Below are 72,089 nucleotides of genomic sequence, written 5' to 3' on the forward strand. Positions count from 1 at the left end.
CTGATATATTTTTTGCTACTTTTATTGAAGAGCAATAAGGGATTCAAGCCCTAGACAATTGCTTTTAGGCCTTGAACGCCACCACAAAACACAACCCCAAAGGGTTAATGTGATAGAAAAATATGTTGGTCGATAAAGGGAATAGTCTCTTTCTTGATGCATTCACATTGCATGCATAATTAAAGAAAAATGAGGTAAGGGGTATTTTTTGTCCATCTCATCTCCTCTCTTCTCTCTTGTACTGCCTGTTCATCATTCAAAATAAGGGGATAGTTGGTGCAATTCTGGTGGAAGGAGACACTCTTAATGTTATTAAGTAGTGCACAAAGGAGCAAAAGGTAACATAGCCCTTGATCTCCTTGTTTGAAGTTTTTAAACATATGTGTTGTTTTGAATATTTCCTTTACTTATGTGTACAGTGAGGCAAATGCGGACCGGCTTACCAAACTTGGGAGTTCTTTAGTAGATCTCATTGTCTCTAATGACCTCATCTTGGAAATGTAATTATTGGTCCTTGAAAGTTAATAATAAAAGTATTAATCTTTTAAAAAAAAGAGAAGAAGAATAAATTGCATGTTCATGGAAAAAATTAACGATAATTTCCTCACAAGTCATAAGCCATTAGTTCATTTAATTATCATGCTTACGCATGACAATGCATTGTTATATATAAACAAATATATATAATAAGATCATTTATTTTAGATTACGAGGAGGTCATAATCATTATTGACCGTTAGATTTGACATCTGATGGTTGATGATGTGCCATTGTTTATGTACAAAATCCAAAATAAAATTTTTCCAATATTGTCACATGTCTCAATCTATTTAGATTTCACACTCAATGGACAAAAATGATTGTGGCTAACTTGTACTAAAAATGAATACTCTCATAGTATACAATCTCTTAGAATCATGAGCATCCCCTTCTCCTCCTCTTCGTGGCTCCTCAGACTCGGGATTTTCGTTCAAGACACTACTCTCACATAACACAGGAGAGCTCTCCATCACTCCAGCTTCCTCCAACTTCTGAGAGCTCTCTGAATGAACATCGATTTTTAAGCTATTGTAAAGTTTTAAACACTAAAATTGCTTCTATCAATTTTGACGTGCACCTTACTTGTATGGTGTGTATATATAACATATAGTGGATCATAATGATCACTAAAATTCTGCTGTGAATTTGTTTATCACTCTTCGGTACTAAATGATAAGCAAATGGTGACCAATGTACTGGCTATGTGCGATTACGGTTGCCAATGGTCTCGACCGTGATTTGGTCCTGTCATGGATTTAGGGCTGGGATAAAGGAAAACACTCTTCATCTGGGCCGGTCGATCCTTTTAATGGGCCAGCCCCAGAATGGCTAGTAATGTCCAATACCATAGGCCCGGCTGCCCCGGTAAGCTCGAAAAACAATGTGGCCCGTTAAATCCTGGCCTGACCCATTTAGACGCTTTATGTCAACCTCACCTCTCTCTTTTTAGAAACCCAATATCTTTCTCTCTAAAAACTATTTTTGCATACTTTTTGTTTTTTTGGTTTACTACAAATATTTTTTTGGTTTACTACAAGTAAGAAAAATTTGAAGAGCAAGGAAAAAAAACAGGATTCTGAATGGGCCGGCCCAGCCAAGCCCAACAGCCTTTTTTCAGGCCGTATCTAATCGTCAGGACCGAAGTAATTTCAGGTTTTTTGACCTTTTCTTAGGCCTCGGGCCAGGCCTGGGCCCAGTGGCAACCCCATGTGCGATACACATTTCTCTCCAAATGTAAAAAAATTCTTTGTTTGAACAAAGACTGTTTACCTTGTTTCATTGGGAAAATAGAAGACCAGTCATTCAAGGGAAAAAAACAAAGAAGACTATCTTTTATACTTGGCATGAAGGTCACAATCTTCCCTCTCACCATCTCGTCTCAATTTTGGTGGCATTCTGGTTGACTAAATTTTTAAGACCAAAGTTGTTACATTTCGTGATACATCCAAGGCTTAAAAAAATAGTGCTCCGGATTGGATTGGAAATTGTTCATCCAAATCTTGCAAATTATTCAGAACTAACCAATTTTTCTATCAACAAGTTGGTTACTTTTTGACATAACCAAGTAGTTCTATCGATTTTATCAGAGAACCAGATAGAATCAGCCCTACTTTTCTTTTGAATTTTTTTATTTTTTATTAGAAAGTTCACTCAATCGGATCGCCAATCCGCAAAACCAAACCGGTTTTTCCAGAGGACAATTCAAGTCACCAATCCCCACCAATCCTGTTCTTTCTAAAAATACATTTATAGAAGTTCCATGTGGCAGCTAGGGGGTGACTATGAACTACATGTACCAATGATAAAAACATGACATAATAAAAGAAGGCAAAAGTTTATATACAATCAAGGCTCTAAACAATCAAATTTGCGCCTACATCAAAACTTTCACTAGAAGAGGTTGTTTTGATGCTCAAAGATCTTCAAATTGGTCATCTCGACATCATGATGTATGGACATGAGAAAAAAATGGATTTTAAGCTTTGGAAATAATATATTTTGTAATGCATTTTTTGACCATCAATTTTCAAGATTTTATATTGTTCATAGATCTGTCGATCTATACTATTTTAAAAGGTTTAAACTTTATAAATAAATATGAAACTATATTTTAAGGCTATCACAAAGATTTTCAGTATTTAAACCACATTTCTTGACACTATTTGAATGTAGGTTCTAATTTGACTGTTTAGAGCCTAGGCTCCATGCAAACCGCACCTATAAAAGAATTTTTATGCGGCCTGTATATCCCACCAAACATAAACTATTGTTTTCTGTTAAGGTTTTTTCAATATGTAGGGCGTAAGCGTGGCAACACTTGTGTATTTTAAGCTATAAATTTCATGACTTTCCTGAAGAGGCCCCGAGTTCCTCGTGAAGTACGACAAACCCTAAGAAACTATGCTGCAACTCTTGAATTAATGAATACAGAATTTTAAGGCAAGTAACTGCGCTAAGAAAAACTAAAAGGATGAGGTTTCTATATGGCCTAGGTTTTATGAAAACAAAATAAGGCCTCATCTCAAATCGTCGTGGTTGTGGTTTTCCAATAATACAATGGATATAAACGGCTTCCGATACTTGGATTGTAATTTTGGATGAGTTATAAGGTGAGGCTTTACTTACTTTGATAGGGTGGTTGCAGCCCTATCAAACCATTTTCCAAACTAAATTGGTCCAATTTTTTGCATGCACCCTGTTGAAACGGTGGATCACCATGTCCATTACCCCATGTGTTTTGGTTTTCATTGTGGTCGGCATTCTAATGCCATAGAAAACACTCCAATAAGGGCAGAAAAGACTCCAATATGAGCACTGATGTGATCCTTCAAATCACAATGTTGGGACTTTCTTGTCTATGGAGAGGAAGAGCTTAGCATAAGAGAATGTTCTTTGTGGTTGGTTTATGAAATCAGGGAGAGTTGTCACCAGTGTTTGACTGTTCGGTCCTAGTCCCGAGTACCAGGCTCGCTAGGGAGCCCGAGTTCCCTGGAGTTGGGTCCCACTTGAAGATATTAAAAAACAATATAAAAAACCCAAAAACTAAGGAATTTATATGTGATATATTTTTTTATGATTTCTACCATTTTGACAAAGATTGAAAATTATTTTGGTGATAAATACTTATTTCCATGTTTTTCCATCTTTTTTTGGATTATTTTGAAAATAACCCTAATCACAAGTTGATTTTTGAAAATATTTTTTTTAGTACTTTTTTAACCTCTTTTGATTTTTTTTTTTGCTTAGTCCTAATTTAACATACATTCCATTCCTTTTTGGAGTTTGTTTTTATTTTTTTTATAATTTTTTAACCTTTTTCTACTGCTACAATACTCAGAACTACTGGACCGATTTACTCAGATTCTTGCCGAGTACTCAGATCGAGCATGACCGAGCACTCGCTCCGAGTAGTGGTTTCAAACATTGGTTTGAAAGAAAGACTAATGCAATATTGGCGAGGGATATATTTTTTTATTTTTCTTCTTATTACCCATTTTCTTTTTATTTTTCTATTCTTTTGGTAAAGATCACTAATGAGTAGTTTTACTACAATAACTCTTGCTTCAAGGAAAATAAAACTAATAAATCCAAAATCTTAAAAACCTTGATGCCATTAAACCAATTTTATTTAAACAAAGAAAATATCGATAATTCTTTTGCTTGATAATATAAAGACAATATAATTAAATATGGCGAGAAAAAAAAGAAAGTGTCGGAGATTACCTCAACCGTGTTTATTATACCCTATACCGAGTCACCACCTTCTGATGGTGCGGGATCAACAATCAACCTTCAATCTCAACTGGAAAAACAAGTTTAGGCCAAATCACACCAATAGAACATGAACCCATTTGATCACAAATACAAACCATAAGTGAATTCCCTTAGCAACCTAGTTTGAGAGAGATGCTTCTCTTTTCTACTACAAACCTACAGTCTAAAACCTCAATGAGAGATGAGCGATCATGAGAAAATTGTAAATACCACCACGAGAGAGATATCAAAGATGAAAGAGTAGGGTGTGCCCCTTTGGGTCTCTTGAGGGAGGGAGAGAGAGAAAGACTTTCTTCTGAGAGAGAGAGATATTCTAAGTGGGGCAAGCCCCCTTTATGGGACGTGAGAGATAGATATGGTAATTAGGTGTAGGAGATAAGGTGTAGAGATTTGGGTAGCGATCAATCTTTTTTTAATAGTGCTTGAATAAGATTATGGTTTCTTAAAGTTTTTTTTTGCTTGTCTCTTCTTGTGAGATTGAATATGAACCATTGATCTTGGGAGACTTGTGAGGTGAGAGATTTGAGCCATTCATTCCATAGATGGGCCATCAACATTACCGAATGTGCTAGAACCTTTATCCCATATTCCTAAACTATTTTCCCATCAATAGAAATTAAATAAAATAATTTCATTCAAAATATACCAAAATTATACACAAGCATTCTCATGCTTTTCAAAAATCCTTTGAAAGCATCCTCAAGGTAAAATATTTTCAAAAACACTTCAAAGCTTTCTCTTCAAGCGAAAGCTTGGACTAACACAAGGGAAGTTTCATTAGGGTGGGGTGTGCCACCCTAGGTGGTACATCATGCGCCCCACCCACATACAATGGTGGGCTCATTAACATATTGGGCCTCCCATGTAATATTAAAATTATTAAAATTAATTATATGATTTTTAAAAATCTATAAAATCAAATTTAAATATTTAAATTAATTGAAAATCAATATCTTTTTCTATAAATCTAAATTTAATAAATAAGAAATCTAGAGATCTAGAAAAATTCAAATAATAATTCTAAAAATCATATATCATTGAAACAAACATAATTAAATTCATTAAATGAGAAAAAGATCTATATGATCTAGGAATTAAATAGACCAATATTGGGGCACTTCACCTTCAAATGCGGACTACGGTCAATAGTTGCTTTATCAAATCGACCCAATATTTTTCATGACCTACAATCCATGCAGGGGCTCATTAGTGGGTCACCAATGTCTGGCCGATGAGCCAAGGGATTATAGTCTTAGTTTGTGGATTTTAGGTTCTCCCTTAGAGATGTACCAAGGTCACGTAGACCAGATGCAACTATGGCACATATGAGTATATCTCGTATATGCATAAGCTTCATCCTAAACGGTGGTTCGCTTTTCCAAAATGGCTATCATTATGCATGCTATGTGATGGCTAGCAGATAAGGCTTTGGCTCTTGTCTCTAAAGGCCACCATCACATACAAGGGTCACACAGTCCCTCGACTCACTCATCTTGGCATACTTTGACCTCATCAAGGGATGACCTATTAAAAACCTTATCAAATAGTTTTCTATGCCCAGGTAACATATGTTTTTTTCAACCGACTGACCTAGCTCGTTAAGCTCAGTCTGGTATCAGCAAATATCATTTGTTTAGTATGGTTCACGTGGGACTACACTCCCACTGAGTTCATGTTCAACTATATCATTTCATTTTACAAATGAATCTTTTTTTTGGATGATAAAAAATAAATAAATTAGAGTCTATTTTTTGGATGATAATACGTCCAAGTCAACAGTTTTTAAAAAAATAAAAATCGTAATTTGTTGGTTTTGTGTGTTATTTTAAGCAGTAAGAATTTAAATGAAAAAAAAAAGGAAAATACCAATTCAGAAAAGTTATGTGGAATTTAGAAAGCTTGACATTTGACAAAAACGATGAAAAAATTCCACGCAAGACCAAAAAATTATATCAACAGATTTTATAGTTCACTTGGTTCCACTTTAAATCATGTTTTGGATATAGATTTAGATTTCTTACTCATTATGTTTTTTACTTTGATAATGTTTTTTATATGATTTGCAATAACGTGGTTGTTATTTTGTTAAGAAATATTTAGAGGATAATGCTTCTTAGGGCTTCCCACTCAAATTTCCCTAATAATAACATAGTACCAGTCATATGATGCTCCAAAGGAGGAATCATAGAATTATGCTTCCTTCTCAATGATCAAAATGGGATTTCTCTTGAGTTAGATATTGAGAAACACATGATTGGTTATTTTGAGTACCTACGTGCACAGGAAAGCAATGTTAACTTTCATATGGAAAATCAATTTTTACCCTCTGTTGTGCTAAACTTTAATCAGAAAATGCATCTAATTGAGGAAATGACATTGGAGGGGATAACAACATGTATTTGGAATATGAAGAGAGAAAGCGCCCCAAGTCCAGATAGTTTCTCTATGGAATTTTACAAATTCAATTGGGAGGTGATTAAAAAAGATTTCTTTGTGTCTTTGAATGATTTCTTCATGAAAGGTAAAATTCTAAAACAAATCAATTCTACTTTATATGTCTCATCCCTAAGGTGAACTCTCCAAGTGTTATGAAAGATTTCAAACTAGTTGGCTTATACAATGTCTTATATAAGATCATAAGCAAAATTATTTCTATACATTTGAGGTGGTTTTAGATAATCTCCTTGATCCATCTTTTCAAATAGGATACTTATCACGGATAACAATTTGATGGCAAAAGAGCTTATTTCTCTATGCAAAAAGAATTCCAAAAGGGTCAAGATGTGTTTACAGCTTGATTTAACCAATGCTTACGATCGGGTTTATTGGGGTTGTATCCTTGCACGATTGCATGTATTGGGTTTTCCAAAGCTTTTTATATCTTGGTTTAGCCTTTGTATTTCAACTTTATCTTTCTCAGTATTGTGCAATGGGTCTCCAAAAAGCTATTTTAGAGGGAAAACTGGTCTAAGGATGGGGATCCACTATCACCCTCTCTTAGTAGACAGTTGGATTATGTATTGTTGCATGGTATACTTCATCATGCTTGTCCCTCAGGGGCGTGATTATGAGATCTCTAACCTTTTTTACACTGATGATGTGATCATCTTTAGTAAAGCATCTGATTATGATGCTAATGTTATGAAATCTATCCTTTCATATTTCGAATTGACAACGGGCCAGAAATTGAATTTTATGAAAAGAAAGATATTCTTCTTTGGAGTTACACAGGTATCATCCATATGGTTTTAAAAGAGCTTCGTTTTGATGAAGGTTCTCTACCAGTGAGATATCTGGGTCTTCCACTTGTTCCATGGGGATTTAAAGCACTCCCACTGCCATGGATTGGTTGGGAAATTCGTTTTGCAAAATAGGGACATGGCAAGCATTGTCTCTTTCACATTTAGACAGACTACAGTTGCTGAAATTGGTACTCAATCAATCAGCCATCATCTGGATTCTATCTTTTAGCTTGCCTAGACGTACATGCAATATGGTGGAAAAATTGCAGCGGAGTTTCTTATGAACATGCCCAGTTGAAAATAAAGGAATCCATATGGTGAAATGGAAAAATATATGTCTTACTCTTAAAGAGGGGGGACTTAGGATTTGAAATACTACTGATTTCAACATTTTCGGTATGGTGAAATTGGCTTGGAGGATTCTGTCCAAGCCATCTTCTTTACTAGCTCAATTTTTCAAGCACAGATACTTCAGAAATTTGTTTATATGGGGGGGAAAAAGAGTAATTCCCCTTACGCTTGGAAGGTGATTCTTCAGGGATTAGCTAACTTAAGGGCTAATGGTCAGTTGGTGGATTTCTAAACAGGTCCATAATTATCTAAACAATCTATTTGGGAGTCTTATGATGCGAATGTCCGTAAGGACCTTGGTCTACTAACTAAACCTAAGGTATCAGGTTATTTATAGGTCACCCCTCGGGCTTGAAATCTTGCTATCCCCACTTTTAGTAATATAATTAGAATATGGATGGAGGTGGAGAGATTCAATGTTCATTTGCAGCCACAGGCATATTCTTTAGTATAGACTCCTTCCTCCAATGGGTTGTTCTCAGTTAGAGCCACATAGGATTTCATTCGACAAAAAGGGACTTCGCAGCCTATGTTCAGAATAATATGATATTCAAAATGCCATCACAGACCCAAGTGGTTTTTTTGGCTGGCCCTCCATCAATGGCTCCCACGACTTGCCTTCTTCAACAACGTGGAATTACCATGGACTCTATGTTGCCCCTTCTGTAATAATAATGATAATATTAGTCACCGGCTGCTACCATGGACTCTATGTTGCCCCTTCTGTAATAATAATGATAATATTAGTCACCGGCTGCTCCAATGTGCCTTCTCATAGTACATCTGGAAATCGATTCCATGAAACATTTGTGCTGACTGTCATGTTCATTGCCAACAGTTACGCTTCACTAGCTTGGCAAAGACGGAAACTATCCCTGATACGTCCAAAGTGTAATCTCTCAACAATCCACCTACTCTAGCTGCCAATCTATTGTGTGTTACACTGTGCTGTCATCAAAGTTAAGCTTTACTCAATAATATGGTCGGGGAGGGTTTTATATTCTCCTTATTTCACCTTAACTGTCCTAAAGACTAATAGAGCTTTGAGATTAGAATGAAATTGTTTTTTAGGCACATCCGTTTGAAGTAATAGCTGACTGTAACCATAGAATGAAATGTCTTAAGATCGCCTACCTGATATCTTGTCTTATCCTGCTATTTCTCTCCGTCCATAACTGCCACACAACGAACACCACAAGGGTCTTCCAAAGAGCCAAGCCATTCTTAAAGAAGGGCCATCCAGAAATTTGTAACCGTTGCCCAAACGTGCTTGGCGTCACCCAGTGAAATTGTATTTGACCCAGGATCCAACCCAATAAATGGGTAGACAAGGGGCAATGAAGACATAGATGGTTATTTGTTTCGGCATCTTGCTTACATAAAGAACGTCTAAACTTGATACTTCTAGTTCACATTGTAGTAACATTTTGTCTAAAATAATTTTAGAAAATTAACTACAATGGGGACATACGTCAACTATATGTGAGTCGTGATATCTTTCTAATGACTAATAAAATTTCATTGTTTTCTCATTAACTGTTTTTTGTACTCCAATGTGTTGAGCCTAGTCCGATATATTTGCGATATCTTTACATGAAGTATTTTTACCGATCCATATTTTTTACTTGATTTTTTCATCCGACTTTTTAAAATAAAAATAATTTATTTTCGATTTTATGGTGAGCCGAATTATTGATAGTCCCTAACTTGCTAACTATGTATCAGGCATGTAAGGAACCAAAGGCCCGACATGTTAAAATCGGGCATTATATCTTCTTTCCCGAGTTTTTCTAGGCCATGTTTGTGGCCATTTACATTTGGAAAAAGATTATATTGAGCAGAGGCTCTAAACAATCAAATTCGAGCTCACCTAAAAAATCTCACCAGAAGATGTTGTTTTGATGTCATCAAATTGATCATCTCGAGATCAAGCTACATGAACATTAGAAAAAAAAATGGATTTCAAGTTTTGGAAACAGTGCATCTTGTAACACATTTTTGGATCATCAATTTTCAAGTTTTTATAGATCTGCTCGATCTACACTATTTTTAAAGCTTTAAATTTTTTAATTAAATATGAAAATATATTTTAAGATTATCACAAAGATTTCCGGTATTGAAATCACATTTCTCAACACTATTTAAAGGTGTACTTTACTTTGATTGTTTAGAATCTCTACTCTATACAAACCGCACCCTTTATATTTCTTGATATTTCGAATAATTTATTTGAATATTAGCATAAACCTTTTTACAATAATTTTAGTCTAAAACTTTGACGCATAAAATTAAGGCTGCCAAGCGCCCAGGGCCGGAAGAGTTGGGACTACATGATAAACCCCTTGGTTTGGCCATGGCCGGCATGGTAAGCCAGAAAATACTTTTTGGAGGCAGGCATGGGCCTGGGACAATACAGTCCGGCCTGGATTTTTTTAAAATAATATATTAAATATAATAAATAATTATTTTTATTTAAACAAGGCCCAGCTAAGCCTCATTTACTTGGACTTGACCAGGCTCCGGCCAGGTTATTATAAATTCGGCCTAGCGGAACTTGGGCCCCACTCCAAATTTCCAGGCCCGAGAATGCCATTCACTACTTTGGCTAAATGGCTTGGATAGGTCCAAGGATGGGCCGGCCGCTACGAGCTCTCTACAAACCTACAGGCTTCCTCTGTGTGTACCACAAAAGGGCGCAAAACAAACTTCCTAAGAAGTCCCCCGAGAATATTATGCCACTAATAAAGCCCCCCAAAAAGCGTAGGGAGGCTTTGGAGCATGCGAGAAAAATAGAGAGACGAGATAGAGGCCTTTTAGAATGGGTGCTAAGGTTCTAAACAATCAATTTAGAGCCTACATTCAAATAGTATTGAGAAATGTGGTTTCAATACTGAAAATCTTTGTGATAGCCTTAAAATGTATTTTCATTTTTATTTAAAAAGTTTAAAGCCTCAAAAATAGCGTAGATCGACATATCTATGAAAATTTGAAAATCTTGAAATTTGAAGGTCCAAAAATACGTTACAAAATACACTATTTCCAAAACTTGAAATCAATTTTTTTGTCATGTCCATGCATTTTGATGTTGAGATGATCAATTTGAGGATGATATTTGGACATCAAAACAACCTCTTCTGGTGAAATTTTTGAGGTAGGCTCTAATATGATTTTTTAGAGCCTTGGCTCTATACAAATTTTTCCCTTTTAGAATTGAGAGAGAGAGAGAGAGAGAGAGAGAGAGATGGGTCGGGTCGACCCAACCAGTTCCAGTTTGGACCCAAACATTGACCTGACGCGTGGGGTTTGGGTCCACTTGACCTTGATCTGACTCAATTTGGGCCCAGGTCATGGTCCACCCTGGATCCCTAACGAGGTGGGTTGGAGTCCACCAGCTCGATCCTCCTTGGTATATATTAGTATAAAATCATATAATTTATAGTAGCCATATAATATAAAAATATAAAATATTTTTTATTCATAGACATAGACTCGACTCCACATAGTGGGTTGGGTTCGAGTCCAAATGACTTGGACACAACCCAAGTTAGGGCCGGCTTTGGGTCTACCTTAGACCTAGTTGGGTCGGAGTTAACCTGGAACCAACCCTACCCTTTTTTGGCCCTAAGAGAGAGAGAGAGAGAGAGAGAGAGAGAGAGAAGAGGGTGGTGGTAATTGTAAAATTACCAAAACACTAGAGATAGAAAGAGAACACCGCCACGATTCATTTCACATAGCTATTATTTTTATATATTAGTATATATATGTATAATGGACAAAAATACCCTTGAGAGTAAAGAATGAACAAATACCCTATATAATGTTATGAAAGACAATAAAAGATAATCTCATCATTAACACCCCCCCCCCCCCCAAGCGGAGCATGTGTCTTGTGCATCGAGAGCTTATCTGTAGACTCATGGTGTCTTGATCTAGTTAGTGCTTTAGTGAACATGTCTGCCAGTTGATAGGATGAAGGAACAATGGTCATTAAAATGCCACCTGATACAACCTTTTCTCTAATGAAATGATAATCAACTTCTATGTATTTAGTGCCAGCATGGAAGATAGTAATGGTGGCTAGGCGCATGGCACTTTGATTATCACGGGCTAGAATGGTTGGTTTAATTCTAGAAACACCAATTTCCTTGAGGAGCATATGTAGCCAAGTAATTTCTGCCGCGACAATACTCATTGCTCTATATTCTGATTTTGTATTGGATTTAGATACTGAGGCTTGCTTATTGCTATTTCAGGAAATCAAACTCTTTCCTAAGAAGATACAGAATCCTGTAATAGACCTATGATCATTAGGGCACCCAGCCCAATTAGCATCAGAGTATGCTTTGAGGTCAAGTGACCTGGACGAAGTATAGAATAAGCCATCATATATAGAACCCTTTAAATACCTCAAAATCCTTTTTTGTGGCTTTCCAATGAGGTTGTCGATGAGACTGTATGAACTAACATATTGCATTCACAACATAAGCAATGTCAGAACGTGTAAATGTAAGATATTGAAGACCACCAACTACACTTCTGTCCAACTACACTTCTGTACAAGGAAGGATTAGGTAACAATTCCCATTCTTCAATTATTAACTTCCTATTTACTTCAGCCGAGGTAGAACTAAGCTTGCATCCTAACATCTTCGTTTTAGAGAGTAAGTTAAGAATAGATTTATGTTAGGTGACAACAATGCATTTTTCGTTCCGATGAATTTCAATCCCCAAAAAATATTTTAGTTCTCCAAGGTCCTTCATCTCAAAGTCTAGTTTCAATTCTCTCTTAATATATTCAATGCCTTTAATATCATTTCCAGTAACAATGATGTCATCCACATAAATTAGAAGGGTAATAATACTTGATGATGATCTTTTAAGAAAGGGAAAAGTTTCTATACACCCGAGGCACTAAACAATCAAATTTGAGCCTACCTCAAAACTTTCGCTAGAAGAGGTTGTTTTGATGACCAAATATCTTCAAATTGATCAACTCGATATCAAGATGCATGGACATGAGAAAAAAAATAGAATTAAGGCTTTGGAAATAGTGTATTTTGTAACGCATTTTTGGACCGTCATTTTTAAAGATTTTCTAGTGTTAATAGATCTGTCGATCTACACTCTTTTTAAAGCTTTAAACTTTATAAATAAATATGAAACTATATTTTAAGGCTATCACAAAGATTTTTAATATTGAAACCATATTTCTCGACACTATTTGAAGGTAGGCTCTAATTTGATTGTTTAGAGCCTAGGCTCTATACAAACAGCACCCTTTAAGAAATAAAGAGTAGTCAACGTTGCTTTGAAAACCAATACTATGGAGTAGACAACTGAATTTCTCAAATCATGCCCAAGGAGCTTGTTTGAGTCCATAAATCGCCCTTTTTAATTTGCAGACATGACGTGGTTGTAAGGGATCTTCAAATCCTTTGGGTTGTTGCATGTACACCTCTTCTTTCAAATCATCATGAAGGAATGCATTTTTTAAGTCAAGTTGATGGAGTTTCCAATTAAACATAGATGACAGAGCCAGGATGGATCGAATAATGGGTGCCTTTACAATTAGAGTGAAAGTTTCATCATAATCAATGCCATATTCTTGACTAAAGCCCTTGACCACTAGTCAGAACCTCAACTTTTTAACTGAGCCATCTGATCTGACCTTAACTTTATACACTCATTTTGAGCTCACTACATTTTTGCCTAGAGGCAATGGCACTAATTCTCAAGTGTGATTCCTTTGAAGTGCATGAATCTCTTCTTTCATTGAGGCCAGCCATCCTTTGTTAGAGATAACTTCTTCATAGGTGGTTGGTTCCCGAATTTGAGAAACTTGTGTTGCAAATATTTGATAATCGGAAGACAATCTCTTTCTCGAGGTGTAACTTTCAATGGGGTATTTCGTTCTTAAGGTCTTAGAGGTGGTGTCAGGAGAAGAAACGGTTGCAGAGTAAATTTGGCAGTCTGACAAATATCTAGGAGGTTGTGTGGAGTAAGAGGAACGACGTGGTGGTATAGGTGAAGCTGCTAAGGGTCCTTCAGATAAATCATGTTGTACTATGGGAGATGCATCTAAGTTAGAAGTAGGAGAAGAAAAAGAAAGTGGTGAAACATCTGCCGAGGAAATAGGTTGTTGATCAGACCTGTCAGAGTGAGGCGATGACAGTTGAGGGTGATGCTGCTGAGATGGTTCATCTGTAACTTAAGAGGAGATAAAAGTTCGTGGGTGTACTTTTTTCTGCAATTGAAAGGCATTGAAATAGGTCCAGACACATTATTTGACATGCTATTTGTATTAATTTGGGAACACTGGTTCTTAAAGTAGAACCTAGTTTCATCAAAAGTTACATGTCTTGCAATGAAAAAAAGTTCCTCCACTTTGTCATAACATCGATAACCTTTATAGCCGAAGTTGTATCCAATAATCCACACTCATAAGCCTTAGGAGAAAATTTATTTCTTTGAGAGGACTAAATGTGTGGGAAGCATACTCAACCAAATACCCGAAGAAAAGAGTAATCTAGTTTACTACAAAAGAGCTTTTGGAAAGGAGATATGAAGGACAATGTAGAGCTTGGCAATCTGTTAATGAGATGTACAACAGTGGGAAAGGCTTCTGACTAAAGGAATTGAGGTAGACCACTTGAATATATCATGGAAAGACTACTCTCACCAATGTTACAGTGTTTGCGCTCAGCAGCACCATTTTGTGCTGGAGTGTATGGACATGAATATTGATGATGAATTCCCTGCTGACTCAAATATTCTCTAAAAATATGAAAGGTAAATTCACCTCCACTATAGATCTAAAAGCCTTAAGTTTGCGAGCAAAATAACGCTCAACATAAGTGTGAAATTTAACAAAACAATTAAATACATCATATTTTTGCTTCAAAAAATATATTCAAGTAAATCGAATATAATCATCCACAAAAACAACATACAATTTAGAACCTGATAAGGAAATAACTGGAGTTGGACCCCAAACATCACTGTGAATTAAATCAAGAGGAGCATTAGACTTTCCATTGGAATATTCAAGTGTAAACTCAGAGTGTTTTCCTAATTGACAAGAAGAACACAATGAAACAGGAGGTAAATCATCAACAAAATTAGGTAGAGCTAACTCTATTCCAAGATGACTGACAGTAGTGAAACTAGGATGACTTAAGCACTCATGCCAGAAAATAGCTCGTCCTCTAGCTTTGAAGATAATTGTAGCAAGACCATAAAGTTGATCATTTTGAAACACGTACAAACCTTCTCTCTGCACCTCCTCAGTAATAAACTTCCCACTTTGTATATCCTTCACAACACTAGCATGAGGGGTAAACCCAAAATAACACTTAAAATCTTTAGCAAATTGAGATACAGATATTAGTTGTTTCTTTAATTTGGGAACAAGTAAAACAATAGGAATATTTAAAGAACCAAAGGTAGTAGAAATACTCACAGTTCCAATATGGGTTATTGGTAGGGCAGTACCATCTCTAGTGAAAACCATACAAGAACCATAGTAAGGAATCATACCTCTAAGGTGAGAGTTGTCATCCGTCATAAAAGCAATTGCACCCGAATCCATAACCCAGCAATTATCAGTTGGTGTAGCGTTTGACAAATTGTTGAAATCCTGCACTAGCACTTTTTAGGACAATGAGACATTTTTTATATCCTAACAGTTTTTAGCAATATGTCCATGTTGCCCACAATACTGGCAAGTTACGCAAGGTATCATGCCCATTCTATGCTGAGGACGTTGATGAAAAGGTGGGTTGGCTCCGAGAATGCCTTGCTGATTTGGGTTGCGACCTCTACCTCCTCTACTTCCTTTGCCTCCATAACAACCATGTCCTCGAACATATCCACCTCTTTGCCTTGATAATGTATTCACCAAGGCTTGAGGATTACTTTCAACAACTGATGAAGATACAAACCGAGCTTTATATGTGCGAAAAGCAAATCGAAGCTCTAAGAAGGACGGAAATGGTGGTTTGGGCATCAGGGAGGTCTCAAAGGACTTAAACTCTGGACCAAGACATTTGAGGGTATAGAGGATCATATCTTGATCACTTACTGGACTACCAATTGTTGCAAGGCGGTCACATATAGTTTTGAACGTATTCAGATATTCAGTCACTGATTGAGAGACCTTTTGTAAATTGATCAATTATATTTTAAGTTGAAGAACATTGACAAATGTTTCCCTTCGATCTGTGCTGTAAAGCGGCTCCGATACTACTTGAGCTATCTTTAGATGCATTATTTCATTGAGCAAATCATCGAAAAGAGGAGAAAGTAACCAACTCAATAGTATTTTGTCCTTCATTCGCCATTCCAAAAATTGGAGTCCTTTAACGGTTCTAGATTGGTGCCTTAATTTTTTTTTTATTCTTCAAAAATAAGTTCATTTTGTACCCGACTAGATCCATCAATATGACTTTTAAGATGTGGGCCTTTAATACAATTGAAAACTTGGGCTTTTTATTTGAAATAGTTGTCTCTATTGCGTTTAATAGAGATAAAAGATGGGAAGCTTAAAGAGGTTATAATTTAAAAAGAGTTACTTCACTTGAAGTTTTGAAAGTACTCCCTAAAAGAGAACAATTATGAGAAATAAAAGTGAGATTGACTTCACAAAGATTAGTTCAGCACAAGGGTCGCCAACTTTGGGTTTGAGTTAATAGACAGTAGTACGGCACATAGTTTGCCAACCTCAAGTTTGGATTTTCAGAAAATAATTCAACACAAAATTTTAAAGATGAGGACAAAACGATAGCCTATGGATAAAGACATCAAGAGAGAAAAGAGGGGATAGAGGAAGAGTAGAGAGAGAAAGATAAGAGGAAAAGACAAACTCACTAAATTGAGGCCGAAGAAGCTCCTGTATTTCAGCTGCAGAGAGAGAATATGAGGTATTTGCTTATATAAGAGCGAGGAGGTTGGGTTGCAGGCTGATGGGAATTGAAAGGATTAGGTAACCCAAAGAAACAGAGAGGGAAGATCGAGAGAGAAACAAAGGAGAAAGTGTGAGGTAGTGGGTCAAATAAACAGAGTGGGAATTTGTAGAGAGAGAAGTTAAGTTCGGGTAGCGTTGTAGCGTTTGGGATTTTCAAATCCTTAACATAGAGAGAGAATTTTGGTCCACAAGAAAGAAACTGAGGGCTTTTGTAGACTTTTAGTTGTAGACGAAGAAGATTATGGAGAGAGGAAAGAAGCAAGCCCATTTTCTTCTCTTTCCCCCTATAACCTGAAAGAAAGAGATGGAAGAATAATAGTTTATGCCAAGACAAAGAGGAGAAGGTATTGCACTTACTGGTTACGCAAGAAGATGAGAAAAAGCTATGATGACAGAGAGAAAAGATGAGATCGAAGCTCTCATATCATGTAAAATTACCAAAACCTTAGAGAGAAAGAACACCTTCACGATTCATTCCACACATCTATTAGTTTTAGATATTAGTATATATATATTTATACAGTGGACAAAAATACTTTTGAAGGTAAAGAATAAACAAATACCCTATACGGATGATATGAAAAACAGTAAAAAGACAATCAGGTGCTTTGGGACTAGCCCAATTTTGGTCCACATGTGCACATGGGCCATGCCTGGTATACCCAAAGTACTCATGTGTTGGGCTCGAGCCGCCACTATTTCCAGCCAAAAATTTTCAAATTGTATGATACCCAGCCCAAGACGGCCCACCCTATTTTTAGGCTTGGGCCTTTGTCATCATGAATTTGAGCCAAGATTGGTCCAAGCCGAAAACTACACTTATGGGTCTGGTTCTAACTTTTATGGTTTTAGGCTGAGCTCGGGCATGGGCTGTCCTCTTCTGTCCACCGCCCAGCCAAAGCCCAACCCATCATCATGGATTGAAGAAAATAAGAGTGAAAATAGTTGAGGTTGAAGTTTAGGAACGTTTAAGAAGGCACTTTATTTTTGTTTTGAACATTGAGTATTTCAGGGAGAAAATAAAAGAGGTACATGTACAATCATAAGAAAGGATAGAAACAAATAGGAGAGAAGAGAAGAGATTGAAGAGAAAAGCGGAGTTGGGAGGGGAGTGGAGAGAGAGAGAGAGGATGAAGATAGGAGAATAGTAGAGGAAACAAGGAAGGAAGAGCATTCACACTATAGCCTTCTTCACTAAAGTTGTTGACAGTTATAGCAACAAGATATTAGGTCATCTATTTTATGGATTGCAAGTTTTTATATTGAGTTTTTGATTTTGTGAGGCTACAGTTGTAACGAGATTTGTTTTTTAAAAGATAAAAATTGTAACTTTATAAACCTCTAGTAAACCAGAACAATAATTATGAATATAATACTGGTTTACCTTTCGTAGATGTAGGCACCATTACCAAATCACGTATATGTTGTGTTTCTCTTCTTCTTTTCTCTATTTCTTTTATTGCAACTTCAACAAATGTTGTGTTTCTCTTCTTTTCTCTTCTCTATTTCTTTTATTGCAACTTTAACAAAAGTATCAGCCTCAGAGTTTCTCACTCTATTAACATGCTGAAATCGGAACTCCTTTTCCTCCCGACTCCAAAGAATCTCATCCATTGAGGTTGTCCATGTCCAAGGGACAAAAGAAGGTTCCTTGGACCATGCAATGACATTTGTTGAATCACTTTCAACAATAATCTATATCTGAGCAAGTGTTACCTTGGATATTTCTTCTTTAAGAGCCCTCAATTTAATATGTGCTGGTATGAATCAGCCCTGATAAGTGTATCATAAAAAAGTTATTCCTTCTTTTAGACCCCTCAATGCAATCTTAGAGGTATTCCTTCTTTTAGACCCCTCAATTTAATCTTAGATGGTATGAATAAGTGCATCATAAACATCCCTCATAAATGTATCATGAATAAGTGTATCAAAATGGTATTCCTTCTTTTTGGTATGAATCAGCCCTGATAAGTGTATCATAAAAAAGGTATTCCTTCTTTTAGACCCCTCAATGTAATCTTAGAGGTATTCCTTCTTTTAGACCCCTCAATTTAATCTTAGATGTCATGAATAAGTGCATCATAAAAAGCCCTCATAAGTGTATCACGAATAAGTGTGTATCAAAGTGTTATTCCTTCTTTTTTATCTTAGACGGTATGAATAAGTGCATCATAAAAAGCCCTCATAAGTGTATCATGAATAAGTGTGTATCAAAATGGTATTCCTTCTTTTAGACCCTGAATAAGTGTGTATCAAAATAGACCAATTGGTATTCCCTCTTTTAGACCCCTCAATTTAAACTGTGTATTCCTTCTTTTAGACCCCGACCCCTCAATTTAAAATGTGTGTATTCCTTCCTTTAGACACCTCAATTTAAATTGTGTGTATTTTCCTTCTTTTAGACCCCGACCCCTCAATTTAAACTGTGTAATCCTTCTTTTAGACCCCGCAAATTAAACTGTGTGTATTCCTTCTTTTAGACCCCTCAATTTAAACTGTGTATCAAAATGGTGTTCCTTCTTTTAGACCCCTCAATTTAAACTGTGTGTATTCCTTCTTTTAGACTCTGACCCCTCAAATTTAAAATTTGTGTATTAGACCTCTCAATTTAAACTGTGTATTCCTTCTTTTAGACTCTGACCCCTCAAATTTAAAATTTGTGTATTAGACCTCTCAATTTAAACTGTGTATTCCTTCTTTTAGACCCCTCAATTTAAACTGTGTATTCCTTCTTTTAGACCTCTCAATTTAAACTGTGTATTCCTTCCTTTAGACCCCTCAATTTAAACTGTGTATTCCTTTTTTTAGACCCCTCAATTTAAACTGTGTATTCCTTCCTTTAGACCCCTCAATTTAAAATGCGCTCCTTCTTTTAGACCCCTCAATTTAAAATGTGTGCCCTTTCAAAACTTGGTGTTCCTTCTTTTAGACCCCTCAATTTAAAACTGTGCTCTTCAAACATGGAGGTTCTCTTTCAGAGCCCTCTTTTAAACTGTGTATTCCTTCCTTTAGACCCCTCAATTTAAAATGTGCTCCTTCTTTTAGACCCCTCAATTTAAAATGTGTGCCCTTTCAAAACTTGGTGTTCCTTCTTTTAGACCCCTCAATTTAAAACTGTGCTCTTCAAACATGGAGGTTCTCTTTCAGAGCCCTCACAGTATAACATGTGCCCTTCGAAATTCTTTCAAAGAGGCCCCTCAAAACTCTGTCAAAGATGGAGACGCGGGGAATCGAACCCCGTGCCTCTCGCATGCGAAGCGAGCGCTCTACCATATGAGCTACGTCCCCTTGAGTGCTAAGAATGATCTTTATTGTCTAACATTAATATTTCATTCGCTATAGCTCACCATAGCATTCTGCAGCAAATTACTAACACGTTGGGATCAAATTCCAAATTTCAAAAATTTAGTCATTCGATTTGTGCAATCCAATTTTATTTTAATTTCTTTTAGGGTTCATGTATTGAATTCGTTGCTATCATGCAACATTCAATATGATAATTATGACATACGAATATTAGAAAGTATGGGCATGAAAATGGTGAATATTCTTTTCCAATTTATCAATATTGTGGCAAATGACCGTACTTGGTCATGCCAATGACCCCCACCACAAAGCTTTTTGCGTCTTTTCTAAGCCGACGTAATTTATGGCTGTAAATTGGACTGATGTGATATTACTATCTTCTCTGAAGCAGATCAGTTTCCCAGATTTTAAAAATTATGAGCCAGACCTTGCTTGCCCTTTGATATTTGGACAATTATGTAGAGTGGATGCAAGCAAATCAAAGCTAGAAAAGTGAGCTATCTCTGATGACTTTAAAATGAAATACTTATTAAAGAAGGTAATGAGATTTTTTTTTTTTTTTTTTTCTTTTCATTTCAGATGCGTTTTTTTTTATCACATTCTTCTTCTTGTCCAAGCACTTCAAGTGTCACTTAGTCAGCAGTGAGAACATGGAACTTTCTTTTGTTAACTCTCTGTATCCTGTTAAAGGAGTTTTGAATGGAATTTTATATTGTTTGTCCTCAAGGTGGCATTATTCAGGAAGGGGTTCAGAAGAAAGCTTTTTCTAGCAGAAGGTTTTATTAACTGCAGTATGTATGTAATTTGTTATTTTGGGATTGCTTAAAATGAGATTATTTATCTTTTGTACAATAAGGTCACAACTATTCCCATTCATTAAATGTCTAATTTGATGGCTTAGAATGAGTCACGAAGTTTGAGTTTTTTTTTTTTTTTTGAAGCTGTATATAATCAATGATAATCTCTTGAAGCCACCTATTATGAAATCAAAGAGACAAGAATGTTTGTGATCTCTTTGTACAAAAAGTAAATGGTATCTTTGTAGATTATCCCCTTTGTTTTAGGCATTGCTCTCATCTACACCAAGGTCTTAAAAAACAGATTGCTTGGATGGATTGGCTCTCTTAATGGACCAATTTGGATCATCCAAATCAGGATCTAGCAAAAAATTAAGAGAAATTTATCAAAATACTCAATAGAGATTAGCTATTCAAATTTTATCCTATATAATTATTCCACTTTTTTTAATGGGTATTCTGGAAGGGCAAGCTTTCTATGCTTCTCCTACAATATAAAACTTATTACTTCCCCTTTATCCAACGCTCCATTCTAAATGGAGGGCTAGGATGACCCGAATCACAATATCACGTCTCTATACTATTTTATTTTGTTTTATATAAAATATTTTGACACTAAATTTTGGGTGTCCATTCCTCTATTAAACTTGCACATGTAAAACAATATACGAAAATATTTTTAATAAAATAAAATGGCCAAAATACCCTCGAAAGTTTCAAGGGGTATTTTTGTTATTATATTTTATCAAAAACTTGTTTAATATTTTTTGTAGGTGCGACCCAATGAGAAGATCGCACGTACCAAATTTCATATTCATACAATTTCTATAAAAAAAATTAAAAACAAAATATCTTGAGGCGTCGGATCTAAGATCAAAAGGTGAGTGGCTGACTTGAACAAAATTGGATGGCTGGATGGTAGGGGAAGCATAGATCTCCTCATGATGTAGGGGAAGTATAGAAACCTTTTTCTTTTGAAATTAAATCAAAAGATGTGGATAAATTATTAAATTTTTCATATCCTAAAGGTAGTCCGATAAATTTCCCAAACTTATGAGAAAATAATATGGCACCTAAGAAGTTGGAAAGTCATTTTCTTTGTTAAATCATCAAAAAATTAAGAAAAATACGGAATATGATAAGTTATAGAAATTAGGGATGATTCTCGATTCAAGAAGATCATGGTGTCCTCCGAAATCTAAAAAATGGAGATTTTTCAAACTTTAATTTACATCACTTTGAATAATATGTACCTCCTCGTCACGTATAGGGAGCTTTTACTTTTGAACAAGTGTTTGGTGGGTTTACGGACTCACACTATTCTTGTGCATTCTCACTACAAAATATATCTCAAAGACGTATTTTAGATCCAAAATTTTAGTGGATGTTCACCACCCATTTTAACTTTTAGTGGATGTAACATTTTTTGGCATCCATCTTAGAGATGGTGTTCGGTACACAAGGGACCGCACGGTGTTAGGTACCAAAACTGTGTCCTTTACTCTTTTTTTCATTTCTTTATTTTTTGGTAAATCAAGGGGGAACAAGGTCCCTCTCCCCATTTTTATTAACTAAAATTTGATACAAAACTAGAATATGGATACTCTTTGAAAGGGAGTACTTATTACATCTGAAGGAAGGAATCAACCAATAAAATCAGGTGGTCTGACCATCCAAAGTGTGCCCTCAGAAGATCTAGCCCCTACTTTGCTAAAGAATCAGCACTATGGTTTGCTTCCACATACACATGGCAGCTGGACCAATGGCCATCACGTAGGCATGAGAGACAGTTAAGAAATAAAGTGCGGACAACCAAAGAGGTGCTAAATTTTCTAACATGGATCCCACCAATACTTTTCATTTAGCTAGCCCCAAATAGTTAGGAAAAAGCTTTTTTTTGAGAAATGAACTCTCAATTTTAATGTATTTAACATCAATTGCATTATTGATATCATTCCCAGATAAGAAAACCAGTTAGAAAACACCCATTTTCGTCTTATGATTATGCCCCCACTACCTGCTTGGACTAGGTTTCCAAAGGATTGATCATCAATATTCAACTCAAGTGTTGGGCTCACCCAATTAGAGCTCTCTCACACGAATGCGGATGCGCGTAGCGGAACGTGGATATATAGGATACAAAAATTATGCCTAAGCCGATGCGTGCATGTATGAGTGGGAAATCACGCAAATAAAGCAAATAAGAAATAAAACTTACTAGCACCGATATGAGATCGTTATATCCTTTTCATCCGTCTGTCTCGTCTCCTCAAACTATCTCATATTTTCTCAATGTTATTTCTCCTTATGTCTCATTACACATCTTAGCACCTTTCTATTTTCTTTACCCATCTATAGGCACCAAAAGTGTTACAGAGAATGCAATTATCTCTGTTCGACTTGATGGAAAGAACTACAATTTATGGTCTTTCCAGAAGCGACGTTTTCTTATGGGAAGAAAGTTATGGAGATATATTAATGGTTCTGCTCCCCAGCCTAAGGATGAGAACGGGCATACCAATTGGTTTGTTATAAATAGCTCTATTGTGATATGGGCAACCTCACATATCAACCCAGTACCAAAGCAATATGGGATTATCTACAAAAAATTTATTCTCGACCAAACACTGCCCACTGCACGTTTGTACACCCTTGAATAAGAGAGCATAAAGATACAACAAGGGGACTCATCAATTCAATATTATTTTAATACTTTCTCAGATATATGGAATGAGATGGACTCAATGGAGATAGAACCACCCACTGAATCTATTACTAAAGCACGAAATTAGTGATGCTTATTTCACTTCCTTATGGGGTTGCGATCAGAGTTTAAAAGCATGAGAGCATCAATCCTTCATCGTACTCCCGCTCCATGATTGGACGATTGCCTATCAGATCTCCTTGCTGGAGAAACTCGCTTAGGCACTCTTGGGATTTGCAAATCTACCTCACATTATGTCACTGATGTGGCCTTAGTCATTTCCAATTCTCCTAACAAGGATGCTAACTATGTCTAAGTGCAATGTCACATATGCAAACAAAAAGGACACACGGCTGATCGGTGCAGGAAGCGTACTTTTTGCAATTGCTGCAAGAAGTTAGGGCATGTAATTAATGATTGTCGAAAATGCCCTCAAGCACATGAGAAGCCTCCTATACACACTCAATGGGCTACAAACGCCTCTATTCCTAATCATACCAATACGGAGGATGCCAGTTCAATTCCCTCCCATTCTGCCTCTACGTTTGTTACGCTTCTATCCATATCAGATCTTCACTCCATTGACCCAACTACCCTCTAGCAACTTGCTCAAGTTTTGGCAGCCATGGGTTTTTTAGGTAACTCAAATTTTTTATCAAACACTTGGATCATGGACTCAGGAACATCAAATCATTTGACAGGACAACTCTCTCAATACAAAGCCATTCTAAAAATATAACTGATTTTACTATTAATGGGTCTCCACTTCATGTTACCCATTTTGGTCATACTAGTGTTCATGGTCCATCTGGTAACTGCTTACCATTGGAAGATGTCCATTATGTTCCTAACCTTCCACTGAATTTAATATCTATTGGCCAGTGAGTAGATAATAAGTGCCTTGTTTTTTTTTCTAATAAAGGTTGTGTGGTGCAGGACTTAACAATCGATAAAGTGATTAGAAGATGCACTAAGCAAGGTCAGCGTTTTACAGTTAGTTTCAGTGAAGCTCTTTCTTACCTTTCACAAGCTCTGCCAGTTTGTCATCTTTCCCATTCTCCTCATGAAATAAGTCAATCAAATTCACTTTGGTATGTTTGGCATTGTAGGTTAGGACACCCATACTATCAAAAAATGCTTTCTCTTTTAAACTCTGAACCTTTACTTGTTATCTACTCTCATGAAAAATTTGACAAGACTATTATTTGTGAGAGGGGCAAGTTGGCAGAAAGCGTGGCTCAACATTTTCCTCATAGCAATAATAAAAGTATTCATCCTTTCTCTTTAGTACACTCTGATGTTTGGGGTCTTGCTCCTATTCCTTCAATTAGTAGATTTTCTTATTATGTGATATTTATAGATTATTTCTCTAAGATTCTTGGGTTTATTTTCTCAAATACAAGTCAAGTATGTTTAGTGTTTTTAAAGACTTCCATAATATGATAAGCAATCAATTTGATAAAAACATTAAAGTTTTTAGGTCTGATTCTGCGGGGGAGTATCTATCCAATTAATTTCAGGCATATTTTCATACAAATGGCATTATCCATCAACGTTCATGCCCACATACCCCTAAACAAAATTTTGTTGCTGAAAGAAAACATCGTCATATTCTTGACATTGTTTGTTCTCTTCTTATAAACTCTCATTCCCCTAAAGAGCATTTGGGCTGAAGCAATCTATATTATTATCTACCTTGTTAATATTCTCCCTACACCGGTTTTACAGAAAGTGTCACCATTCTAAAAGCTCTTTCGAAAACCCCCTAATTACTCACATTTACGTGTGTTTGGGTACATTTGCTTTGTGCTTCTACCATCCTCTACATGTGATAAACTCTCACCTAAGTCTGTCAAATGCATGTTTCTAGGCTGTCCAACAAACTTAATGGGATATCGTTGTTTTGATCATTCTACCAATCATATTAGAGTATCCCGATATGTTACCTTTTTCGAGCACATACCCTTCCATCAACACTGCTCACACCATAATTCACTCAAACATGGACCTAAATTTTCCTTTCTTCCTGGTTTCGATATTCCCCATTCTCAAGATGATAGTTCTCGTTATCATAGAAATTAGGGATCACCACTTTCAATAACTAACTTTGATGAACCGTCTTTATCAAGTGTTGATCATACATCACCGCCAGTTGTTGATCCTTCAACAGCTTATGTTCCGCTTCGATGGTCACTTCGAAATCTTATTATATCTGAACATACCATACTTGTTCTCCTGGAACCATTACTAATACATTGTTTTATGAGCCATCATTTTATTCTCGGGTATCTAAACTCCGATGTTGGTGTATAGCTATGAATGAGGAAATTACAACTTTAGAAATAAATCACACTTGAGATTAGGTCGGCTATGAATGAGGAAATTACAGCTTTAGAGGCAAATCACACTTGAGATTTGGTCTCAATGCCCCCAACAAGCATGCTATTGGTAGTAAATAGGTTTATAAAGTCAAATTACGAGCAAATGACACCCTTGACTGGCACAAACACGAACTAGTTGCTCAAGGTTATGCCCAGGAGAATGAAATCAATTATGAAGAAACATTTGCTCAAGTTGCTAAGATGACCACTATTCGTACTCTTATTGCACTAACATCTATTCGTGAGTGGCCCATATCACAGATGGATGTCAAAAATGTGTTTCTTACTGAAGACCTTCAAGAGAAAGTTTACACGCGTCAACCATTAGGGTTTCTTTCTCAAACTAAGTCATTGGTTTGTCGACTTCGTAAGAAAATTTACGATCTCAAGCAAGCTACCTGTGCATGGTTTGGGCGTTTTCGGGTTGTCATTCTTGCATCTGGCTTTATTCAAAGTAAACATGATCTCTCCATATTTATTTGTACCACAAAGCATAGCATTTGCATTATTTTATTATATGTTGATGATATTCTCATATTTGGAGATAAATCACTTTCATCAAGGATGTGAAACTATGATTACAACAAGAATTTCAAATGAAGGACATTGGGGAAGTATCTTATTTCATTGGCCTTGAGATCACTATCTCTAAGAGTAGCATTTATATTATTCATCAACAAAAGTATACATTTGACCTTGTTTCCAGTGCCAGACTGAATGATGCGAAGGTCGTAGATACACCTATGGAACTTAATGTTAAACTTGTTGTACATGTTGGATATTCTCTTTATGAGCTTACAATATATCACAAACTCGTAGGCTCTGTCATCTATCTTACTATGACATGCCCAGATATTCTATATGTTGTCCATGTTGTGAGCTAGTTTGTTTCAAACCATCGACAACCACATCTATCAACGGTTCGTCAAATCTTGCGCTATGTTCAAAGTACTTCTAATCGTAGATTATTCTTTGACTCCACGTCCTCTTTAGATCTTAGTGCATATGCAGATGCAGATCGGGAGGGTGACTCAGACACTTGCCGTTCTACCACATGATATTGTGTATTTCATGGCTCATCCTTAATATCATGAAAGAACAAGAAATAAGACACTGTCTCCAAGTCAAGCACTGAAGCTGAGAATTGTGCTAGGTCCTCTGTTGCTAGTGAGATCATTTGGGCTTGTGCTCGTCTTAATGAATTTGATATCTCCTATTTCAAATCCCACACCTTTATGTGCAGATAACTAAAGTGCAATGAAGATTGCATCTAATCCGATTTTTTATGAGAGAACAAAACATATTAATGTAAATTGGCATAATGTTCACGATCACTATCTTTATGGTATATTATATCTCCTTATGTTTCTTTTACTGAGCAAAAGGCTGATATTTTGACCAAACCCATTACTCGAAAACACCATGATTTTCTAGCAGACAAGCGAATGCTTTACTCATGTCCACATCAGCTTGAGGGGGGCTAATAATGTGTGTATATAATTTTCACTTGTCCTTTATTGTCAATGTATATTTGTGTAGGGATAATGTAGTTTACATTAAATATGCATTTGTATATAAACCCTTTTAGGGTTTCATTCCTGTGTAATGAGATTTCATAGAGATTATTTCTCTCTTTAGATGGATCCTGAGTTCCTCGTGTTCTCTAAATCTAATAACTATATTCCTTGATTCACACACCCTATAAAATAACCTAGAAATGCTATATAGTTTCTGCCATTAACCAAAACCAATTTAAATTATCTTAAAACCACTTAATCAAGTTCTTAAACCCACTTAGGGACTATTAAACCTTTTTTTTTTAGCCTAAACCCCTTGAAACCTTCTTAATTAGGCTAAAACTTTCCAAATTAGCCCAAGACACCCCCTTAAAGCTACTAAAATGGGCCTAAGCCTAAGATTAGAAATATCTTAGCACACCACTAAGCCCCTAATTACCAATTAGAAGAACTAATCACTCGAGACCCCAATTTTGATCTATGAGAAAATAATAATGTATTAAAATATTAAAAAACATAAAGCCTTAATTAACCCGAGCATAGGCATTATTAAGGTAGAGTTGAAGGCATAGGACTTTGTGACAACCTAATGCATATGGAGAGAAGTTCATTGGCCATAAGGACATTATCCAAAATCAGGTGACCTTCAAGGATGTCAATGTAAGACATTATCCATAACCTCTTTCAACCTATTGGCTACATATTTATCTATGATTTAAAAAGTACATTATTTGTCTAAAATATTGCATATGGAATATATTTTCCTTTAGAAGTGAGACATATGAATGTGGATTTAGTCCTTTGAAGAAATTTCCCATTACCAAAAAAAATCAAAAATGGCCAAAAACAAATTCAACAAAGAAATCATCCAGGCCAAAAGCACTTTCACTCTTCTTCTCCCATATGATTCCATTAATCTCCTCTAAAGTTGCCTCTTTTAGGACCTACTCCAGTTGGACCTTCGATATGCTCGCATTAGGGATAAAATCATCATTTGATTATAGAGATAGTTCCTAAGGATTCGAGCATGAGACCTTTCAAGAAGTTATCCATATGCTCCTTCACAACATTCTCCTCTAAGTTGATATTTCTTTTTTCATCCTTCAATCTAAAAATCTGGTCATTTCTTCTCCTAACCAAATTAGATAAGTAGAATCATGTATCGCCATCATCATCTCTTAACCATGGCTATCTAGACTTCTTCCTCCACAGGCCCTCCTTCAGGAAAAGTTATTCTTTCACCTACTTGGTTAACTCCTCTTCTTTACAAACAATGCAAATATTTCTTGGGTTAACATAAAGTTGATCATGAACTTGGACCCTATTAGATCGAATTCCCCTTAACCTACCATAGACTTTTCTATAAACCTCCTTATTGTACCTTTGAATATCGACCATTAGATACAAGAATTTTGAAGTGAATCGGTATATAGGTGTTTACAAACCATTTCTTTAAGGAATCCTTGATAACTTCAATAAAAAAGGGTCTTTATGCCAAATGAAGATGAACTTGGAGGGTTTAGGACTGAATGATGCTACACTAGAAGGATGAGCAATGACAACACAATGATTTGAATTACCCATCAAAGGGCATCCTAAGAGGGAAAATTATGAGGTATCAACATCTATCACAGAGAAAGACCCACATATGACCAAGTTTCTTATCCTCATTTTCAAGTGAGTGGTCCCCATGGATTTTCTGCCTTGCTTGATTGAACTCTAGGATAAGAAGGTTTAGTGCCTTCAGCCATCCACCATTAGATTAAGCTCATAAAAACTCTACAATAGAAAATGATTGATTACTGATTTAGTCTAGCATTATACTGTAAATGTGCATCCCATGAAGGACAACATGAAAAAAGTACCCATGTGATCTAGCCGGAGTATACAATAATTATTTTTTTTCTTTTTCAATTCTTTTTCTTTTCTTCACGGTCTAAATCACTCACAAGAAGTCATTTTATAATATAACAACTTCAAATAAAATAAAATAAAATAATACACTAGGATCTCAAGAACTTGAAGCTATTCAAAACCACACTTTTCATTAACAACGAAAAGATACAACATATGCTTGAAAATAGAAGATATAATAAATAAATATGAAAGACATAAAAGACGGTATCGGAGATTACTTCAACTGGACTTCTTATACCCCACACCGAGTGACCACCTTTCGATGGCACAGGATCTAATGATCACCTTCAATCTCAATCGATAAAGCAAGTTTGGATGAGCCACACCAATGGAACACGAACTCCTTTGATTACAAACTCAAACTCTAAGTGAATCCCTTTAGCAACCTAATTTGAGAGATGCTTCTCTTTTTTACTAAAACCCTATAGTCTAAACCCCAATAGAAAGATGAGATATCATGAGAGAAGAAGACATGAGAGAAACCATGGATGAGAGAGACAGTGGGGCGTGCCCCCCCTTATGGCTTTCAAGAGAGAAGAAAGAGAGAGTTTCTATTGGAGATATATATATATATATATATATATATATATATATTCTAAATGGGGCGTGTCCCCTTTAAACTTTCTAAAATCAATACTTTTGTATCTCTCAAGACTCCAAGCTTGATCACAAAATTAGGAGGTGTTATAACTGGGGTGTGCCACCTATGGTGGCACATAATGAGCCCCACCCAATATGCAATGGTGGACCCAAATGACCTATTGGGCCTCCCATACAATTTAAGTTATTTTTTATATTTTAAAAATATACAAAATCATTATTTGAATATTTAAATTATCATAAAATCAATATCTCTATTTTTATAAATCCAAATTTGATAAATCAAATATCTAGAGATTTAGAAAAAATCACATAACAATTCTAAAAATAGAATGCAATTAAAATGAAACAAATTAGAACATTGATGGGAAAAGGATCTATATGGTCTAGGGATAAATATCTACTGGAGTACTCCATGTCAACTACGAACCACACATGCTTTCTCAAATCGACCCAACATTGCCCATGACCCACAATCTATGTAAAGGATCATTAGTGGATCACCAAAGTCTAGCCATGAGGCAAGGGAGGCAAGGGGTTGCAATTCTAGTATATGGATTTTAGGTTCCCCTAATGATAAAAGATGAAACTAAGGTCATCTTGGCCTAATGCAATCCATAGCTTGATGGTACACATGGGGTATTTCTCGCATATAAACACGCTTCACCCTGAAAGTTGGTACACTTTCCATAAAATGATTATCGATGTGCATGTCGTGTGATAGTACAAGAAATGAGGTTTTGGTCCCGTCTTTGAAGGCCTCCATCACGCACAATGGTCACACAATCCCTCGGCTCACTCATCCGGGCATACTCCGATCTCATCAAGAGCTAACCCAGATAACCCTCATCGGTACGATTTTTCATAACCCAGGTAACATGGGCTTTCCCCAACCAGACCGATCTAGCACGTCGAGTATGGTCTAGTATCAACAAACATCGTTTGTTTAGTATGGTCCACAAGGGACCACACTCCCACTAAGTTCATGTTCTACTATATAATTTCATTTTACAAGCACTCATAAGGCCTTTAATAGCCACAAGCACCCAACACAACAGTCACAAATAGTGTTTGTTATGGGAATGTGTACTTAACTGCAAATCATCTTAGGTAATAGTGGTAGTCAAGCAATTGTTGGCTATGGCTGGGCTGTAGTCTACTTGGTCGACCACACCTTCAAAATCTTGGGTAGAGCTCAAAGCTTGTAGTAGAGCCTCCCTCAATTATTTTGACAACTTCAGAGCTTCATAAGCATGTTGGTGTATAAGGTTGAGATGCAAGTGTTCATGACTTTGACACCTACACAACCTTTACACATATATACTACAACCAAAATTTCTCCTCTAATGGACAAATATAGCCCACAACTTTTACATATACATAAGAGAATGGTCATTAGACCTCTAGAAATTCCCAACATGAATTTCAATTCATTTGAGTAATGGGAAATCACACAGTTACAACTCAATTCATACTTAGACTATAATAACATATACTTAAAATTATATAAATAATACAATCTCTTATATTATAACTAATAAACTAATGTTGAAACCCAAGTCATGAACCATGGGGAAGCTAATTGTGCCTCAGATTGCCCTGACATTAAGACTCTTGTATCCAGTGTAATGAAATTGCTTCACAAACTTGGTTGTGTTTCTGGGATATTTTGAGCAGCGTAAGGAGAACGATGATGTGACCTGAAGCTAGGGAAAAGAATTCTATTGAAGTATGTATTCATCCTTTGCTGATTGGACAGTCTTGAGAGGTTTGTGAGGTTATAATAAGCGCCTCTGGTCGCCCAAGGAAACTACATGTTGAATTTAAAAGTCAGTGGGACTCATTCTCAGCTTTGTTGCTTATGTAAAACTTTCATGATTGTTTATTTTTAATGACATGCTACTTCTCAAGCGATTACAGGAGAAAGTTCCAAGTGGCATGGTCTCACTTTTTTCCTAGAATTATTTAATTCAAAAAAAAGAAATCTAGGCTTTATCTTTTTCATATGATGTTAGTGAAATATTCAAGTGGGGCAATATGTGCATTTATTTCAAAGTTTTTAATGTTTATGTGACCACTCAGGTTTCCTGGTTACTATTTTATTTGATTATTTTGCTTCATTTTTTTTGTTTGTAGGGCTTTGGTTTGTTTGAGATATGGTTCAATGTTTTTAATGCTTATGTGACCACTGAGGTTTCCTGGTTACTACATTATCATTGAGCAGTATATAATGATAAAACAAAGGTAAATACCTTTATGCTTAACTCTAGTCCTTGATAACAAGTGATGCATGGCCAGAGGCTTTAGAGTACCAAAATTGATTGAAAAAATGCATGCCTTATCCCTCCTAAACATTTGGTGGTTAAAATCGATATCTATAGGAAGCTTTCTAAGATCCTTTTTTTCTTTTTTCTTTTGTGACAATGGGCAGAACATTGTTGAATTGATTTATTTTCTGAGATGTAGTACTTTCATGTCCCTTATCTTTATCTAGAGATCATATGGTGCCCTATATTAATATATACCTTAATTATACTTGTTTTTTCTTTTTTTGTTGTACAAGAGGCCAGCCGATTGTGCTAAAGTAGCTTTATATACTTAAATAGAAATCACAATATATATCTGCTAAAGAACTAGAAATCCCATTCTCAAGTAAAATACGTGTAGTACTACAAGCTCTAGAACTTGAAGTAATACTGGTTATCATTCATGATGAGATGAATGATGTCCATTTTCAGTATCCTTAGGGTGCCTTTCAACATCAATATCCACCAAATATAAAATTAGTTGTTTCCATATTTAGGAGCTGGGGCTCAGTATCTTTTGATGCTCCACTAATAACATTAGAAGGGACAAAATAACAATCTTGTATCTTTTAAATGACATGAAACTCCAATGCCATAACAAAGTTTATTAATAATTTGCGATAGTCTATGAATAACTTGCAATTCTATTTCTGGGTATAAATGTTTCTCGTTTTTTGGTTCCAATTCTCTTATTGAAACCCAAGCCCTTCTCTGACTTTGTTTTAGGGGCATTGCAAATATAAGTTGAGGATCCAATTCCATGTTTCAATTTTTGAGGCATGTATCCTGAAAAAATGAAAAGTAGCTTAATAAGTAGTTGAAGAAAGTCCTTCATTGGTATTTTTAGTTGCATCTATACCCATACAGAATTTCCACACAAGGAAAAGCTAATCATTTTCTTGATTCCAATGCAAGGAAATTATATAAAAGAGTAATTACAAATGGAATGTTCGTTTGAGATAATAATCTTCCAAAGTGATGTTGATTATCATCAAGGGAATGTTGGATTGGGTGAATATGGTTTCTGTTTCAAGACATTAGAACTTGCACGTCATTTTTATAAAAACCAATTTTAATAATATGGCATTTCCGAACTGGATTCGTTTAAATCTTCATGAGAGTCAGTTTAAAAGAGTGCAAATATTTTGTATGGTTTGCAAAAGTATGATCTACTAATTTGTCTGATAGTCACTCATGGATTTCACCAGTATAGAATGGATTTAGAGTTTTTACACACTAACTTCAATCCCCATTGCTAACAAACTTGCAGCCATCGTTTGCCTTTAGAAAAAACTCTTAAAACATAACCCTGATGGGGATCTTAAATCATGTCAACTTCTACATATAAGACTTTAGATTCCATATATGACAAGGTTTGCATTATGGTTTCTAGCACCACCATGTAAACCAAAGAAAACCACAGATTTTTCTTTTTGGAAACATTTTAGGAGTAATATTTAGAGTCTCAGACCCATTGTCACTACAGTTGTTTCAGAAAAACATACGTTCAATATAAGATCAAAACAAGAATTTAGTTCCCCGTTCAATCAAATCAATGAAGTCCAGACAACATTGACTCCAACTGAATGACCCAACAAATAATCGATTAGTTTCATGTTAAATTGTGCTTAATACATACATTCTGTTTTTTCTTTTTTTCTTTTTTTGGGTACTTTAGTGTTAGGAATCGAAATTACCATAGGACCCTCTAGCCCACCTACAATTAGGAGGCTTGCTTTTTTTTTTTTTTTTTTTTTTTTAAGGATAGGAAGCTACTGAGGGGTGCTCGATTGAATGCCACAAAATCCCCAACCTTTTGGCTCAGGAAAACTAAGTTGCCTCATGACTTTTACGCCGGTATTGTTGGTTTTGGAAAAATCATTCGAAAATAAATTTGAAGTGATCTTGCGTGGAATTAAGTCATACATGCATGGGTGGAAGGGTGTGGCGAACAAGCGAGATGATAAACAGACTAACTTAAAATGCAAGAAAACTAAAAAGAAAATCATATTCTTCTTTTGCTATTATTTAGTATTATTATTTTTTATTTATTTTATTTTATTTTTTACTGGAACCATTGAACAACTAGGAAAGCAGAAAATGCATATCAGTAAAGAAAGTGGGACCGGTCAATTTACGGGTCTAAAACAGGTTCAGATCTAAACAGATTTGCCCTATTTTAGATCTACTGGCAGCGCTGTTGAGTTTTCACATAGAGTTAATCATTAAATTTTGAATTTATAAATAAACTTAAAAAATAAATAATGGAATAAAGAAATAATGAGACATGTACTTGAGGAACCAAGAATTAGGACATGTATCAGGATTGCGAATTGTTTACACCCTTTTGCCTTCTCTTTAACCTCGAATAAAAAGAAAGGAAGGGATTTGGGGACCCAGGAGATCTTGTTCCTAAGGTTTTTTATTTTTAGGATTTTAGATCAATTTTTGGAAGGAAATTTGAAAGGATTTAGATGAGGGTTTTAGCTTAAGATTTTCCTAGATCTAGGGTTCCTGGACTAAGAGAATATTTTGAGATTTTCCACGAATTTTCCTAAAGATTATTGGATGTAGGGATTTTCTTAGGAATTTTTTGGGGAATTTTTTGGGGAATTTTGGGGATTTTCTTAGGAATTTTTTGAGGAATTTTCCTAGGAATTTTTTGAGCGATTTTCCTAAGAATTGTTTGGGGAATTTTGGGGATTTTCCTAAGAATTTTCCTAGGAATTTTTTGGGGGATTTTCCTAGGAAATTTTTGGGGAATTTTCCTAAAAATTTATTGGATGTAGGGATTTTCCTAGGAATTTTCTAGCTTCCTAATATCTAATTCTTAAGGGAGGTCAGAAGGGTTTATATGTTTTAGGAACCTTAATGGGATTACTATTTTCTATTTTGATTATCCTAATGTTTCTTTAAGGGTAATCCTGCCAAAATTATCAGGGTTAAAGCTTATCCAAGGTGCTCAAACCTCCTCTCTAGCTTTACAGAAGGCTCCAACAAAATCTTTGAAATTTTTAGGTCATAGGTCAGACGAGAGACTTGCCACGAGTTCCTTGTATAGGGACCAAAATGAAATTATCTGTCATCAAATTTGTTTGGACAATAACTTCCAAACCATATGTCGGATTTGAGCATATGACGATCTCTTCTAACGTTTGAAAACAATTTTGTCCAATTTTTTCGAGTTTTAAGGGGTCTACAAGATTAGGATTTTAGGGTATTTGTTTTCAGGGTTGGATTAGTCTTGGAGTTAGTCTCTCATGTTTGTTATGCGTAGGGGTGCCTAGGTTGAGTGGTTTGGACTTTAGATAAGTTTAAAATCTAGTTTTAAAGGCCAAGAAAGTGAGTTTTGGGGAACTCTCTTGGCTAAAATCGTAAACTGGGGGAGGGGGCACGGATGGGGGTGTCTAGAGAGACCCAATTCGACCAACGTAGAAGTTGGGGAGAGGTCTATAAGTTTGGGGGAAATAGATAATGACATTGCTAAAAAAACAAATAAAAAGGTTAAAGTAGTCAAAAAGTGTGAAGCCCTATTTATTTGCATCCATCCTAATTTCGACACGAAATACAATGTTTATTTATAAAACTCCTTTTACTTTCCACCTCAGATCCAAAAGTTTGGAGTTCTATGTCTTGATTTTTTAAAGATCATCTTCAAAGTCTTTTTCCAACTGATTGAGTCGCCTTTCGTGATAAGTTTCGTTATCTTTTGAAAAATTAAATGAGCACTCAAAACAAGCCAAAACATAACATTTTCAAAACTCGTATTTTCCTTTTGAGCACATAAATTATGCTCCCGTAGGACCACAATGTAAATTCATTTCCCTAGCCAAAAAACCTACTTGGGAGGGCAGGTTTTTTTCCAATTTAAAATTTTTAGAAACACCTTAAAATCACTATATGATTATTTTTAAAAGAAAAATTTTGAATTTGAGTTCGTCAACAATTAGATCTCACCCTCCATAATATTGCAAGGTCTTTGTTCAATCCTAGACCTTTTTTCAAGGGCATAGAAAATATCTTTTTTTTTATATTAGTCTATGGATTGAAGCGGTTACATCCGCAAAATATGTGGTGCTACAATAATTCCCACATTAAATTTTACCCGAACAAGTAAATGGACAGTATACTCCCACGGGAATTTGAAATCTTTTGGATTTTCCCTTTGTTAATTGGATAAACCATTCATCTTGGTAGGGTGGACCCACGACAACGGTTGCATCCTCCCGAAGCACCCAAAAGCCAACCAAAAGAAATAAATAAAAAAAAGAGGGAAGCTACGGGGTAGAAAATCCCTTGAAAAAGTAAAAGGAACTCCACATACTCACAAAATTGTGTGATGTGATGTACTTTGTCATTTCCCCTTTTTCTTTTTAGTGGACCCGAATTTAATAAGTGCCTGATCCACAATGCACTGTATATTGGTCAGGTACACGAATAAATTTTAAAGTAAATCAACTTAGGCTACCAAAACTTCTCAATGCCTCCTTAGTTTCACCTTACTCATAATTTTGTACCCCACGCTTGCATTTTTTTCAATAGCGACACTTTTCTAAAATTTAAATAACTCGAGTTCTAAAAAGGCTTTTTTATTTGATAGTTTGAAACTTGTATTTCTTTCAATTTTCATAAGATTGCAACCTTAAACAATCTAATTAAAGGCGTACGTCTAAATTTTATCATAACATGCAATTTTACTGTAAAATTTTTTTAAGATTACCTGAAAAGCTATTTTCAAATCTAATAATAAAATTTTAAATTCTAAAAATAGTTAAAATCAAATAGATCTATAAACATATGAAAATCTTGAAAATTGACTGTCTAGATAATGTGTTGCAAGATACACTATTTTTTGGACTTAAAATTCTTTGTTAATTTTCATATTTATACATCTCGATGTCAAGTTGATCAATTAGATGGCTTTTCGACATTAAAACATCCTTTTCCAATGGATTTTTTATGTGCATTGTTAATTATACTTTTTAAGATTGCAATCTTATATAAACTTTCTCGTATTCCATGGCAATCCCCTCCTTTCTTTACTTTCTCTCCTATTAAAAACTCTGTCCTATTAAAATCTCTGTCCTTCCTGTTCGCATATCCGATAACATCAAGGAATTTCTATCCATCTAAACTCCAACCCCTCTATACGCCAAACCAAAAAGTAAGGGTGGCGATTGGGTTAAGTCAAGCCGTACACTCAGATCTAGGTCTGGATCTGAATATTGGAACCAAAAGGTCGGCCCAAGCTCGACAGGAATAGTTGCCACTTGACTTAAACCCAGTGTTCCAAAAGTTGGTTTGAGTCTTTTTTACTCTTTTCCTCGGGCGTGGGCTCTTGACAAGCCTGAGTTGTCTCAAGACAGAGGTCTAACTGAGGATCGTAAAAAAAAATTATAAAAAATCTCAAAAATATAAAAAAATATTTTTTTAACATAATTATTTATGTTTTCTATCATTTTGACAAAATTTGGAAAGTATTTTGGCAACAGTGGTTATTGACGAGATGATTGATTTGAAGATTATTCAATATCAGAGCTATAATTTTCAGTAAGTATTAAGACTTGAGTTGTTTTTAGAATTATCCGTGCCCTTCCTACACTACCTAAAATCACATTGACAATCATCCAACCTGAAGTTAAGGGCTAAATGGGCTCAAACTTGATTACTAAAGATAGGAAAGAAAAATCAAATTCTTAGAAAATAAAAATAAAATCCTTCTCCAGATTATGGTAAAATAGGATATGCAAAACCAATTTACAAACTGCTATAATTGGTTTTGGGAAGGCCAGTAATCCAACACAAATTACAGTACATAAGCAAGTGTTTAATTTACTCAACTTTGACAACTTTGTAAAAAGAGAGTGCACGATCCAGGTTAAAACTTAAGATTTTAGCACTTTTGGATATAGAAAGCGAGCACGTGAGATTCGTTTAAGTGGGTCAGAATCTAAGATTTGATGGCTTTTGGGGAGATGGGAGACACTATAAGATTTAAATTAGAAAATGTACAAGAAAAATAATGGGAGAACTTTCCATATGTGCCACTAACATTTTAAATGGTAAGCTTTATGTGGAGCTACTCACTAATAAAAAGAAATATGTGTGATCTGCGTTAGCCAAAAATCTCATTGACATGAAAGCCTAGGATGGTACCGGGTTAGGTATGACAAAAAAAAAAAAGTTCATATTTTCCTGTAAAAACTTTTCTCTTTCAAACGTCCAATCTTGATTAGATGATTGAAAGCACGAATAATTATTTTAACTTCGTTAGTTATCTAGAGTGAATTAAAACCTAGATGTCATATTCATCACCATTATAGGCTTTTAGATATTGTAATACATCTAATTGATCATCTCGATATCGAGATACATAAAGGAAAATGGTTTGATAGGGCTGCAGTCCTTTCAAAATAAGTAAGCGTCACCTAATAACTCATTGAAAATTGTAATTCAAGTATTGGAAGACCTTTACATCGATTATCTCGACTTGAACATAATGGTTTTGAAAAGAAATAAGATTTCAAACTCTAAAGAATAATTTATATTATTATCTAGACCGTCTTTCCGCCCTAAAAATAAGTGTTCAAAGATCCGCAAGACATGTAAGTGTTTTTTTAGTTTCAATTTTTATTGTGGGTGTTGGAAATTGATTTCATAGCTATCATAGAGATTTTCATTGCTGAGGATTTGACGTGAGGTTTTATTTGGTTTTCATAAATCCTTGGTCTATAGAAACTTCATCCATTCATAGTACATTCTATAAATTCTGGTACCATCCAAAAAAATTTCCACACCAAAATTGCATCTCATGACAAAGTGTGAAAGTCCACCTTAGTTCACCTTAGGTTTAATGTTTAAGGTTTGGAGGTCTACCTTAGTTCACCGCAGTTTTATTGTTCTAAGGTTTGGAGGTTTACCTTAGTTCACCTTAGTTTTATTGTTTAAGGTTTCAACCTTCTGCAAACCACACTCCTTAATTATTATTTTTAATTCTTTTGTATATTTTTGCAAATGAGTTGCACAGACTCTTAAATTTTCATATATGATTTCTAGAAAAATAATTGAAACGACTAGCATATTTTCTATACGTGGAGGTCGCGCCAATATGAACTAGCTGCTTACATATATAAAGGAAATTATTTTGATAGGATTGTCCTCACCTCAAAGCTCACAAAAAATTGCTGTTTTGGCATCAAAAAACCTTAAAATCAATCATCCCTGATTGTTGTAAAAAAATAAAATATTAAAACTCTAAAAATATTATATATTATAACATATTCTCATCTATTTAGCTCTAAAAATAAGTATCCATGAATCCGTAAGATCTATACTATTTTTTGAGCTTAAAAATTGATTTTGGGGCCACTATAAAGATTTCGTACACCATAGTAGGAATATGAGGTGAGACTTTACTTTGTTTTATAAAGTCTTGGCTTCATGGAAACTGCATTGATACCTGAAAATGTTTTCTAAAAAAATGGGACCCGGTTTCTATGCAGTCAAGCCTGTACGTAAAAATGCATCTCTCTTAATAAATCTATTTTGAAATGGATTTTAAGACTTAATTTTTTAAGATATATAATCGCTAACATGGAGATCGTGAATATAAAAAAATAAATAAATTTTAAAAACTGAAAATAATAATTTTAGTAAAAGAACATTTAAACAGTTAATTTTCAGTGTTTTTAGTTGAAATCCTACTTCCATCCATCTTAACCTACCTACATCCACCTTTAAGATTGATGCTTTAAATTTGTAAGACCCTATATGTAGAAATATGGTTCAAACCCACATAAAACAATTTTTCTAAAAGACAATAATTTGAAATACCAATAACGTATTTTTGATATTCAAATAACGTATTTTTGATAAGTTGGTCGGGCGTAGCAGCCATATTTCTCGTTGATCTAAATAGAGGGTTGGACAAATTATGCCATTTAGAGTGGATTAACATTTAATGGATTTTAAAAACAGAATAAAATTTTCTGGATGGAAATCTATACGTTGAAAAATGTGCTAAAAGCTTTTCTTTCATTTCCCAAAACAAATGTGCACGTCGTCGGTAGAAGCATGCACAAGTACTTTTGCAAGGGCTGAGATTTTTCAGAAGGTCATACCTAATACTTAATTTTTTATTTTTTATTTTTTATTCACATGAAATATTTTTCTAAATTTTAAGGTGTTGAAATATTGTTATAAATAGAACTAAATGGAAGAACAAAAAATATATAAAATAAAAATAGAGATTGCCGCCGAGAAACCTTTTATCTTTATTACCAAGCCTACAACTATTCTCAAAGGTAATTGGTTTTTTAATATATTTTTTCATAAAAATTAACCAAAATAGAACAGTGCTTCTATTTTAAAAAATCGTTTAGTACATTTGACACTCTAAGAACTATCAGATTTCACCGAATGGTTGTGAGCAATAAAGACCTCCCTATCATCGTATACAACCCCTTTTTCAATTCTACTTCCAAAAAATGAAACTACAATTCAAAATATGAATATGATGGGTTCAAGAAAAGCTCATCCGACCTCGAGCTCAGAAGTTTCATGAACAGGGAATTCCAGTTCCTCAGAGGACAAGAACGTTAGCTCAAATTTCTCTAAAATTGTAATATCAAATATAACCATCAAATTCATCAACTCAAAACATCTTAAACCTAATCAAAGTCGAGCCAAAAGATCTACTCCGACAGGTGTAGAATGTCCTACACTCCCTCAGGTACAACACCCTTTAAATTAATTTTAGGAACCTAAATTTTGAAAATACCTTCCATAACCTATAAATGATGGTAGAAATTTTGGTGTTAGAAAACTCGGATTTCAATTTTTCTAAGAATAATCATCTAACAATTCGTAAATGTTACTAAAATTTCAGATAAAAAAAAAACCTTTCAAGTATGTCTTCATTAATGATCTCTCTCTTTCTCTCTCTCTCTGCTGGGTAAAACAGAGGAGGCAATACAGATCATTTCAAGAAAGAAAGGAAACCAATATAAGTTGAGTACAAGGTGTTACAGATGGGGCATGTACAATTTGAGAAGACACCAAAAGCAAATTGTACATTTGAGGTTGAAACAACAACCTCTTCAGACATATTTTACAAAAGAGGAAGAACAAACAAGCAAAAAGAAAAATAATTACAATATCACACTCCTTTATCTTTCTACAGTGGCTTTAACAAAAACTCCATTTTCTTCTGAGACTCATTGTTGCCGAGACACCCACAAAGGGAGCCTTAACCAAAACCACAGTACCTTGATTCATCGGTCCAAGGCACTGATCACAACCCTGCAATATCATAACAACTCTCAAATCTTAACCCTAGAAAGAGAGAATTTGGAAAAGTTTTTAGAGAGAAAAAGTAATGGGAAGAGTTCTTTCAAGAGACGAAATTATAGGTATATTTTTTATAAATATCACGCAAGACTAACCAATCGTACACTGTTGGGCTCCTCGGTTCGGCCTTCTCAAGAGCTTCGGACGTGGATTTCATCCTAAATCTCCTTAAATCACCTCGTGGAGTCCCTGAAAATATCATTACATAAAATAATAGAATTTAGGCAACGTTCAGGTATATGTGATCGAGTCTCGGATGTCCATTAATCAATAAATATTATAAATAGATATATAAAAGCTTGAAAAAGTATACCTGGACTTACTAAAAAATACACCATATTGTTCTTACCTTTCCATATATTGTACTTACCTTTTCATATAGATTGATTTATATATTAACCGACTAGCTTACCTTTCACAGTTGAAACCTTATCGCACATGCATCTAAAAATTAGAATAGAAAAGAGTGCTCCGAAGTTGAAAAACCTTCTAATTGGTCACATGTACAGGTATTAAGAAAATAAATAATCTCATAGATCTAAAAAATGCATCCTGGAACAAGTACTAGACAGTCTTATTTTTAAGATTTTGAAGAACTTATAGATCGGCTCAATTTGAATGGTTTTTAACATTTTAAATTTTATAATTAAGGTTGAACATGAATTTTCAAACCGATTGAAATTATAATTTTTTATAAAATTTAGAGGAGCTTGTATAGTATAAGGCAGGCACCTTATGCAAACGCCACCCTCCAGGGGAAAAAAAAAAAAAAATCAATCCAAGAATTATGATCACAGAAAGCAAAACTCCAGTCCCAGAGTTTTACCAACCCAAAGTCATCAAAAATTACTTATAGCCTCTAAGAACAAAAAATTTATATCATAAGCAAATTAAATAAAAATAAAAATAAAAAGGACCCAATTAATTTCCTCTAAGATTATACACTTAATAGGGAGAGAGATCTCATCGCAGATAGATGAGAGCACAGGTAAAACACGATCTTTATGAGCCCATTAATTTCTTCTAATATTATATAGAGAGAGACTACTGGTGCTAACAAGAAACTCTTTAAAGAAAGTACATCAAGGGGAGCTTGGTTGAGAATATAATCTCTTTTGATCCCATTTATCTTATACTCATATTGCCTGAAGAGTAAATTATATCTATTTCCAAAACTATATTTATTTTCAACCTGTTATTCATGATATCTCATTGACCCAAATAATGTATTATCAGATCAAATATGACATCTTATAGAAACACATATTACATCAAATACACAAATGAGAGACAGAGATAGTTAACAGTTAATAAGGCGCAAATGAATCATAAGGCACAGATCATTTTCTCTATGAACCCATTTGATTTGTTCTCAGATTATCTGAATCAACGCATATACAAAGACAAATAAATAGATAGAGATGCAGGATGCAATAAAATTGTTACTGTTTCTCAAAAAAAAAAAAAAAAAAAAATTGCCGAGAACAAGGGAACTATTACTTACATAAACCAGGAGATTCAGGGGCAGAAGAGGGGGTGGAAGGGGTTGAAGCCGAGTCTAGAGACAGGTTCCTCAGATTCGATGGCTTCTTAATGGTGATACTATGAGAAACCTGGTTGCGGTGGTGGTGATCCTCATCAGAGCTTGATCTCGCCGTAAAACTGGAGTATTTCCTGAGCTTGCTGAGCCCATTATCCGGCTGTGGTCCGGCGAGGGTGTCATCCCAGAGCTTATCCAAAAGACCCATGGTGCAAAAAGTATCAGAAGAGAGAGAAAGTGTGAAAGTTGATAGAGAGAGACTGGAAAATTCTCAGAAATTGGATGGGAGGAGAGGAGAGAGAAGATCCCAAAGGATGGGAGAGACCCAAAATGATTGAAGAGAGAGAAAATGATAGAGAGAGAGAGAGGGAGAGGTAAGTGAGGGGATGGGGGAGGCTGGTGGGGGATTTAAATAGAGAAAATTGGAGGGTTTTGCGGGATTAAATTGGGTTTTTGGATAAGGTTGACGGCTAATTTGAACCGGTCAGCTCGGCGCATGGCTCGTCTGATTAGCCGAGTATTAGTATGTCGTTAAACTCGCTTTAGCTGCGTCAAGGCAATAACAGTCTAGCTGAAAAAGGAAACCGCAATAACGTTATCATTTTGTCTTTTTTAAGGAAAATTTATCTGAGAGATTACAAACTTATATTATAAAATAAGAGAGAGAGAGAGTAAATTTACGAGGGGGTGGCTATGCGTAATATACATATAGTACAATACATATTAAGACGTGTGAGTTAGTTCAAGTGATATAAAAAATATGACTTTTAATATAACAGAACGGTATATAGTCAATTCAATTAATAGGTATGGCTTTTAATATAACAGAACGGTATATAGTCAATCTCAATTAATAAAAAAAATTAATGATGATCATGACATTTAAGCTTTAAAATTGGATAGCCCCTTTAAGAAACTGGATGGAATCGCCCGATCTATAATCCAGCCTAGTGAATAGGCGAATAAAAAATAAAAATTTAAAAAAATAAAGTGGATCCAATTCTCTAATAGAACATGTTCGTTCCATCAAAAAATTGGCCAATATTTAGCAGAATTGGAATTCGCCAATTCCGAACGATTTTTAAAACCTTATTGAAACATGACAATGTAAATTAATCCATTTTTAGGTTTTTAACAAAAATATATTTGAGAGAATTTCCTTGCCAATGCCCTCGGGGCGTGGTGCATAATTCAATGGATGTTTGCTATCCAGTTTAAAACTAACATTGGATGTTTGCTATCAAGTTTAAAACCGAGTATTTGAAGACATTGGTTCGATTTTCTTCGTGGGATTTTTTTAAAAAATGTTATTGAATTTTATTGTTTCAAAAGTACAAATTGAGACCTCAAAATAAGCACTTCTCCAAGGGGCCATCAAGCACCTTAAATTATGTTACAGTTATATCCCTTTTTGCTCATTAGCCTCCCTATAAAAATCCCAATAATTTTTATTTTTTCAATAGATCAGTGAGTACCCATTTTAAAAATATTTAGTGATTTCGAACCTAGGAAACTGAAGCTACCACAATATCTATTATTTCCAAATTCCAACAATATTAGCTTTAGGTTCTAAGTTATTCTAAATTCATTATTACGCCAATTAATGAAATTGAGAGGCTAAGATGGTATGTCCTACTTGCCTCTCCTCAACAGATTTAACCCTCGCAGGAAAGAGCTCAACTCGGCATTGATGGCAGCGCAGTCGTCCAATGATTTGAGAAGGTTGCCAAATTTGGTGGCACTAAACCTTGTTTTTTTGTTTTTAAAAGTTTATACGAGGGTGAGGCCCTAAACAATCAATTTATGGCGTCCCTTAAAAAGTTCACCAGAAGATATTGTTTTTATATAAAAAAATATTCAAATTGATGATCTTGATCTCAATATACATGGACATGAGAAAAAATAGATTTCAAGTTTTGGAAACAGTGCATCTTGTATTGCATTTTCGACGTGTCAATTTTCAAGATTTTAAAGTATTTATAAAGCTACTAGATCTACACCATGTTTTAAGCTTTAAATTTTATAAGTACATATAAAAATGAATTCTCAAATCATCACAAAAATTTTCAATATTGAAACAACATCTTACTTTGATTGATTAGGGCCTCGGCCTTCTACAAACCATACCCCTCCAGAAGCAACCAACACAACTACTTGAACAATTACCCACGGCACTGACTCTTTTTATTTTTATTTTTATATTTGGAAAGGTTCTCCACACTCCAAGTTCTGTCCCTACTTTATTTCCTCTTCACAAAGTTGGCCCCATTTCCAGCATTAAAATTACTCATCCTTCTTCTCAATGTATCAAAGTAGGGAATGATTTCATGCAACGAGTGTATAGTAGTATAATGCAACAAAATTACTACGAAATCATGTTTTTGGTATTTATATGATATTGAATTTTGCTTGCACATTCTCTTCATCATTGCAATCAATTCTATGAAAAAATAGAATTCAATTTGCACCTTAGATATGGTAAAATTAGTACCCTCCAACAATGAATCTTGACCGTCCATTTGGTAAATTTTAAGATCTCAGCCTTAACAAATTAAAAATCACTTTTTCCTTTTTTAGCATTGTTAATCTAATGATGATAACACTATATAAAAATTTTGAAAAGAAAAAGAATCATTCTAAGTCCTATATCGAATCATCTCACTAAAATGAACGGTTAATATTAATTGGGCTAGAAAAATACCTTCCAGAGCGTTTTTTCAAAAATTTCTTTTTTATGATTGTTCTTTAGAGTGAAAGGAGTATACATTTAAAATTTCGTGTCAAACAAATATCTCTAATATAGTTTTTGAAGATGATTACATTATATTAATATACAATCTTTGCATAAAATCATTCCCCATCAAAGTATTCATTTATCGCTCGCTCCCCATTTCTTTTTGTAGGGAAACATTCCCATTATAAGGCTATTTTGAAAAAGTTCCAATGGCACACATAGTCACATAAACATTAGGAAAAGTCTCTCGTCCATATCATGTGGACGGGTGTTCCAAAGATCTCATATGGCCAATCCAACCCTCGAAAATTGTTGTTGTATTTATAGGGTTCTCGGTAAGGCCTCAACTGTAAAATTTCGTGTCAAACAAATATCTCTACTATAGTTTTTGAAGATGATTACATTATATTAATATAAAACCATTGCATGAAAGCATTCTCCATCAAAGTATTCATTTATCGCTTGCTCGCCATTTCTTTTTGTAGGGAAACATTTCCATTATAAGGCTATTTCAAAAAAGTTCCAATGGCACACATAGTCACGTAAACATTAGGGAAAGTCTCTTGTCTAAACATTAAGGAAAGTCTCTTGTCCATATCATGTGGACGGGTGTTCCAAAGATCTCATATGGTCATATCCAACCCCTGAAAATTGTTGTTGTATTTACAGGGTTCTAGGTAAGGCCTCAACTATAGAATCGAGAGTCCCAAATACCGTAATTCCACTTAAGATAGTATATACAATTGGTTAAATGTGAAGTAGATGAATACAGCTAAAATCGAGTGCAAGAAATAAAGCAAACATAAAATCACAAGTTCACCTCATAGGGCTACATCCACAGCTTCAACAAGTAGGAATCCACTATCACAAGGAAGTGTACAATTGTGGGTTACAAGAGATAATACCTCTAAACATCGATAAAAAACCATCACCGATCTTTCTTTCTAAACCCGCTCTCCCAACCGAGTAACACCATCGATCTCTATCTTATCTCCCACCGCAAATACCAGAAAGATATCATCAAGAGCAACTGAGAGATTTTCTCTCTCTAGAATTTGAAGCCTTACAAATTCAAAATTCATAAGAATATCGTCTCTCTCTTGGAGGTCATGTCTCTCTCTCTCTTAAAGACCTATCGTCATCTTAGATATCCCTTCCCATAAGCCCTAAAAGGGTGACTCTCAAAAGAGTGGGTATTATGTTTTTTTTTACTATCTTTGTATAAATATCACTTTCTTGCTCTCAAGAAGTCTCTTTTTTTTTTTTTACCGTAATACCTTTACTCTTTAAAAGAAAATATTGGTATGGTGATTTGGCTATCACCAAACCCAACAGTATTTTATTTTTAAATTTTTATTGGAATACGATACTTATCTATGTAAGAGAATTGCTATAAATATAATTAAATAAAAATGATTAAAAAATATTCAAAATATTTTTTATTTATTTTAATCAATCTTAGTAATAAAAATGAGCCTAAAACCAAAATTTCAAATTAATATAATTTTTTAAATAAAAATTAAAAAAAATGAGATTCATTATTGGCCCTTGGATGAGCATATGGTTCAATCTAAACCATTAAGTGGTGCACATGCTCCTTGCATGTGGATGCAATACCGACCCCACATAGACTTGATACACATAAGCAAGGTTTCAAGAAAAAAGATTGAAGACCTAGATTGTCCCTCAATTGGGAATCGGCCAAGTTTCGCCATTTTTTAGGATTTGTATAGGCCTGATTTAATTTTATTCAAATCCAAATAACTAATTTTTTAAACCCTACATATAAGGAAATACAAAGTAAACCTTTTAAAAATCATTATTTTCTGCTCTAAAATTTATTATTGGAGCCGAAGTCTTATAATCAGTGCACATTCAAGGGTTTAATGTACATGTGTTCGTGGAATGCAAAATTGTCATTATACATTCATACGTTTGAGACTAGCTGGTGTTTGATAACTTTCACTGCAGTTTCTCTGGGAAACTCCCTTGCTACTAACTTTTTTGGATTCAGGGAAGCACGTGAAAATTGGTAGCATTAAAGCTGAAATCCATATTTGATAAACTATGGTGTTGGTAATTTCATCTGTTTAACATTAAGAAAGCAAGCAACTGCCTGTATAATTGTTCATTTTGGATATTGTATTTTTTTTTTTATAATATCATAATTGAAAATCCTTCTCATTGATAACTATTGTGAAGATGCGTATGAACTTCTTCAAGCCCCATATCTAAATAAATTGCCGGTAGCTTACATGAAATTGAGTAAATATTCATATTTCTAAGTAAAGAAACCCAGCGATACAAATAAAAACAACATTTACAATAGAGAAAGACAAGATTTACAATAGAGAAATGTAAATACAACGAATTAGTTCTAGATTCAACAGGAAAATTGAAGAAAAAGAAGTTAAATCAATAGATTAAGAATAGAGAAAACCCTAGAAAAAAATTAAAAAAAAATCAACTGATGTGGGTCAAACTAATTTGTGGGTTATTGCTTGATAAGCAAAGCTTTTGGTGGAGCTCCAATGGCGGAATTTGAGGTTGTTACAAGGATTAGTGGTGAGGGCAGAAAGAGAAAGCAGGGAGATAGAGAGAGGGATTAGCGGTTCGATGTCAATTAAGGGAGGGAATAGGTCTAGGAATGAGATACAGAGAGAGAGATAAGCATGGAAGGTTGAGAGCCTTTTCCCAACTATTTGGGATCAGCTATAAATCTTGGTCTTACCTTCACAGAGGTCATAAGTCTCCATTCTGCTCTATTGATGACCAATCCCTTGAATAAAGGGTCAACATTAAATAATCAAAGTAAGGCACACCTTCAAATTCTAGTAATAGATGCAATTTAGGTTGCCCAAAACTTTTGGATTGTTAAAATTTATTTTAACTGCTAAGTATAAACTTTAAAGCTCCAAAAATAGTGTACATTGAGCACATCCAATAATACTTCAAAATCTTGAAAATGAAGGGGTTAGATAATATATTACAAGATGCATCATTTTTAATATTCAAAACTGGCTTTTTTCTATATCCTTACATCTCAAGATCGAAATGATAAATTCGGAATGCATCAAAACAACGTTTATCGATGAGTTTTTGTGGTGCACCTTGATGCCTTAAATAAAGTTTTCCAAATAAAAATAAAAGAAAGTCTCCTGCTTAGAGTGGGAGTTAGAGGGAGAAGAAGACCAATGCCCCTTCACTAATAAGCAATTTATGTTTATGTTGGACATGGATTAAGAACTCAAGACACTTGGATGTACAATCTGGACTTCAATGATCATGGAACTTTGATAAATAAACATCTATTTATATTTTTTTTTCTTTACATCCATTTTAGTTTATTCTTAGAGCTCGAAATCAGTGTTTTAACTCTTAAAAATTGATGATCTCTACATGGGGCTCGGTATGGGTCTGATTAGATTCCCTTGGAGAACTACGAATCCATTTGATTGCACGAATAATCACTTTTGTCAAATACCTAGGCGACTCTATCATTAAAATCACAGTTCAACCATGGGCAATCTCCCCCTTAAATTGATTTTTATATTTTTCGTATTTGAACCTAGAAAATGGGCCAATCCAAATTGGAAATGCGGATTTGGATAAGAATTGCAAATCACAAATGAAATAGATTTACATTGGATTCCGGGTTCTGAAACACAATTCCTAACGAGAGCCAATTAAATTTGTGGAGCTTTTAAATGGCCTTTTATCAAATTCAAAAAAACAGATGGGTCTCATACACCAGGACAGCAGTGTATATGAGATATTGACCTTTTGTAGTGTTTTCTGAATGTTTATAAGCTGTCAATGACGCAACTGAAAATCACTTACAGTCAACAACTAACAATACAATCACATTCTAAATAGAGAATTAACTAAGAAAAAAATCAGCAAGAAAATAGCACAATGAAGGGAGCTGAGACGTCTACCACAGACCACAAACAGAGGAATGCACAGAGGAAAGAAGTTTTTATTTCTCTCTACATACTAAACGACTTTTTCCATTCACCAAATACAACCCAATACAATAGACATCCATCCCGTTAATACAACCTTCTAAAACTCCTTTTAAACATTTTCTTTCCTAACGGATTTCTTTTTGAAAAAGACATACTCTTTCTTTCTTAAAAGATAACTTCCTACCTCTCGTAATCTTAAAAAATAAACATTTCCCTTTCTTCTATTTTTCTTAAAAGATAAGGCTTTCTAACAATAACGGAATTATTATTATTTTTAACAAAAACCCACTAAAAAACAATAACTAGAAAAAAATATGATAATTTCTTATGACCACATTTTCTCACTACTTCTTCTTTTCCTAAATCCAATATGCTCGCTCCAAATAGTCTAGTGTGATCATCTAGAACCTATAAAATAAAAATAAAAAATAAAAATTTGTCCATCTCTTAATCTGCATCATTCCCCCCTAGTTGGAGATAATACACCCTCAAGTTTTGAAATAAGATAGTACGAATCCGATAATACACCCTCAAGTTTTGAAATAAGATAGTATGAATCCTTCTCTAAACACAAGGTCTCTTTCAACCTGAATACTACAGGTTAATATTAGGGCTTAATCATGGGATCTATGGGCTACGATCCTAATCAAGATATCCTCAAACCGATTATTGAAAGTTTTAGCACAACCAACTATGGTAGTGTGGAATCACCAACTATGGTAGTTTGGAATCTTCAAATTGGAAACAAGAAAGCTCAGCACCATTAGGGAGAGAAAAGATTCCTTTAGGATTGCTGCCTCCAGTTATCTCATTTTTTACCTCATCACCACCATTATCCTCATTATTATCGTCATGGCCACCATCACCATCACATGTTTTCTTTTTTTTCATTATAGATAGGATCCAAGTTCTTCATTTTTATCCAATACTAAAATAGGATCACGATCAAAAATAGCATCATCTGGTTCTTTATAAAAAATAGAATCGCTATCAAAAGTAGTTTAATTATCAATTATAGGACCATCTACTGATTCAAATAATATTGAATCCAATTGAAGATTGCATCCTTGTAGTTCTCCTTCGACCTTAGGTAAATCAACTTTAATGTTGAAATCCCAAGATTTGCTCTCTCGAATATGAGGCACCCGACACGGGAAGGTGCGCATAGAATGAGCACTCGAAGACAGCTTCCGACTTATTACCGTCATCATAGTATGTTAGAGCTAGATTTTGTATCAAGCATTGGGGCTTAACTCCTCAACTGCGATCTCAAGTCTTCAATCTTAATGTCTTGGAGGTCTCAAAGACTGTTTCATTATCTATGATAGGACCATCCACTGATTCAAATAATATTGAATCCAATTGAAGATTGAATCTTTGTTGTTCTCCTTCGAACTTAAGTAGATCAACTTTAATGTTGAAATCCCACGATTTGCTCACTCGAACATGAGGCTCCCGACACGGGAAGGTGTGAATAGAATGAGCACTTAAATACGGCTTCCGACTTATTACCATCATCATATTATGTCGGAGCTAGATTTTGCATTAAGCGTTGGCTTAACTCCTCAATTGCCATCTCAAGTCTTCAATCCTAATGTCTTGCAAGTCTCATTTTTGCTGAATGGGCTCATTCTTGGTACCCTGACTTCGACCATGTCCTCTAGCCCTAACGCCTTTTCGTACAACAACCACGATCCCACAAAAACCAAGCTCCAATACCAATTGATGTAGTTGAAAATCACTGGCAAAAAAACAACCAGCAATATAGCCAGATGAGAAAAAGAATTGACTAAGAAAAAAATCAGTAAGAAAAGAGCACCACGAGAGACACCGAAACCTCCACCACACACCACCAAAGGAGAAACATATATAAAAAAAAAAAAAAAATTATCTCTTTCTATGCGTTAAACTACTTGTTTTCATTGACCAAATACAACTCAATACAATAGATGTCTATTTCTTTAATAATACCTTCTAAAACTCTTTCTAAACCTTTCCCTTCCTAAATGATTTCCTTCCTAAAAATGATGTACTATTTCCTTCTCTAAAAAGAAAACTTCTTAACCATCTTAAATGTAAAAGATAAATCTATTCCTCTTATCTTTCCTAGAAGATAAGGCTTCCTAATAATAACATAACTCTTACTATGTTAAAACAAAATCCAATAAATAAAAACAATAACAATAAATATTTTCTAAAAAGATAAAATAAACAAAATAAAAAATATGATACTTTCGTGAACGATTGTAGGATAGTCATTGACTCGACACAAAATTCAAAAAAAAAACTCTCAAAATTTTGTGATATATCATAAGCCATCCAATTTGACATCTAATGACTAGAAGTAATTGTGACATCCTTGTAACAAAGTTAAATGTCCTCATAGTACACAATCCCTAAAAAAAATATATAAAAAAATTGAATTATCGATCTTTTGATTGCATCAATTAACCTTGTACTATAAAAGTGATTCACACCTCAAAAATCTATCTTAAAAGTTTCTAATGAAGACATATTGATATATGAAAATATTTTAAAATTTTTGAAAATACTACATTGTTGTAAAACATTACGCGTGGACTGTTCATTTTGTAGATTTTCATGTGTTTACAAATATACTTGTTCCAGATAATTTTTGAAGTTTCAATTTTATAGAAATAAAAATAAAATTTAAGCTATTACCTTTATGATCAGCAATCCCAATAATGTATACTTTAATGAGATTTATAGGATAATTATCAAGTAGGTGAATAATGATATATTGGTGAACTAAAATATCGGCAATAAATCGTTTTTATTTTAAAAAGTTGGAGGAAAAAATCGTATAAAAATGTGGATCGCCAAAAAATAAAATAAGTTATAAAATTGTAAATATTTCAGATTTGGCTTAAGGAAATAGAATGAAAATATCAGATATGTAAAGATGACACAATATAAGATTATGATTTACAGTTATTGTATATATACATTAAAACTTTTGAACAATAATTTTATGGCCATACGTAGTGTCATGAGAGTATTACTTGATTTTTTTAATCTAAATTTTTAATAAATCCAACGACAATATTTAATCTATTGTCACAACATAAAATATATCGTAGATTTATTGGGAGCATAAAATGAAATAACAACATTACTCAAGACAATAACTAGATTAGTAAATAACAAGAACTGTAAACCAAAGTTTAGGATCATTGTTCAAAGAAAAAAAATTAAAAAGACATACAATATAAGATTGCAATTAAGTAAAACAAAACACGAAGATCCAAATAACTAAAGTAGTGGTCTATCCAAAATGCTATCTGTTACACTCCAATGAAATTAAAAAAAAAAAAAAATCAAACTTTTCTATGCATAAAAGAAAGCAACCAATGCCTAAGCAAATTTGAATCTCACACTGAATTCCTAGTTGCCGAAATCTTTAATATCATTGAATCTCTATATTGCTCTTTTTAACAACACTCTTGAGTTTAAAGAAGAGGAAAATATTTTTCATCGGGTTACTCTTCTTCTAACTATACCAAATATTTTGAGATATATGATAGTTTGATATCTTACTTTTTGAGAATACATAGTTTTTTTAAAGGGAACTTATTGGTAAAGGTTTTGATGGAATTTTTTGTTAAATCAAGATTTCTCCCACTATTAATATGCTTATTTTTAAATCATATTTGATATTATTAAGTTAAATTAATGAATAAATAAAGTTGTAGGGAAGAAAAAAAATTTTAAAGCCCTTTTATGAAAAAGAAAGAACAAGAATTTATATTTATTCTATTAAAAACAGTGATTTTTAAAGAAAAATTGTTTTATGCGGGCTGGACCGCACGACTACATATGGAGTCCAAAAAGTGGAAAGCAACATATGGAGTCCAAAAAGTGGAAAGTATCTATCTTAAAGATAGATGCAAGTAGATGTTCCATCTAAAAACATTAGAAACTAACGGCCCAAATGCTTATTTACTAAAATTATTATTTTTAATTTTTAAAATTTATTTATTTTTTTATTTTCATGATCTCCATATTAGAGATACATGTCCTTAAAAATTAAGTCTTAAAACTCATCTCAAAAATAAAATTTTAAAAGTTATTTTAAAAGCTCAAAATTTTTAACGGATTTGAAAACATCATATATTTTTTAAAAAAATCGTGATTGGTGTAAACTTAGGCTTGTTGACTATGATTTAAAGGTGCTCTTTATTTCGTTCAATTTTGAAACCGCACCGTAAAATAGAATGTAAAAGGAAGGAAAGATGATAGTCACCATCGTCATTGTCATCGATGGAGCCGACTGAGTCCGAGCCGAGAAGCCCACCGAGGCTAAGTATAGGGTGGCCCCCACATGATGTGACACGTGGATTGTTAGTCAATATTTTACACGTCACGATGGAGATAAGATCGACCCCTTCAACGAGAAATCCTAGCTCACAAATCATTCTGCGACACGTGGTGGTCCCTAATGTGTCCGTCAAGTGACGGGGACGTCCTCCTGCTCTCAGGTTAACCTAACCCCGCTAGACCTCTCCCAATTAACCATAGTTAGACCTCTCCTAATTAACCGGCGATTAATTTGGATTAGTAACTTAACTTAGGAAAGGGCATACAATATTTAGATATTTCTTTTTTAAAACATATGACCATGTATTTTTAGATATTTTGGTTCCGGATTATGGAAAAATATTAGATAAAAAAGGAGGTCTTTTTCAAGGTGAGATACTAAAGTTACTATTGCTATTTTTGGAGACCGTATTGAATAGAGAGAGAGAGAAAGAGGTTTATTTTGGATATGTACTGACTTTATTCTTTGATTTTGAAACCAATAGATAGAGAAAAATGGGCGACCTCCACTACTTTTAGGGAGAGAGAATAAAAATTTAACCTTGAATTTTGAAGGTGGCGATGCTTGCCTATTTATATGTCATTCTAAATTAGGCAGCATTCAAATTTATATTACGATTTTTTTTAATAAGGATAAAGTGTCTCCTAACATACAATCTCAAAAAATAAAAAATAAAATAAAAATACTTCAAAGTAATATGTCCCATTACATTACACCATACGGTAATACTAAATCTTTATTTTCTAGTATGTACTTATGTTTCTCTTTTTTCCATCAACTCTAACTTTTTTAGGAAAATATTCGAAATTCTTAGGTATTGTGCAAGATGTATGTCATTATTAAAAACTACATAGTAACAACATAAAGAATATGTAAATAAATTATTTAGTTTGGGTATAAGGAAGTCACAATCACTTTTATCATGCAGATTTCAAATAGAGTAGTTATAAGAGTGTCATTTTCTATATTAAAAGTTAAAAAATAAATAAAAATCCAATTTTTTGACATATCTTAAATCATCAAATTTGACATCTAAGAGCTAAAAATGATTATGGCTTCATTGTGATAAAGATAAATAGTCTCAAAATATAGAATCCCTTCTTTTTTTTATTTCTTTGTTCCATTTCACCTTTGCTGCGAAAATCAAAGTTTGAACTCAACACATAAAAATACTAATGCGTTTTTCCAAAGTTCTCTCAAATGATTCGAAACATGTTTGGGCTATTTAAAAATAGTTCAAATTCCCCCGAAACACAAAAAAAAAATGAATAACCCAACACAAAAAAAATTGATTTATTTGGGTTATTCAAAAGTTGGACTTATGTATCAATCCAAGTTTTTGTTTCTCTTTTTTTATAATGTTTTAGGTTGGTCAAAAGTCTGCTCAAACACCAATTAATAAAATAATAAAAAATAAAATCTCAAGAACTAAAATATAGACCATATGGCAATACTAGGTCTTCTATATGGTCCGTAACTATTCTATTAGCAATATTTTGTTTTGCTACCAACAAAACCCTATTAGTAGTTTGAATAAAATAAGAGCACCAAGTAGGCAAGAAAGGTAGATGTTCTTGTGGACACTAGAAAGGTAGGTGTTCAAATCAAGCCTTCGGCCCTAACGTTTTACCATCAATGTGATTTTCTAGATAGGTGAAATTTTAATTTCTTTTTCTTTTTAAGGGTCACTCTTTTGGGGGTAATGGGAAGAGATCTTCAAAGAGATGGGTTTCCAGAAGAGAGAAACATGGCTTTATAGAGTGTTGGTTTTCTCATAGCGTTTTGGGTTGGTTAAGCTTTTACTTTTAGAAAAAGAGGCTCGATTAAGCTTCCAGTTTAGAAAAAGACAGTCTTTTGGTCGCTTTCAAAGTTCTAATTCCTCTAGGGTGTAGTAGTAGAAAAACTGAGGGTGATCAACAGTGTTGTTCGGTCGGGAGAATGATTTGCTTATGTCTAGAGAGAGATATATCTCTTGCAACCCAAAATTTTAATCTTCACTGGGATAATGTATTTCTATTTGATGAGGCTGTGAACATAACCTTATGACGTAAACCACGATAAATTCTATGTCATTGTATTGTGTTTTTTAAATATTTGTTTTATTTATTGAATTTAATATATTATTGTATTCATCTATTTCGCATCTAGCTAACTATGTACACGATCTTGGATGAGATCTTAATGGCTGGAGTTACTAGCTCAATGAGCAAGGGATTCCTAAAGACCCGCAATGGGGGTACCAGAGCACAAAGTTTATACTGGCTAAGGTTTGAATTTTCAATATAGAAAAGGATAAATGGGGAAGTTTGATAGATATATAGTTTGAGATGGAGAAATAGAGAAACAAAGTATTTGTGAAAATTTTACAATAGAGGCAAGAGAGAAAAAATAAAAAAATCTATTTACTTAAGATCAACAAGTCAATTATAATGATTTTACTATCAAGGTGGAGGTTGTTAGGTTTGGTGATGGTCAAAATCACCATTCCTATATTTCTTCAAAAGGTTGAAGATATTATGATAAAGAGAAATTTGAGTTATCTTTATAGCAAGAAAGAAGCCTTAGTAATCTCTATAAAAAGGGGTTAAGGAAGACATAATACTTATCATTTTAAAAGGCGTCTCTTTGGGGTCAGGAAGACATCCCCAAGAAGGAGATAAGTCTCCAAAAGAGAGAAAAATGGCTTCACAGAGAGTCTGTTTTCCTGAGGTTTTGGGTTGGTTAAACTTCCAATTCTAAAGATGGAAAATCTCTTGGTAGCTTTTGAAGATTTTCTTTCTGCTAACAATATAGCAGTAGGAAAGATGAGATTGATTGACGATGTTACTCAGTTGGGAGAGTAATTCTAGAAGGGAAGATCATTGGGGTTTTTGCTGATGTTTAGAGAGAATTATATCTCTTGTAACATAAATTGTTATTGTGATAGTGAATTTCTATTTGTTGAAGCCATGGATGTAACCCTACAATATGAACCACAAAATAGTATATCGTTGTGGTGTGACCTATTGGTTATTTGCTTTTATTTATTTATTATTGTATTTATCTATTTCGCATCAAGGCAACTATGTACATGATTTTGAATGGAATCTCACTGTTTGAAGTTCCTCGTTCCTCGAGCACAGATTTCCCAATGACCATAGAGAATGGATACCGGGAGTTTGGTCATGCTAATAACGATAGGAGAAACAATTGGCCAAAGGCCATATACCATTTCCTATACAAATATTTTCAAATAGTTTTTTTTTTTGGGTAATTTAGTGGGCTAGAATAACCTCTACCCATTTTTTCAAGTAGATTAGGAGTTAGCTTTATGAAGATATTACAATGCAGTCACTAAGGTAGGGGTTTCTACCCAAAGCCCCATTCCCATATTTTCAAGTAGTTAACTAATAAGCTTCCTTTATTTATTTTTCTCCTTTTCATTTTTTTTCTTGGAAATTTGGTCATGCTGAAAAGCGACCGGAGAGATACTTTATAGATATTTCTTTTATAAATTTCCAAAAAGTTAAAGAACAAGCCTCGTTTCTTTATTTTTCCTTTTCAATTTTTTTTGCTTGGATGGGTGAGGACAAACTCTAGCATGGCGTACTTTATTTATTTATTTATTTTTACATGTGGTTGAGTCGACCAAATGGGTTCTTCGATATATTTTATGACTATTATTTAGTTTTGTTAGGTACATCGATTTATTTGGGGAAATATCTCAAATGTTGCTTGCCTTCTAGTGGAGGGTGTACTTGGGCGTATATGCTATGCTCTTTCGAGAGCATTACTATTTATCGATTCCCTCGGGCAAAAAACTTGATTTTTTGAATTTAAAATTTTGGGAACTAACTAAGAATCACTAGATTATTTTGAAAAGATAATATTTGAGTTTTAAGTTTTCTAGCACTTAGGTTGTATCATTGAAAGATTGGACGGCTTTGGCTCAATCTTGGGACATTTGTTTTCTTCAAGTGTATAGACAATCCCATGTCAAAGTTCTCTTTTGACGTGTTATGTGTTAACATACTACACTCCCAAATTTTGGGATTTGAGTTTTACGTATAAGAACAAATAGACAATATGCTCCCCGTGAAATCTTTTGCTTTCCTTTTATTATATGACATTGTATTATATGACATGGATCACTTTGTAATTCTCAAGAGGAAAAATTTATATCGAGCCAAGGCTCTAAACAATCAAATTATAGTCTACCTCAAAAATTTCAATAGAGGAGATAGTTTTGATGCTCAAATATCGTCAAATTGATCATGTCGACATCAAGATGAATGGACATGAGAAAAAAATGAATTTCAAGTTTTTGAAATAACACATCTTGTAATGCATTTTTGGACCGTTAATTTTCAAGTTTTTATACAACTGCTTGATCACCATTGTTTTTGATACTTTAAATTTTGTAATTAAAGATGAAAATATATTTTAACGCTATAACAAAGTTTTCCAGTATTGAAACTATATTTCTCCATTTGAAGGTGGGCTTTACTTTGAATAATGTTGGAAAAATATCCTATTATCCCCTATTTTAAACTTATATATCTCATCTGACCCAAGAATTGAAAATATTACTTGTAAACAAAAAGACTCCATCGTTTCTATCTTCCAACCCCCTAAACCCTTTTGACCATATATTGTTGACCTCAACAACTTATGAAATAACTCTCTCTCTTTCTCTAAAACTCCATCTCTCTCTGTCTCTCAAAACTCCATCTCTCTCTCTCTCTCTCTCAAAACTCCATCTCTCTCTCTAAAACTCAAACTCCATCTTTTCTCTCTAAAACTCCATCTCTCTCTAAATCCAAACTCTATCTCTCTCTTACACATAATAAGGTGTGCTCGTGTTTGAGCTCAAGCTAAACACCTTGGTTAATAAACTCACCGAAAAGTGAAGAGAGAGAGAGATGGAGTTTGAATACGGTGTCATTTTAGTATTTTTTAGGATAAAAAATTTATGACAAAAGAGATCTAAGGGGTTGTAAGATAGAAAAAACGAAGACATTTTACTTACAAGTAATACTTTCAACTCTTGAATTTCCTTATATATAGAAGTTAAAAAAAGAGAATAAAAAGATAAAAAAAGAGAATAAGAAGATATTTTCCCTTGGATGTTTAGAGTCTAAGCTCCATACGAATTGCACACATCTCAAAGTGACTACAGTATCTTAAAAATATCTCAAAAAGCAAACAAATCAATTTGTGATTTATCTACGCTCGCCCTAAAAGGTAAAGTTGCCATTAGTGTTTGAGCTTGAGAATGGACAACTCGATAAAAGGAAAAGTTGTCATTAGTGTTTGAATGGACATACTCATTATCACTTATAATTCATTATCTTAATAAAATTAATCTCCTTAATGAGTTATCTTTTATTAGGCACTATTTGTTATAAGGGTAATTTGAGATAAACTTCTAAGTAGCTTTATTTATAATTATTTTTTTGAAAGGCTATTTTTATTTTATTTAAAGTAGTTTGTAGAAAATCACATGTTTTCAATTACAAATAGTCAGAGATCATTTAAAAAAGTCAAATACGGATTTATTTGGATTTACTGTTATCACTGATAATTCATAATTTGAATGAAATTAATCATGCTAATGAACTATCTATTGTTTTGCGATATCAATCATAATGTTATCCGAGATAAATTTATATGTAATTTTATATATAAGTTTATCTTATTAAAAACTTATTTTTACTATATCCAAAGTAGTTTGTTGGAATCGCATATTAGCCAAAAATGGCTAAAAATAGATGTAAAATATTAAATGGGATTGTATATAATAAGACTATTTACCTTTGATACAAGGTAATCACAATTACTGAAAACAATCTAATGTAAAATTTGATAGATGGGTTGTGTCATAAAATTTAAAAAAATTTCTTTTGAAGTTAGAGCTTAGTTAATGAAATAAATTTAGTCATACCATTTCAAATCAAATAGTAAAGATTAATTGTGACGGCCTTGTATAAAGATAAATAAGTCCCATCCTATATTTTTCCGTAATAAATATTGGGTGCGGTTTGTATAGAGCCTAGGCTCTAAACAATAAAATTAGAGCTTATGTATTTTCAACACTAGAAATCTTCGTGATTGCCTTAAAATATATTTTTATTTTTATTTATAAAGTTTAAAGCTTTAAAAATAGTTTCGATCGACAGATCTATGAAAACTTGAAAATCTTGAAAATTGACGGTCTAAAAATGCGTTACAAAATATACTATTTTCAAAACTTGAAATCCATTTCTTTCCTCATGTCCATGTATCTTGATGGTGAGATGAACAGTTTGAGGATATTTGAACATCAAAACAACCTCTTCTAATGAAATTTTTGTAGTACGCTCTAATTTGATTGATTAGAGGCTCGGCTCTATAGAAACTTTTTCCATAAATATTTGGATCGCAGATGATAAAATATTTTGGGTTTTTTTGGTCTCATACGGAGAAGCTGGCACCTAAAATCTCCCCGAATCTTGGATTGAGTCATCAAATTTAAATAATATAAATGCATGCGTTGGTCATTCCATTTACTCGAGGGCCACTTTTTACCGAGTTTTGTAGCGACAAAGTGCAAAGTCTCTCTCTCTCTCAATCTGATTTGTGAAGGAAATTTTTTTTATAGTAAGTGAGCTAAAACAATTTTGCAAGGAAAGGTATATATATGTATATATAAATTATTGTAAATGATTTTGTATGGAGTGGGTAAACTATTGTTCTTACAAGAGCATAATGTATACTTACTCCCTTGGGTAAAAGACTAATTTGGAAAGAATTTTTTAATTCAAAGTTTTGGGAACTACCTAAAAATTACTAGATGATTATATTCAAAAGATAAAATTTAAAATTTGAGTTTCCTTATACATTGATCTCACCCTTCAAAAATTGATCAAGCTTCCATTCAATTTCCAAACGTCATTTTTTTCAAGCCCATAACAAATGCACATTAGAATTTATTTATTTATTTGTGTGTTGAAAATGGCATATGTATGGGTTGGAGAGGTTACATCCCTCGAGAGCATGAAATTTTTTGGCTTTATTTTATATACACAAGACCATGACCTTTGGTAAGCAAAAAAACAGGGAAGAAGTGAGAAAAATGTATCTCATATATAATATTTTCAATATAAAATGCACCCACTCTCTCCCATCATTATGTGCTGATAAGACCTCTAGTTGCACCTCACCTAACGTATTGAGCAAGTTGTCCCTTAAAGTAATAATTAAAGAAAGATGTTACATAGGTTCCCTGCTTCATATGATTAGGGCCCTAGTGATATTGAATTGAGTCATTTTCCCAGGAAAATATGGGCTTCTTGTTTCCTATCTTGTCAACATCATCATGAGAGTAGCATTTGAGAGTTTAAGCATCCAAATGTGGTAGGAAATGGCATTTTATTAGCAATAGTAGTCAAGACCTACTTTCAGAAGGACAAGTAAACTGGGAGAATAATCTTAACATGTAGTTAATTTAAGGAAAAAGTTTATTTAAGGTTGCAACTTTAAAATGTCAAATTAAATATCCACTTTAAAAATCCATCAAAAAAAGTTGTTTTAATATTGAAAAACCCTTGAATTGATCATCTCAACATTAAGATATATGAATATGAAAAAAACTAAGATTTTGAGTCCTACAAATAATGTGTTTTACAACACATTATCTAAACCGTCTATTTCAAGACTTTCAAATGTTCATAGAACTACTTGATTTTAACCATGTTTAGAGTTTAAAATTTTATAGTTAGATAAGAAAATAGATTTCGAGATAATCCTAAGAATTGTTACACCAAAATTACATTGGTAAAATTTGGAGGTGTACCTTAATTGGATTGCTTAAGGTTGCAACCTTATAGAAACCACACCTTTATTTTAAAGAGATTGTCTTGTGGATCCATGAATGCTCGAGAATGGATGGCCTGGATAATGTGTTACATTACGTACTATTTTTAGGGCTTGAATACTTTTTTTTTTTTTTTCGATCAAGGTTGAGATAATCGCTTTACACGTTTCTTGATGTCGAAACTATAATTTTTGATAAGTTTTGAGGCAAGGCTTTACTTTTTTCTATAAATCCTTAGCCTTTATTTTAACCTTTTCCTTGTTCTAAATATAAAGGGAAAAGTTATAAAGTAAATATTTTCCTATAAAAAGCAAAGCTTCATGACCCCACCGTAAAATGTAATCCTACCGCTAGAAAACCTTTAATTTATTCATCAAAACTTCAACAATTATGCATTTGATTTTAACAATAATTTTCAAACTTTCAAATGGTCTATTTGGTAAGACATTATTCGAATTACTCATTTTAAGTGTTTATAGATCCACCAGATCTTTATTGTTTTTGGAGCTTGAAATTTTAAATTAGGAGCATAGATTCTTAGGCTATCGTAGAGCTTTCCTAGAAATGATGGTGTAAGGCATTTTTCATTTTGGAATTTGTTACCTAAACTTCAAAGGTCCGTCAATATTCCTTTCAATATAAGGCTAGGTTAGTCTTTTTTTGCTTCAAAATTTTATTTTATGGGATTCTATAGAATAAGACTATTTAGCTTTGTCACAAAAAGGTCACAATTGCTATTTAGATGTCAAATTCGATGGCTTGAGGTATGTCCAATTTTTTTTTGTTTTTGAACTTTGAGACTAATCAATAGCGCACTCACAGCTACTCGATTTGAAATGTAACCAATAAGAGTGAATGTGATTTCTTTATAATAAATGACCTATTTGTATACTTTTCCTTATTATTTTATCTCTTTTTATTTTTATTTTAGAAAGGGAGGGACTGATGGGTCAGGAAGGTTCCTTACAAGCACAAGAGACATGATGCATCGTATTGTCCACCCAGTTTGAGTAAACTAAACAACCGAACTTGGTTTTTATCACCCCAATTAGTCGGGACACTATCTACAATGCACTGTATAAAAAACCCCCTGTAAATCTCGAAATTGAGTCATATTACAAGGACCACTCGAGTCTATTTTTTGAATATTCTTCAATTTATAGTCATTTTTTCTGTAGCCATGGCAGCTCTTCTCTCTTCCTGCCCATCTACAGTTACCTCTATTCCTCCTGGTCTGAAGACCACAAAAACAAGGAGCCTTTGTCTCCCAGTTGTGAGTGTTTTATTTTGTTTTTTCTATATATTTAGCTTTTCTAAATGAGGGGACATATTTGGTGTTCCCATGTGACCAAAACACTTGGGGAGTTTCATGAATTGAAATGCTTAATATTAATTTTGGTTCACCTTCTTATCAATTTCCGAAAACTAAAAACTAAATCCTTTAAAAGAAAGTTGGCTTTTGGATGGGGAATTGAATTGGAGCAATTTTTTAGCTAAATTTCCCTCTGTCTCTCTCTCACTTTCCCTCTCTATATGTATATATATGTGAGGATTTTCGGTTAAACAATTATTGCACAAACTAGGTAGGTTAGTTCTTGAGGACCACCATATCGACATCTTTTCATCATCATCATCATTTAAGTCACGTCTTAATTATTTATAGTTGGCTGCACAAATGTTTTTTGACTATTAGATTCATAATTTATGAAAATTTTTGGCAAAGTCTTACGCTGATAACCTTTCTCACACAATTTAAGTCATGTCTTAATTATTTATAGTTGGCTGCACAAATGTTTTTTGACTATTAGATTCATAATTTATGAAAATTTTTGGCAAAGTCTTACGCTGATAACCTTTCTCACACAATTTAAGTCATGTCTTAATTATTTATAGTTGGCTGCACAAATGTTTTTTGACTATTAGATTCATAATTTATGAAAATTTTTGGCAAAGTCTTACGCTGATAACCTTTCTCACACAACCGTCCCATTTACCTTGCTTAAGACCGACATGATGGGATTGGGGCTGGCCAAGGTGGAATTATCATATATGTATCCTTTGCATAGACATAGACGGTGGTCCGGCGACCAAATTGCTTCCGTGAGAAAAACTCCATGCCTAGTGTGATCATAAAATACTCATGTCATATTTTCTCTTGCCTGCTAGATAGTTTTTCTCCTTTTTATAAAGAAATAAATCCTTGGTACCCCCGCCCTCTCAAAAAAATCTCCCCACAGAGGGTGAGAAAAAAAAAGAAGACAAATGGACCTCCATTTGTTGAAAACCTGAAAATCAATGCTTCTTTTTTAAATTGATCAGAGAAAAAAAAAAAAAAAAACGAAAATTTTGACAAAAAAATACCGCCCTATTGCATTTTGCCTGCAGGATCAACTGCATAATTTGGTCCCATAACCCATTAAAGGACCAGTTATGTTTAGTACAATCAGGAAGAGCATTAAAAAAGAGTAGGGGGATCTTTCAATTGGCTACTATTAACATATCAAAAATGTGTTTTCAAACAGAGAATTCCCATGTTTGGAGGATTAAGAACAATTGCAAATCATCAAGCTTATGGGATAAGAAGCCACATTCCTCGCTTAACTCGCATGAAGACCTCAATATCTTGCTCTGTGGTAAGCCATCTGGTTCAATGATATTCATTGTTGTCCGATCGGACCAGGGACCAAACAGGTAAAGGCACCGGTTTAGTTAGACTAGCTGAACCGGACTGGTTCACTAGTCAAACCGGCCAGTCCAGTCTGGTTCTTACATCATTTATGCAGTAAAAATTCTTCTCTCTCTCCTGTATTCTTTTTTCTTGAAGTATATTAAATCCATATGACTACATATGCAGGCTCTTCCCGAAACGTTACAAATTGTTCAGAGCACAATTGCAAAGCAATTGTCCATTGAAGAGATTACTGTCACTCCAGAGACCAACTTCGCCGATTTGGGTGCTGATTCATTGGACACGGTATCACCTATATCCATTTCCTTTATAGTTCAGCTGTTTTATATTGAAATAATTGCATATTCTAAGTTCTTGAACGCTTCTATGTAGTCTTACGGGACTTGCCTGAGTCCACTCAGACTTGGGCAAAAGGTCGAGTTACCTCGAGTTGTGTGTACAATTTGGGGTACATAAAAAACATTTAAAAAGTCTCAAAAACTGTAAAAAATATGGGATTGTTGTATATAATTTCAAATTGGGGAACATAAAAAATCCAACCTGATCCGAATCCCATATATACTATTTTGGATTTGAATCCATATCCGAATAGTTTGGATCTGATGGCATCGGAATCCAGATCTGAATCCCATGTATACTTATCCAGATCCCCGTGGATCCAAACCCAATCCGATCCTATCGATGGTACTATTTTTATTTTATTGGATTTTAAAGAACATTTTCGCACATCCTTTAGGTAGGAATAATGTGGCAACAATTTAAAGCCAAGAGGTAATGCGGAATGCATTAGCAATACTTATCATGATCCTGTCTAATATTTATTATCTATAGTTTATTGCTTAATGTATTATTAAAGCCGGTTAATGTATCTATCATGTTTTATGCTTAATATGCTTCATGACATCTGCATATAAAATAAGGGGATTGCTTACAATGCTTCTCCTGCTTAATACTGCACTAATGGCCTGTTTGGGTCATTGCAAATTAATTTTCACGATATTCTTTTATAGATCTGGGTTCTTGGAAATTAATTTTCAAGATATTATTATATAGAAATTAAGCATATCTAATTATTTGTAATGATTGGTACCCAAATCGGGGGAAAATCTTCCCTTAATATTTCACCTCATTTTCGAGAAAAAATTTCTAGCTAAATAGATGGAAAATCTATTCTGGAATGAACCTTTTTCGCCCCGAATTGTCTCTCTCCTACAAACCTCATGCCCCCACCCCTCTCTCTCTCTCTCTCTCACCCTCAAACCCTTAATCATCTCTTTCTCCACTGAATTTTCAAGCAGCAAAATGGGTCCTATGTTCGATACATACTTCACTAGATATATTTGAAGTTTAAATGTTTAACTCTTTTTGAAAAATTGTTGTAATTTAATTTCTTCCAAAAAAAAAAAAAAGGGGGGGGGGGGGGGGGGGGGGGGGGGGGGGGGGGGGGGGGGGGGGTTATTTTTTCTATGTATTTTATATGCAAATAGTTAAACATCTCCTCTACATAACATGATATTGAGTGCTAGTAATAATATGAGGGAAATATAACAAAGATCCCCTTCGAAAGGAATTGTGTAAGATCTTAATCATTTCTTTTGACATAATCACAAAAGGCCCATCAACGGACACATAATCATGAGTTAGAATCTTTAGATGTGTTTTGATAAAATGATGAAATGTTAAACTATTGATATTATATGTGAGTTTTGCAAAATTTCTTGTTATATAATGGCGGGGTGCAGTAGGACCAAATTGTACATTTGTCCCTCAACCAAATTCACCTTGTGATCAATTAAGAGGAAAATATGTCTTTCAGCTTTTAAAATCCTAGGTTTAATCATCCACCAAATGGTCACTTTAGAGTCAATTTTAGAGTAGATATTAGTTTGGTGCATCTTGAGCTCCAAATTAACACATACACACATACACACAAATGATTTTGTACGGGAAAGTATCCCGTACTGTAAGAGTAGATTGTACACTTACTGGGCGAATGTTGTTACTCAGGTAGACTTTTTTTTATAAGAAATTGTGAAAAAAAGGTGTTTCATTCATCATACGATGAATTCAACCCAAAAAAAAAAGAAGATATTGAATTCATGAAAACCTAAATTTTACTATCCAGCAAATGCATTGTATGTGCTTACTATCGGAGTAGATATTAACCATTGCTATAGTGTGATTTTAAGGATCCATTATTTTTCTTTATCATTTGTTTTTAAGATTAATGACTCTGATGAATAGAGATGATATGAATATCCTGGTGTCCAACAAATCCCTATGTTGGTTCTTCCTTCTTGAAGCAACTGCCAATATTTTACTGTTTTATAAGCAAGCAATTTCTATGGAGGCCGAACTTTCACCCAACTAATTATCAAATGATAATACACCTCAAGAAAATTCAAAACTTGGGCTGGAGGTAACTCTGTTTTTTCAGAAAACACCTCAAGAATGGGCTGGAGTTAACTCTGTGTTTTCAGAAAACCGGACTAAGGATAAAATAGTGAGCTATCCAAATGAAATATTTGCTGGAGGATTTTTGCTAGGGAAGGTTATTTACTATTGGTGTGTGGACGTCAAAGTTAGTCATTGCTGTCAAATGTAAAATTTGGCGATTAGGGATGATAAGGTTCCAAAAAGACTTTCTTGAACTTTTAGATGCGGTCAATGACTTACCCCTAGCTGCTCAATTTCACATATGAGATTTAGGAGTGATTGTAACCATCTTGTACTAAAAGTAAGCAATCTTATAACATAGTTTTACCTTATCTTATATTGGTGAGGTTTGTATAAGGTGTCAACCTTATACTATTGAAGTAAGATGGGCCTCAAAACCATGCCAAAAATACAGTTTCGTGCAATAAAGCATTGCAATGATATGAAAATATTCTCGCCCCTCCAATTATAAAATTTATAGTTTAAAAAATAGTGACGATTAAGAAGATCTATAAACACTTAAAAATCTTCAAAATTGATGGTCTAGATAATATGTTGGAAGACGAGCTATTTTTAGGACTAAAAATCTCCTTGTTTTTCATGTCTATGAATCTCGAGATCGAGATGATTGATTTGAGGGATATCTAGAATAAGAATAACTTCACTAGAGGGTTTTCCAAAATAGCATTGTTCAATGCTTCAATCATCATTTATAAATTCAACTGACACTAATAAACCCAATTGGCTGTTTCTTTTTAATGATAGGTGGAAATCATGATGGCATTGGAAGAAAAATTTGGGGTATCCATAGGAGAAGGCGGTGCTGAGAATATTTCTACAGTACAAGATGCTGCCAATTTGATTGAGAAGGTCAAGGCTGGAGATGCCTAATTTAGAGAAAGAGATGTAATAATTTTAATTGAGGAGTACTGAGATTTTTGGCTATTGTGCTGGGACTGCCATATTGAGTTTTCCCTTCATTATTGAATTTTGAGCTGTTATTGATGTTTAAAACATCAATTTCATAAGTATAGCCATTAGTAATTCAATTTCTTGCCTACTCAAAGCTCCAAAAATTTTCCCCTCATCAAACAACATAGATGCATCTTGAATTGGAAACCCATAACAACGAAATAAAAAGAGACTAAAAATGGGAACCGATGTGAGATGTAAATGCAAGTTATCATAGGCGATGTCCTATGTGCCTTCCTTGAATACCATGGACAATGTAAAATGCCGTCACTATGTGAACGAGATAAAAAAAGACCGAAAAAGGTAAAGAAAAGGCCTAAGCCTTATGGGAAAAAATAAAGCCTTTAAAATTTAATGAAATATGCAGTTTCAGTATCGAAAAATCTTGAGTTCGATCATCTCGATTTTAACTATTATGTTTGTGAAAATAATTTGGATTTCAAGCTATGAAAATAATGTATATTGTAACACATTATCTAGACCATCGATTTTCATCCATTTTCAAGTATTCACAAATCCACAATATCTCCATCATTTTTTAGCTTTAAATTTGTAGACACCCCATTTTTAAAATTGATAAATTCTGTGATACTCTTAAACCCTTAAGACTATATTATCTTGGTAAACCCCCAAACCATAGACCATCATAGTTCGTGATCCATATCCTATAATCCATAATCCTGTGAAACAAGTAAAAATAGAAAAACAACTTATTTTTACCTAATTTTTTGGTAAGCAATATCACAAAAATACAACTGTTAATTTTGGTTACAAATGAGCTCCCTTTGATTCCCCCAAATGAAAATTTGACTGGCAAATATGCTTAAAATTGGTATATATCCATTTTAATATGATTTCAACCGTTATATAAACACATTTTGTCACCCATTTAGAGATAGACTTAACCCATATGCTAGGAAACGAGAGAGAAAACACGAAAAAAACCTAGACCTAGGAAAACCTAGCCTTATGCCCCTCGCAGCCTATAAATCAAGAAATCCATCCAATCAAGCCAATGCTTGGTCAAAACCAAAAAAGAGGCAAAGAGTACACACAACATAAACTTAAACTCAACCCGTCTTGATACGGGCGAGGCCTCAAAGCCTCGGGAGTCCCAGGCCAACTGGCGCTTTCTGATACATTTTTACTTTTTTTTGTGTTTATTTTATTTTTTATTTTATTAGAATTAAATTATTTTTATTGCTTTTTATATAGTATTTTATGCTTTTTGGATTGATACTAACTTTTCGACTGATCTGAGAGCGGATCTATTCGTTTTTTGGATGTCAAAGTTAGAATTTGATTGTATCACTCTATATATCTTTTAAAAAAAATTAGTTTGTGGTTTGAATCAGGTCAGATCTCATCTTGAGGTCATTCCGATTTGCATCGTTAACAGTTTGGCATGCACCGTGGTGATTTCGAGCTAGATCTGTGCATGAAAAAAAAAAAGGCCCAAGATCTTCTTGTGAGGGTCATTTTTTTTTTTTAAAAAAGAAGTCATTTTATTTAATTATATCTTATGCTAGTTTCCTTTTTCTTTTTTTTTCATAATTTGGTGCTTATCGCGTATCTTTTCTTCTTCACCTCCATCGATTTTACATCTTTGGTAGCACGTTAACATTAAATAATAATAATAATAATCATAATTGGGCTTTGATATCCTTATTAACAAGGTTTGGAATCCTGTTGTATTTTTCACAAAAGAGCACGTTGTTTTTAGTGGTTATCTAAGTCTCCAAAAACATAAGGAAAGAATGTTGGGGATATTTTACCTATTAGATAAACGTAGCATATAGACTTTATCTTGTTGCTCTTTTAGGTTGCATGGTGAATTAGCAGTAGTGTGAGGTCTCTTAGAAAGATATTATCATGATTGAGAGAAAATAAGGAGAAGAAATAAAAAAAAAAAAAGATTAAGAGAAAATATGGAGAAAAATAGGAAAAATGAGATTGAGAGAAAATGCGAGAAAGGAGATTGAAAGAAAATAGGGAGAAGAAATAGGAAAAGGGAGACCGAGAGAAAAGAAAGTGAAGAGTGAGAGTTTTAGGGTGTAGTTGAGATAAAAAAAAAAAAAAAAAAGGTTTTTTTTTTAAAAAAAAGCCACTTGTTTTTCAAAAAAAACAATTTTTTTTTTTTTTAAGGCTTTTCTTAGTTTCAAAAAGCAATTTTCATTAAAAAGACCTTTTTTTTTTTTTGGAAAGTCTCTTCTTTTTTTAAAAAAAAGAATTTCTTTTTAAGCCCTTTTTTTATCTTTTGAAAAAAATTCCTATTTTGCTAAGAGAAACTTTTAAGGCCCCTTTGATTAAAAAAAATAATAATCATTGAAACATCACCTACCATCCAATTTATCTCTTGTTGTCCTTCTTTTGTTATCATGTTCACGCCTTTCTATTTCTTTCCATAAAAATTTATTGTTAATTTGCTATTATCTTAGTAAAGGGATAATATTTGGTATTTTTTTTTTCTTCTTACATTTCTTTCCATCAAAAATTTGAAGTTGTTATTATCTTGCTAAAGGGGTAAAGGATCACTTATCTTCTCTGTCTTCTTTCCTAAAAAAATAAAATAAAAAATAAAAAAACCAATTTTCTTTAAAATTGGAGGAGACGAACGTTTGTTTTTGTTTTATTTTTTTTCTGTTGGAGGAGAGGCCTCTTTTGTAGGAGAAGTGTGTTTTTTTTAACTAAGGGCCTCTTTTTAGGAAAAAGAAGAGAAAGAAGATAACTAGAACCCTTATTCCTTTAGCCAGATAATAACAAGTTAACAAATTAAAGAGAAAGAAAATGACAAGAATCTTATCCCTTAGCAAGATAATAACAAATTAACAAAAAAAAATTTATGGAAGAAACATAAAGGCTTGATGGCCATGAGCAAGAGATCAACACAAAAAACAAAAAAAAAATGATGATAAACTCAAAAAAGAAAGAAAAGGGCTTGCAAGCATAATAGGAAAGGAACGACAACAAGAGATGAATTGGATGGAAGGTGGTGTTTCAATGATTTTATTTTATTTTTACTTAAACTTAAAAAGGTGCCCCTAAAAGAGATCTGGGGCTTTTTTTTTCTTAATCAAAGAGGCATTAAAAGTTTCTCCTAGCAAAATAGTTTTTTTTTAAAAAATAAAAATAATAAAAAAAGGACGGAAGAAATTCCTTTTTTTTTTTTTGAAATGAAGAGACTTCTAAAAAATGAGAAAGTCCTTCATAAAAATTTTAAAACAGCTTTTTAAAAAAATTAGACTTCTAAAAAAGAGACTTCTAAAAAATGAAGAGACTTCTAAAAAAAGAAATAAAAATTTTAATAAAATTTTCTTTTTAAAAAATGAGAAAGTCCTTAAAAGTTTTTTTTTTCTTTTTTAAAAACAAGTGGCTTTTAAAACAAAAAGACCTTTTTTTTCCTCTCTCCGACGCCCTAGAACTCTCACTTTTCATGATTTTTTCTCCCTATTTTCTCTCAGATCTTCTTTTTTCTATTTCTTCTCTCAATTTTCTCTCAATCTCTCTTCTTTTTTTTCTCTTAATCTTACTTTCTTATTTCTTCTCCCTATTTTCTCTCAATCTCCCTTCCCTATTTGCTCTGATCTATAAGAGCCTCCATATCTCTCCACGCACATGACAACCTAAGAAAGAATCATGCTAATATATTTCTAAGAGACCTCACACTACACTAATTCACCGTGCTATTGTAATAACCTAAAAAAGAAACAAGATGAGTCTATACATCCTACGTTGTTTCTTTATATTTTTGGAGCATTGGAGAATCCTAAAAAAACGTACTCTTTTGTGAAAGTACAACAGGATCCAAACCTCCTTAATAAGGAGGTTTTTT

General features: G+C 33.9%; 2 protein-coding genes, 1 long non-coding RNA gene and 1 other non-coding gene across 5 annotated transcripts; 2 read left to right on the forward strand and 2 right to left on the reverse strand.

The window, feature by feature from the left end:
• Positions 1 to 20,084: 20,084 nt before the first annotated feature.
• TRNAA-CGC (transfer RNA alanine (anticodon CGC)) lies at positions 20,085 to 20,157 on the reverse strand. Its single transcript has one exon. It is a non-coding gene; the product is annotated as a tRNA-Ala (tRNA).
• Positions 20,158 to 20,568: 411 nt separating this feature from the next.
• LOC148779362 (uncharacterized) lies at positions 20,569 to 21,201 on the forward strand. The gene is made up of 2 exons (XR_016046213.1): positions 20,569 to 20,713; positions 20,903 to 21,201. It is a non-coding gene; the product is annotated as an uncharacterized LOC148779362 (long non-coding RNA).
• Positions 21,202 to 41,377: 20,176 nt separating this feature from the next.
• On the reverse strand, positions 41,378 to 43,691 carry LOC18433700 (dormancy-associated protein homolog 3). 2 transcript variants are annotated; one of them, XM_011624812.3, is made up of 3 exons: positions 43,250 to 43,691; positions 41,850 to 41,934; positions 41,378 to 41,697 (listed from the first exon to the last, which is right to left on the reverse strand). In XM_011624812.3, exons 1-3 carry the CDS (start codon positions 43,491 to 43,493, stop codon positions 41,670 to 41,672), a joined length of 357 nt encoding a protein of 118 aa, XP_011623114.1. In that variant the 5' UTR covers positions 43,494 to 43,691; the 3' UTR covers positions 41,378 to 41,669. The 2 variants fall into 2 exon arrangements, with proteins under 2 accessions (XP_011623114.1, XP_006843845.1); XM_006843782.4 differs by having other exon boundaries at positions 41,841 to 41,934.
• A 19,565-nt stretch (positions 43,692 to 63,256) lies between these two features.
• LOC18433699 (uncharacterized) lies at positions 63,257 to 68,310 on the forward strand. Its single transcript, XM_088854239.1, has 4 exons — positions 63,257 to 63,433; positions 64,683 to 64,793; positions 65,015 to 65,134; positions 68,051 to 68,310. The coding sequence occupies exons 1-4, from the start codon at positions 63,341 to 63,343 to the stop codon at positions 68,174 to 68,176; spliced, it is 450 nt and encodes a 149-aa protein (XP_088710365.1). The 5' UTR covers positions 63,257 to 63,340; the 3' UTR covers positions 68,177 to 68,310.
• The last annotated feature ends 3,779 nt before the right edge of the window (positions 68,311 to 72,089 follow it).

Source organism: Amborella trichopoda, chromosome 12 (assembly GCF_054954075.1).
Source record: "Amborella trichopoda isolate Santa Cruz 75 chromosome 12, AtrichopodaSantaCruz75HAP2 v2.0, whole genome shotgun sequence".
In the NCBI taxonomy this organism is placed as follows: domain Eukaryota; kingdom Viridiplantae; phylum Streptophyta; class Magnoliopsida; order Amborellales; family Amborellaceae; genus Amborella; species Amborella trichopoda.

Excerpts from the sequence above, each read along its gene's own strand:
- LOC18433700 (XM_006843782.4), bottom strand. The coding sequence starts at position 43,493 with ATGGGTCTTTTGGATAAGCTCTGGGATGACACCCTCGCCGGACCACAG. Across the intron at positions 41,935-43,249 it reads CCCTGAATCTCCTGGTTTAT|GGACTCCACGAGGTGATTTA; the intron begins GTAAGTAATAGT and ends TGATATTTTCAG. Across the intron at positions 41,698-41,840 it reads AGCCCAACAGTGTACGATTG|GGTTGTGATCAGTGCCTTGG; the intron begins GTTAGTCTTGCG and ends ATGATATTGCAG.
- LOC18433699 (XM_088854239.1), top strand. The coding sequence starts at position 63,341 with ATGGCAGCTCTTCTCTCTTCCTGCCCATCTACAGTTACCTCTATTCCT. Across the intron at positions 64,794-65,014 it reads CCTCAATATCTTGCTCTGTG|GCTCTTCCCGAAACGTTACA; the intron begins GTAAGCCATCTG and ends CTACATATGCAG. Across the intron at positions 65,135-68,050 it reads GTGCTGATTCATTGGACACG|GTGGAAATCATGATGGCATT; the intron begins GTATCACCTATA and ends TTTTAATGATAG.